Source organism: Miscanthus floridulus, chromosome 1 (genome assembly GCF_019320115.1).
Source record: "Miscanthus floridulus cultivar M001 chromosome 1, ASM1932011v1, whole genome shotgun sequence".
Classification (NCBI taxonomy): domain Eukaryota; kingdom Viridiplantae; phylum Streptophyta; class Magnoliopsida; order Poales; family Poaceae; genus Miscanthus; species Miscanthus floridulus.
The window spans coordinates 40,666,731-40,732,733 of NC_089580.1; the positions used below are offsets into that span (position 1 = coordinate 40,666,731).

At 48.4% G+C, this 66,003-nt stretch overlaps 6 protein-coding genes across 9 annotated transcripts; 1 reads left to right on the forward strand and 5 right to left on the reverse strand.

Annotated features, from left to right (window-relative positions):
• Positions 1–6,661: 6,661 nt before the first annotated feature.
• On the reverse strand, positions 6,662–9,515 carry LOC136480268 (ras-related protein Rab11C). Its single transcript, XM_066477861.1, has 3 exons — positions 9,380–9,515; positions 9,061–9,257; positions 6,662–7,486 (listed from the first exon to the last, which is right to left on the reverse strand). Exons 2-3 carry the CDS (start codon positions 9,223–9,225, stop codon positions 7,004–7,006), a joined length of 648 nt encoding a protein of 215 aa, XP_066333958.1. The 5' UTR covers positions 9,226–9,257; positions 9,380–9,515; the 3' UTR covers positions 6,662–7,003.
• Positions 9,516–13,069: 3,554 nt separating this feature from the next.
• Positions 13,070–16,665, reverse strand: LOC136480278 (uncharacterized). The gene is made up of 2 exons (XM_066477869.1): positions 16,167–16,665; positions 13,070–13,343 (listed from the first exon to the last, which is right to left on the reverse strand). The coding sequence occupies exon 1, from the start codon at positions 16,539–16,541 to the stop codon at positions 16,173–16,175; it is 369 nt and encodes a 122-aa protein (XP_066333966.1). The 5' UTR covers positions 16,542–16,665; the 3' UTR covers positions 13,070–13,343; positions 16,167–16,172.
• A 698-nt stretch (positions 16,666–17,363) lies between these two features.
• Positions 17,364–21,363, reverse strand: LOC136480285 (nucleobase-ascorbate transporter 6-like). The gene is made up of 14 exons (XM_066477875.1): positions 21,096–21,363; positions 20,842–20,939; positions 20,541–20,717; positions 20,348–20,448; positions 20,184–20,259; positions 20,024–20,083; positions 19,738–19,922; positions 19,500–19,596; positions 19,313–19,399; positions 19,148–19,206; positions 18,952–19,043; positions 18,549–18,626; positions 18,292–18,452; positions 17,364–18,026 (listed from the first exon to the last, which is right to left on the reverse strand). Exons 1-14 carry the CDS (start codon positions 21,193–21,195, stop codon positions 17,808–17,810), a joined length of 1,590 nt encoding a protein of 529 aa, XP_066333972.1. The 5' UTR covers positions 21,196–21,363; the 3' UTR covers positions 17,364–17,807.
• Positions 21,364–41,813: 20,450 nt separating this feature from the next.
• LOC136455224 (uncharacterized) lies at positions 41,814–42,680 on the forward strand. The gene is made up of 2 exons (XM_066455350.1): positions 41,814–42,178; positions 42,260–42,680. Exons 1-2 carry the CDS (start codon positions 41,814–41,816, stop codon positions 42,678–42,680), a joined length of 786 nt encoding a protein of 261 aa, XP_066311447.1.
• A 5,474-nt stretch (positions 42,681–48,154) lies between these two features.
• Positions 48,155–48,457, reverse strand: LOC136455235 (uncharacterized). Its single transcript, XM_066455355.1, has one exon. The coding sequence runs from the start codon at positions 48,455–48,457 to the stop codon at positions 48,155–48,157; it is 303 nt and encodes a 100-aa protein (XP_066311452.1).
• Positions 48,458–56,279: 7,822 nt separating this feature from the next.
• Positions 56,280–60,187, reverse strand: LOC136480295 (calmodulin-binding protein 60 A-like). 4 transcript variants are annotated; one of them, XM_066477892.1, is made up of 8 exons: positions 59,754–59,799; positions 59,577–59,652; positions 58,970–59,069; positions 58,841–58,893; positions 58,261–58,751; positions 57,631–57,791; positions 57,316–57,516; positions 56,280–57,202 (listed from the first exon to the last, which is right to left on the reverse strand). In XM_066477892.1, the coding sequence occupies exons 4-8, from the start codon at positions 58,849–58,851 to the stop codon at positions 56,615–56,617; spliced, it is 1,452 nt and encodes a 483-aa protein (XP_066333989.1). In that variant the 5' UTR covers positions 58,852–58,893; positions 58,970–59,069; positions 59,577–59,652; positions 59,754–59,799; the 3' UTR covers positions 56,280–56,614. The 4 variants fall into 4 exon arrangements, with proteins under 4 accessions (XP_066333989.1, XP_066333979.1, XP_066333993.1 ...); XM_066477882.1 differs by lacking the exon at positions 58,970–59,069 and having other exon boundaries at positions 59,754–60,187; XM_066477896.1 differs by lacking the exon at positions 59,754–59,799 and having other exon boundaries at positions 58,970–59,012; positions 59,577–59,633.
• Between the last annotated feature and the right edge of the window lie 5,816 nt (positions 60,188–66,003).

Genomic DNA, 66,003 nt, shown 5'->3' on the forward strand with positions numbered 1-66,003 from the left:
AGTAGTAGACTGACATCACTACTAGCAAGTAAGATATCATCTACATACAGGACAAGGAAGATAAACTTTCCATTCTTAAACTTTGCATAGACACAATTGTCCTCTACATTCTCTTTTAAAACCTAAAATTCTTTATTGACTGATCAAACTTCAAGTACCACTGTCTTGAAGCTTGCTTTAATCTATAAATGGATTTCTTTAGGCGGCATCCCATTCGTTCTTTTCCTTCCATGATAAAACCTTTTGGTTGTGCCATGTAAACATTTTCCTCCAAGTCTCCATTGAGAAATGCCGTCTTTACATCCATCTGATTTAATTCTCAATCGTAATGTGTCACTAATGCCATTATTATTCTGAAGGAAACTTTACATGAGACTGGAGAAAAGGTCTCATTGTAATCAATCCCTTCTCTTTGCATAAAGTCTTTTGCCATAAGTCACGCTTTATATGTTTCTATATTCCCTTGAGAGTCAAGTTTTGTTCTGTAGACCCATTTACAGCCTACTATATTGGCTCCTTTAGGAATTATTTCCAAGTCACAAACTCTATTGGCATTCATCAGTTTCATTTCATCTTCCATGGCCTCAAGCCACTTTGATGAATGATCACTTCTCATGACTTCTTTAAATAAGGTGGGATCATCCTCTATTTGAAATTCCTTAGTGTTATACACTTCATAATCAGCAGAAATAGCTGATTTTCTAACTCTTTGAGACCTTCTAGGGGCCTCCACATTTGGCACAACTTTTGTTTGATGCTGTTGTTGCTCCTCCTCATGTGTGGCAATAGGTTCTATAGGATCCTGAGGAACAGGTTCCTCATCGTCATTCATTGTTGTCACAGGTGGGATAACAATAGGTGCTGGCATCACAGTATCTAGCACTGTCGGCGCAGCTATAGTAGGTAGTGAGAAAAATGGCTCATGAATCATTGTAGTGGACGCATACACCCGCTTCACTTCAAGGACAATTTCTCGAGCTACCATGCTCCCCCTCATCTTTTCATCCTCTAGGAAAACAGCGTGTCCGTTTCCACAAACTTTGTATGTCACTCTGGATAGTAGAAACGAAAACCTTTTGACTTTTCTTTGTAGCCAATGAAATGGCAACTTACTATTTTGGGATCTAGTTTCCTAATATTTGGGTTAAATACTTTAGCCTCAGCAGGGCTCCCCCACACACTCAAGTGTTTAGTGAGGGCACTCTTTCTGTCCACAACTCATACGGTGTTTTGGGCACCGACTTACTTGGTACTCTTTTGAGAATATGAATGGGGTTTTTAACGCCGCCATCCACATGCTCAACTGTAAGGTGGAGTAACTTATCATACTGTCCACCATATCCATTAGGGTACGATTGATTCTTTCAGCTACTCTATTTTGCTGAGGTTCACCCAGTGTAGAATACTAGGCTACTATGTCATTCTTTTAGGGTATGCCGATCGTAGTACTTCCCCACGGTCAGACCTGACTATCTTAATCTTTAATATCTTAAATTTATCCAATACATCTTTTTCTTTCTTTGATTGGATAAATATAGCCATAATGGGAGTAATCATCTGTGAATGTTATGAATGAATCATAACCATCCACACTTTTTACAGGAAAGCCGACCACAGATATCAGTGTGGATAATCTGTAAAATTCTTGTGCTTCGTTTGTCATCTTTTCTTAATTCTTTTACATACTTTCCTTTTATGCATTCTCTGCATTGTTCTAAAACTGAGAGCTCTAATGGAGGAAGAATTTCATTCTTAACTTGTCTTTCCATTCTCTCTCTCGAAATATGGCCTGAACGATAGTGCCATAATTTTGACAACGCATCGTGAGTTCTCTTATGCCACCATTTCTAGAGTAACACTCTGTCACCAGCTACTTTATCAGTTGAGTAGCATATGTCTTTGAAGTGCCAGTGAACTGACTCTTTATCCTATCGAGGTACTCGGTGACCGTGTCACACTCTGAGATTGAGCCCACAATTGCAAGCTCAATCATATTCTTTATCATAGCCAAACTTTTTCTTGTTGGTTGTGATTCATTTTCTATGCCCAAGAGTCATAGGATATCTTTTGGGATTCAAAATCCCTCTCTTTAGTTGCCTAAGTGGCATCATTCTCTTTTGTCTCCCTCACCGGTGCCACAAACTCAGTGGAACACGGTGAGGTAACTACCCAGTCCACCTTAGACAAGATGAAAACCAGGTTAAAACTTTTCTTAACATAAAATTAACACCATTTGCATGTCTTGATTCCAACGTTGGTCAAAATCAAAACATACAATTATTCTTATACACTAATTCTACATCACCGTTAGGCAGAAATAGAATTAATGCATAAATCTTTAACTTTCACAACTGTTCTTACACACTAATTCTACATCACCGTTGGGCAGAAGTAGAATTAATGCATAAATCATTAACTTTTATAACTGTTCTCATGCACTAATTCTACATCACCGTTGGGCAGAAGTAGAATTAATGCATAAATCATTAAAATTATCAACTTTTCTTATACACTAATTCTACATCACCGTTGGGCAGAAGTAGAATTAATGCATAAATCATTAACATTACGATATTGTTATTAACAACGTTGGTCAGAAAATAACAACATCATAATTTTATCAAAACTCTTTTTCTCCAATTAAATACCACATTGGTTCAAAATAACTGGAGAATCAACAATTTCTTTAGCAGCGGAAAAACTTTCTTTTGCTCCAATTAAATATTACGTTGGTATAAATTAACTGGAGAATAAACAATTTCTTTGGCTGTGGAAAATTCTCTTTTCCTTGAATTTTACCCACAGGGAAAATTGCTTTTCTATTTTCTTTAATCCATTAATCAATTTCCAGGAAATAAACATTTACTGGAAAAACTTTCCTTTTCTCCAGTTAAATATCACGTCGGTTCAAAATCACTGGAGAATATACTTTTTCTTTCGCAGCGGAAAACGTATACTCAATTTCATGAATTTTACCCATAGGGAAAAATTACTTTTCTATTTTTCTTTTGAGCCAATTTGCATTTTTAATTTTCCAGGAAAAAGAAAAATGCAAAAAAAACGGACTCAATCTTCTCTGTTTCGGCCCAAAGCCGCAGAAAACGGCTCGGCCCAACTGTTCGCGCGCGTGCAGGCCGTACCCAGGCCACAACCTGGGCCTGGGCCGGCAAAGTCCCGCGCGCCTGCGCGCCCGCCTGGGCCGCGACTTGGCCCATTCGATCGTGGTCGTCCGCGCTGATCCAATGGTCGAGCGCGCATTTCGCTCGGATAAAACGCGACGCCGCGCGCCCCCGAGGAAACCCTAGGTCATTTTCTTTGCCGCGCTCTCTCTCTCTTCGTTCTCTCTCTGTCGCCTCTCTCTTCTCAGCGCAGCGCAAAACCGAGAGGACACCGAGCGAGAGACGGTGAGCGAGCGGGCGGTGGAGCCGCCATGGTGCCGTCGCCGGCGCACGTGCTCCCCAACGGGTGAGCACGCCGCCGTCGAGCGGTCTGGCCACAGCGCCCCCTTGGCTCGGCTCTTCTTCTCCCGCGCCGGCGAAGGGTTTTCCCGACGCCCGGCGAGGTTTTTCCTTTTCCCCTTTCCCTTTCTCCTTTCCCATCCCCTTCTTTTCGATTTGGATCTTGTTTTCTCTTTTCCGAACCGAAGGAGGGGATTAGGGTTTGGATTTCTTTGATTCCTTTCCTTTCTTTTGATTCGACCGATTCGGTTTTCCTCTTTGGAGTTCATCCGAATCGGGATCTAGGGTTAGTTATCTAGGGATAGGGTTCGTGTGCCGACCCTTGTTCTTTTCTCTTCTTTTGAATTTCCTTTCTTTTCTTTTCTCCTGTTTACCCGAAAAGGGGATCTAGGGTTAGGGTTCGGTTGAACCCGATTCTTGTTCTTCTTCTTCTTTGGATTTTTCTTTTCTTTGATTTCTTTTCTTTTTGGATTTGACTCCGATTGGGATGAGGATGTGTTAGTTCATCCGAAACTGTTCTTTTCCCGAGACGGATTCTTTCCCTTTCTTCATGCGAGTTAGGGTTAGGTCTTAGGATTCGGCCAAAACTGAACCCATCCTTCTTCATTCCTTAGATCCGAACTGGATCTGTTTGGTTCTTTACTTTTGCCGTGCGCCGTCGAACGGTGCGGCTCCTTTCCCCCACGCGCGGTGGCGGTGATGACCGGTAGACCGTGAGCCGGTCTCTCTTTCTTTTGCTTTTACCCGGTTAGGGTTATGGATACATAGAGGTAACCTGGCTCCGATACCATTGTTAGCATCGTAGGATTGGTACCTCTGTGTGTAACCCGTAGATCCGTAGTTAGGCTCCTCGACCTTGCGGAGCTTCACCGCAGCGGCAGCGTGGACGCCGATGCCGCCCTGGATGCAGCCTCGCGGACGCCAGTGCTCGGCGTGGTGGTGAGGCAGTGGGGGCGTCGGAGAACCTGCATAGGCGACGGCAGTGGTGGTGGCGGGCTCATCCCATCGCTGGCAGCACGCTTTAGGATCGGATTAGGGTTTTCTCTTTAGGTGGGTGACAGTTCCGTTCAACCTCGTAAAACGAGCCCCGATCCCCACCTTCTCTATTTGTATGTGCTGTGCGACAGGGGTCCACCAACCAGTTAGGGTTAGGCTCCCCCGATCAGGGAGCAGATACAAGGGCCCAATAGTCCATTGGATCTATTGGTGGAAATCAACTAACAGCAGCTGCAAATGGAGATAGCAAGTTGGTAATGGTAGAGGAAGCAGTGCAGTCACACGGCTCACAAGATGCCTTATCTGCTATCTGAGTCTGATGGCTTGTTTCATTTCACAGGACTCATTCAGATGATGCTCGTCAGATTTTGCACTCCCAGCCTATTATCATGGAAGGTTCTTCTGTTTTTTTTCCCCAGACGGTTCAAAAATTTGCAAGTTGATCTCTGCAGGAAGGACCGGGCATCTGCACAATCTGAAAAGACGTCGACTCGGCAGAGAGCAAACGTTAGGCTGAAGAGGCTGAGTGTCGTCGCAGTAGCCAACACGAGTAACGCATGGTTGTCACACTGACAGAGAAGATGCAGCTCCAAAGTGCAAGCTGGAAAGAAGTTTATGCTGAAGCTGAGAGCAGAGCAGAGAACTCAATTCTGTCAGAATGTATTAGCAGTGTAGTTCAAGGAACAGAGAATGATACGAGGGCCAAAAGACATGGAGAACAGATGAGCCGTTCGGCCTGGAAGAACAGAAATGTGGAAACACGGATGGATAATTAGAAATGCATGTAGACGTGATTTTAGTTTCTGGATATTTTTTCCCCGAAAGATCCGGATCTCCTGGCTTTCATTGATAAGTAGAGGATAAAAAAAGCTCATCTACAAAGGCCATGCAAAAGTAGCACACAACAGTTTCCTAGGTTAGTTTCTGGATAATAAAGAACAGGTTCGGTTAAGTACACTGAAAGAAAACACAACATAGCTCTGCAACTGTAGTGAGCCTACCAAACGATGGTGGATCTAACTAAATTTTGCCAAAAGGGACAGGTGATGCAGTCACACTTCACATGGACCTAACACCGGCCACCTAACCTTAGAAGGGTTCTTCTGAGTTTGGTGAGCTGTTTTTTTGGGGGGTTGAGAATGAGCTGACTTCTCAAAGACTGGGCGTCCGAATTATTTCTCCCAATCTTGCAGAAAGCAAAAAACGCTGCAAAGTAGATCGGCTGAGATCGATGTAAGGATGCAAAGACAGAAACAAGGGACTCTGCATGGACTGTCCTTCTCGTCACCAGGAAGGATGAATTCTGGCAGAGTGATATAAGGATACACATCCAAGGTTGAGTAGATCAAAAGTTTAAAATGAGGACTAGCAGAGTTATGCATGGTACAGCACATGACCAGCAGGAGGGGAAAAAAAACATGGAGAACAGCTGTTCATCCTGGAAGAACAATAATGTGGAAACATGGATGGATATGCTTCAAATAAAATTTTGGTTTTCTAATAATAATGTGGAAACCTGTCCAGCCTAATCTTCTTTGATGGTTCTTCTGAGAATGCTAGTAAGATGAGCTGATTTGTGAAAAACTGGGCATCTGAAATCTCTCCCAATATTTTTTTAATAAGGATCTCTACCAATCTTTGGAGAAAGCGAAAAAATGCTAGATCATTGCTAGCCTTAGCTTATTAAGGTTCTCAAGAAAAAAATCTCCTTGCAAAGCATAAATTGTCACGAAATGGATCAGATTAGATCATCAGAGTGGTACATAAGGATATAAAGCCAGAGACGAACACATCAACAGTTTGAAATGAGGTTGAAGTAATTAGCACATTTTATGCATGGTCACTCATTACTCACAGCGCAGCTTTGCAGTGCAACTGGAAAGATGATTAGGCTAAAGTAAAGCTGATAGCGAAGAACTGATTCTGTCAGAATGGAGCAACAAGGAACCACATACTCAAATCATCCAATCATGACGCGTTATGTGAAAAAACTTGAGTATGGTTCACGTGAGAAGAGAGGGGGCCAAACGTTGCAATTAGCCCAACATTAGCCGTTTTTCTATCTAGCCATAACAAATCAGCATCAGCATTAGCCGTTTTTCCAGCCAGCCGAACAGGAGGCAAACAAGATGAACCATCACAAGGGCCAAAACCGTGAAGGACAACATATCAGTTCGTAAGAACGGAATGGCAAGTACGGATGGATGTTCTAGCACAGAAATCAAAGTATATCTGATAGTACAACGAACTCAAGTAGAAATACAAGAAACATCTGATTTTGGTTTTTCAGCAGAAGACTATTATGATAGAACATTGAAATAAAACACGAAGCTGGACTCCACGCAAGTCTGCCAAACATTGGTCTCTACCAAAATTTCGAAACTACACATCATATCTACCTGAGGTGAATTTCTTTGCAGAAGTATGAATTGTGATTACAACCAACCAGAGTTACAGGCCAAAAGGAGTCACCTACATAACACCTAAAGTGTTGTACGATCCATGAGATTTTCCTTTTCGCAGCAGCAGCAGCATGTCTTTGTTTGCACCTAGGAAGAGCAGCACCCTCTCTTCGTGTTGGCAGATGAATCTGCAATGTTGATGGTGGTTCCTTGACTTGGAGGCCCGCTGCCTGCTGCCTCTTGGGCTGCAAGTGCCTTCTTGCTTATGATTTGATGAATATCAGAGAGTACGGTCTGAAACGCCTTCTCAACATTAAGAGCTTCAAGCGCAGATGTCTCGAGGAAGGATAGGCCTTCCTTCTCTGCTAACGCCTGGCCATCTTCCTCTGCAACCGACCTCAGGTGGTTAAGGTCAGACTTGTTACCAACCATCATAATCACAATGTTGGAGTCTGCATGGTCACGGAGTTCACGAAGCCACCTCTGTATGTTTTCAAATGTCTGCTTCTTCGTGATGTCATAGACTAACAGTGCACCCACAGCTCCTCTGTAGTAAGCACTTGTGATTGCACGGTACCTCTCCTGCCCAGCAGTATCCCATATCTGAGCTTTGATGGTTTTCCCTTCAATCTGTAATGCAGTTCCAAACTTGATCAGAAAACATCCCAGAAACAACTTAATTAAATCGGCAGAAAGAAAATACCTATACATATAGAAACAGAAAAAATAAAAAATAACAGTAAATCAGTACAAAGGGGAAAAAGAATAATACGAAAATACAACCAAACAACTCTCAAACTTTGGGGAGGGGGGGGGGGGGGGGGGGGGGGGGGGGGGGCAGACCCAATGCCGGAGGCTCCCACATGAGTGGGGTCTGGGGAAGGAAAAAACCGAGGCAAGCCTTCCCCCCGCAAAATCTACGGAGACGCTGCTTCGAACCCGTGACCCGGTGACTCAGTGAGACAACTCTCACCACTGCACCAGGCCTGCCCTTCAAACAACTCTCAAACTTTCATATATGTATTTAATTAATGAAAGGACATGTCTTCAGAAAACAGGTCATGGCCTGTTTTTTAAAGTAATAGGACAATTATGCTAATGGTAACAACACAATCATGAACTCATGACATCCATTATGCCACACAATTCCTAGCTCTGAAAATTGAAATATTCCTGGCCTAGATCCACACACTTACATGCTCTCAGCAAGTTGCTCATTTCGTACCAGGTTGAACAAACCATTTGTGACCCCTGGTAAAGGTGATAGTTTTATCTTTCATGTTTGATTTGTAATCACAGATGACAAACACAATGCTTGTATATGCTTTGTAAATACACCAGACAATGTATCAGTGAACTCGAAAACAATATATGGCAGAACTACAACTAAAACAGCAGTATAAAAACATTTTTTACAATTAGGATTAAAACCATGTTGGTAAAGTTGAATACAGGAATTTAAACCAATTTTGTAGCGTTATTATAGCTTAAAACAGTAGAAGACAATCAGCACAAGTGTATGCTCGAGCTTGTTATTGGATAATAATAAGACAAAACAACCAATTAAGTACATATATTTAAGTGACAGACAAAACAGACATGCCCAGCAGCAAAGTATGCGCCAACGGATGGAGTTTAAACCGACAAGCTGAGAAACCTCCAAACTGAAGGATACATATCAGCAACATGCATGCAACTCAATATAACCATCTGACTGTTTTTTGTTCTTTTTGGTGTTTGTTAATGGTACTGTTGCACTGTTAACTCGCAATCATTGATTAACACTATATTGACTAAAGTGTTGTACTAGTTTACTAGCCGAGGACGCAAAAATCTGTACCACCAACAATAATTCGTGTTTTCTTCTCTGCATATATAAATATAAATATATGATCCATAGTTCCATACCAATTTCAATTTCCACCTATCAACAAAAATCACTCGTAGCAACACAGGAACATCCACAGATCTATATATGCTGATGCTGTGCAGAGCAGACAACGTCCGTCAGATCATTCCAGCAGACCCATCAAAGCACAATGATTTAGCTATCCCGAATTTTTGCCCATGGGTCCATGCCGAAACAAACAATCGCCCCTGATCAATACGCTTCCGGAAGTAGCAGGAACCCACCAAATGCAATAAATCTCTCGACTCCCGCATCTAGAGAGAGATTCGAGGGAAGGGAGAGGGAGTGGGTTTACCTGGAGGGTGCGGGTGGCGAACTCGACGCCGATGGTGGACTTGGACTCGAGGCAGAACTCGTTGCGGGTGAATCGGGAGAGGATGTTGGACTTGCCGACGCCGGAGTCGCCGATGAGCACGATCTTGAAGAGGTAGTCGTACTCGTTGTCCACCCGGTGCGCCATCGCCGGCCGACCACTGCCCGCCGCCGCGGATCCTGCAGCACACACGCCACCGAGATCCACACAATAAGAATCCGTGGCGACGACGCGCCGCCGCGCGGATCGATCGGGTCGCGGAATGGGGGAGGAGAACCGCGGCGAATCGCGCGTTGCGTACCTCGGATTAGATCGGAGGCTCGTGGCGGGATCGGAGGCCGATGGAGGTGGAGGTGGCGACGATGACGAGAGACAGAGAGAGGAGGATGCGATGGGAGAGAATGGAATGGAAACGGGCGGAGGCGTCAGACGTGGGCGTAAACAACGCGGCAAGGGGTGGCCGGGTGGGCAAGTGGAAGGGAATAGTTAATTCATAATTTCTCAATCATTAAGGGGCTAAAAGTAAAAATAATTAAGGGCAGTTTTTTTTTGTCATCAGACAAAAAAGAGTTCAAACACTTCGTCGGTCGATTGAAGGGCTGTCCAGTGGAACGCTATCATCAGCATTCAAACTCTGATGATTGCACCTTTTTTCTAAAAGTTTTCTAGAAATTTTAGGGTACACGCACATGTCCACGTTCGGTGGTACTGCGCATTTCCCGTACACTGGAGGCGACGTGCCTCCCGATCTCTCTCGTGCACCGGAGACGACGTGTCTCCCAATCTTTTCTTTGCGTGTGTACGGACACGCACGCGTGTTAGTGCGTGTGGTGTGGTGTAAGAGTGGAGTGTGTGGGTTGTGTGCGTTCAAGTTGTACCCGATAAAAAAATCAATTCTCGGTGTGAGACTGATCAAACTTTTTTTAAAATTTGATTAAATCTAATTAAAAATAATAATATTTATGTCTTCATTAAAATCTTGTTTGGATCTATTGGGTTAGCTAGCTAATACTAACTAATTACTAGATGTTAGCTGGTTTGGCCCAACTGATATAATGAGATAGTTGTTAGGTAGGTATTTAGCTAACAATTAGCTAGACTATTAGCTAGACCTATTCTAATCAAAGAAGCTAACTATTAGCTCGAGGGATACAAGACCTTAGATTTACTATTAAAATATTATATTCCATAATTAATTAAATAGTACTTATATAATATCATGAATTTTTTATTTTTATATAGATTTAGTTAAATTTAAAATTACTTGACTTCTTTCAAGCAAAAGTTGCATCTTTTTAGGACCGAGAGAGGAATAAACGATAAGAGGATTTTGATTTCAGTTTAATTTGGAATTTTGAGTGTATCGAATCTCTCGGGTTTAGTGTCTTTGACGCGTCCAGTGAAGTAAAATAAAATGATTAGGAAAGACATTCACGTGTAAAACATCGTCACGTTTTGTCGGTATTTCGAGTAAACATCAATTAGTAAATTTTATTATTACGTATCTGGTTCGGATGGTGTGCTAAAAAGACATAAAGTTTATACTGGTTCGGCAGAATGTCCCTACGTCCAGTTCGTGGCTACTGCCAGTAGGGGTTACAAATAGACGAGAGAGGGACAAGTCTCAAGTCTCCGATGGAAAGATCGAATGGGTGCAGAGAGCTCGGTCGCTGCTCAGCTACGTGTTCGAGGTTTGATGTTAGTGGTTCTGCTGTGATGCGGTGTGATGTGCGATGTGGTGAACTGATGTCCCTTAGTGGGGTGCCCTGCTTTCCCTTTTATAGGCCAAGAGAGAGTATGTGTTACAGATGGGAGAGCGAGGGACATGAGAGGCAAGGGAAGTCCTTCAGGGTCGCCAGGTCTTCCTTTCCTCCGTGCGGGCCTCGCTGACATGGCAGGTGGTGACAGGGACAGCCCCACGCCGGGCGCCTGTCCGCTGACCATGATAGGGCCACGTCGAGCTCCTGTCCGCTGACAATGCCATGCTCTGGCATTGTCAGCGGGCCGTCACATCCCACTCCACCCTGATGGTCGGCACGGTGAACCAGCATGCTGATCAGCGGCCACATAGGGAGTAGGCAGCACAGTGACCACGAGTCCGTCACTATGGGCGATGTGAGTTCCCTAGAATGATATGTCGCGGGGACAGGTCGTGCTGAGATGTGACCGCTCTCTACACGATTCTAGAAGTTTGACCTTGGGTCACACCTTCTGGATCGTAGCGGTTGTTGTAAGCTTCCGTAAGGATCCATGCCCGAGGGATCAGGCGAGGCGGAGCCAGCTCTTAGACGTCGGACGAGGCGGAGCCAACCCTCAGACGTCAGGTGAGGCGAAGCCAGCCCTCGGGAGTCAGCCGAGGCAGAGCCAACCCTCGGGGGGCGGACGAGGCGGAGCCCGCGGCCGCAGCGCCCGTCGAGGCGGAGCCAACCCTTGGGGTCAGACGAGGCAGAGCCCATGGCCTCGGTGGCCGGACAAGGCGGAGTCCAGCGCGAGGCGTAGTCACGCTCTTGACCGCGCAGACGAAACAATGTTATGGTCATTAGCTCCTCTTCGGGTACCCTAGTATTGGTCTCCGACACGTTTTATCAGCCTGTTCGGTTGCTGGTTCATATCGTTGCTGGTTCGTGAAGAAGTACTGCTGGCTGGTTTGTGTGAGAGAAAAATACTGTTTTCAACTGAAAATTTACGATCGTTTACGACAAGCCACAGCCAAACGAACAGGCTCTATGTCGGCTGAGAATGGTTTCGCAATCTGTAAAAAGAGAAAATGATAGACAAATAAATAAATGAATTCTCACATGTTTGCATGTTACGAGCGGTTTGTACCATTGTACCTGTACTTGTTTTTTTATGTTAGTGGTTGGTAGAATGGTAGTTGACGAGGTCATGCATGCGACTCAAAATCATGTGCCAGTCACAATCCTTTGAAAATAAGTACTTTGAACTCTGAAATGGTCCAGCTTTCTAGTTGAACTACCTCTTCAACAGTTTGGGATAGATTTGAGCCGTTGTTTGAGGATCTGACCGCGCCCCTTCTTGCGCCTCTTCTAGACGCACCAACGTACAATCTGTGCTGGAAGTTGTACCTACTATCTTCGTATAGAAAAAAATAATTCTAGATGTTAAAGACTCTAAAGTTTGGCTAAATATAAAAATTAAAATATTATATTGAAAATATCAAATAAATATAATATGATTCATGGTAAATCTAATTGTGCTTCTTTAGTACAATAATATTAGTATTTTTTATATAAATTTAGTCAAACTTAACATATTAACATGTTTCTGTTCTAAAATTGCACTATTTTTGGAGATTGCCCTGAAGCCCGACATGAATAACCTTGAGAAATCATCTTAAAAACTGCAAATTGTATCACTGCATTGGCAGCACCTCCATAGCCTGCAATACATTCAGCATAAAGAGTTCATACCATCCTCGTATATTCAGAATGTAAACTAGCCGAGTCCACTGAAGAAATATAAATTTGCCTATGCAGGAGGTTCATAATCTATCAGAAAGACGAGAAGTGCTCCAACATTCCTCTTTCTAAATATCGCATGGATCTTGATTCATTCCTGTTCCTAAGGCCCCCTTTGGAACGCAAGATTTTTTTCCCATTCCTGCGTTTTTCCTGCGAAAAATGAACTGAATCGATGAAATTCCTGTGGAATTCCTGCGTTTCAAAGGGGCCCTAAATATTGCATGGATCTTGATTTGTTCCTCTTTCTAAATATTGCATGGATCTTGATTCTTGAAGCAGCCCAACCAAATAATTTTTTTCTTAATTATTTCCAAGATCCTGATTTCCTTTGTTCCTTGGGCGCAGATCAGGGCACCAACTCCGTCAAGACTACAATCAATATCTTTTCACTCCAAGAACCCAAGCAATGTTATAAAACCTTTTGCTAATGGCCATTGGCCAACAATCATAACTGAGCAATTTTAGACGCTAGCACCCTCTGGTTCAATTACACAAGAAGCCTGCACAACTTAAAGAACATTTTCTGAAAATTTATTAGTAATGAAACCAAATCACTGAACTTGATTTTAGACAAAAGCATTAGAAAACCATTCCCTCAGACCATATAACAATATAAAATACAGGACCAATGCAAGTCAGAGCATACAATGATCTTGAGATCATATCGGTTGCTAGATCTTGTTGAGCAAGAAGATCCAATGCGATCGTCTGGAGGCCAGCAGACCCAAACACAGGCAAGTTAATTATTATGCTGCTGAACTCTGATGAAAGGCTTCTGATGCCCTACAAGACAACCACGAGAAAAATATTAGGGACTGACCCGTTCGCTTCACTGAAAAAAAAAACAAGCCGAAACACTGTTCCAGCTGATTTGTTGTGAGAGAAAAACACTGTTTCGGCTGAAAAAACAAGCTGAAAAGTACGGATTATAAGAGAAGCGAACAGGGCCTCAGGGTTCCCATTATACCATCAGTCAAACTGATCCCCTCAAATATTAGGTGCCGAATAACATAATCAGATCACAAAATAACTCATGCTACCCTATACATAATTAGTTACAAGAATGATGCCCTCTATGCAATCCCCATCATTTTACCATCGCGCGAAAAAGCTGTTGTCTTTTCATGTGTCACTTTACTTGACACCTAAGCTGACAGTGATGGCGTTCAGTTCAGGTGTTCAATTTTGAAAAGCAATGGGCAATGGCATAGAAATGGTAAATTATTCTATGTCTGTGTTAATGGAACATGTTAAAACACTGTAGGAATTTTCCTCATATCGATTAGAAGTTCAAAGCATGATTCAAATCCGAGGACCTGGGAAATTGTTGAGGTCAGGCAGCGCTCTTAGGCATTCAAATCTGAGGACCTGGGGCTGGATTGAGTACTCCCAAGGCAGGGTGCCAAGTTTTGGCTAGTATAGAAACAATTAGAAATAATAATTGATGTATCTACATTATATAATTTTTTATCTGAATAGAATATCTGCTTCTTGGATATAGCAAATCACACGCACAACCAAGAGAATTTCAGGACTAGATTAATTGGTCTACCCTGGGTACATTAAGGTCATATGGCATAGCATCAGGGTTGATCACCCTCATCCATTTTCTACCATAAGAAACCCAGCGTGATATGTGACCATGTGCAGCATAGCTCATCCAACAAAGAACTTTTGAAGCAAAATAGGATATAAATACTTTATGTTTGTTTCCATGCACTGTTCCTGCTTCAGAAGGGCCAGTTCAACCCACAATGCAACCTATCACCATGGATTTTAAGTCGGCGCCTAGGCGTTCAGTCATGATTTCAGTCTGGGCGTCGGCCTCACCACAACCACTCATCATATGGCATCTGTCATTCTGTCTTACAGCAAAAGTCCTCGCCTAGGCACAATGTGGCGACGCTTTTGGCTTTTTGCACCCAGCAACCTGAGGCAGACACCACACATGAATTGAAAGGGAACGATGCAGTGGGGCATGGGAGTTTCGCGCGCTGGGGAGATCAACTGAAGTTGCGCTGGCGGGAAATCGCATGACTACAACCCCCGTAGTCCTACTCCCCTATGTCCTGCATGCCAATAGACATAGCAGGAGGAAGGGAGCACACCTAGCCGGAATCCAGCTGCTACGGCTCCTTTTGGTCCATCAATTCATGCCTCCCTTGGCCCTCCTTTGACTCATTCCTCCCTCTTCTCTACCGATTTGTGCCTTTAATTCGTGCCTCCATCCTGGCATCCTCTTCACCAACTGACACCTTCGGTTCATGCCTCATTTCTCTTCTTGACCAGTTTGCACCTCAGATTCACGCATCCTTCCTCTGCTCTGCCAATTCCCATCCCTATCAGCCTGTTGTCACAAGCTCACGGGCCATGGCACATAGGTATCTCTCTCTCTTTCCCACCCGCCTCCCTCCTCTTATGGTTGTTGCTTGGACGTGCATTGCTCCTCCAGCTTGTGCCTGCTCTGCTGTGATGCACCTGCTTGTGCCTGGATGCGAAGTTGTGAACTGCTCTGCCTGCTTGTACTAGACTGCTAGTGCTAGGTGCCCAGCACTTGTGTTTTGTGCTCTGCAAGTCTGCTGCTGTATATCCATAGATCCATAGTGCTTCACTGCTATGTGCAAATGTGTGGCTGTGCTTTACTGCCTTTAGTTAGTTTATTCATCTTTGCATTGATTAGAGTTTACAGATTGTGATATATGTCTCTGTGTCAGCTACAGCAACAAGGTATGTTTATGCTGCATTGCTGCTCCACTGTAGGTTGGAATGCATGTGTGGTGTTGCGTCACCGCAGGCCTAGGTGTCTGGAAGGGGGCGGGTCACCCCACCTTGCCTTATGCCTTCATAACCATGCTTGTCACTAATGATTAATGTGTTTTGTACTGTTATCTTATTTCTTCAGCTAAGAACTTGACAACAATTTGTATTTATGTGGTAGTCGAAACAGCCAGTTACTGTTCAGGGTTAACAAGAATTGATAGGTCAGGCTAATTGTATAGTTTTTTAACTTAATTTTAATCACAATGATGCCCTTTCGTCTAGATGCTATTTTGTCAGTGTTAACCACAAACACCTAGACAGATCTTGGTCATTTTTAATTGTTCCTGCTAAGTGAAAAATAAAAACATAATCAGTGTTATTAACCATTAATAACGAGATAGGTTTGCACTGCTCATTTAATCCCACTTTTACTTCTGTTTAAACTAGTAAACTAACTGAATACTCTGATTTTCAAACACTTTTAAGAGCTATCCACCGTAATGTGGTTAGAGCTGCGCCCTCCATTTCGTTACATGGAGAACTAAGTAACGAGTTATAATGATCTACCAGGTAAAGAAGTAGCAGAAAACATTGGACCTATGTCTGGTATAAAGCACTCAACACAGAAATGCAATAACCGCAAACTCTTCACTCGCTTCTTCATTATAAGCAAAACTAAGCCATTTCATTGTGTAAGAATGTTGGATCAGAAATAAGCATCTGAATTTTATATTGACAGCCCCTCAGGGCGCACTGAATTGAGGCATTGCATCAAACGCTTGAAGGGCAAACAGGCAAAATGGAAAACCAGACCACACCAGGACGATCGGGACTCGAGGAGATTACCAGAGGCTACTGCGCATTGGCAGCGGCACCCTCCGCGGCTGCTGCTGCCGGCTTCGGAGTCGGCGGCGGCGGGCGGTGGGAGACGACGAGCGGGGGTCTGAGCGCGCGCCTCTCCGCCTCGGCCTGCTTCCGCACGTTGTACATCTCCTCGGTCTCGACGGCGACGAGGCGCTTCACCTGGGTGAGCATCCCGAGGAGCGACGGCGTGGTGCGGTGCTCGACGGTGCGGTGGCAGCGGCGGAGGCGCATGGCCTCGAGCGTGCGGCGGTGGAGGCGCCGCGTCCCCGGGAGGCCCCGTACCAGCGTGATGTACAGCCTGGGACTCCACGCCACCGGCACACGCGACTTGAACGCATTGAACGCGCTCCCGCTCATCTCCGCGCCCCTCTTCCGGTGATCTCCTTTCGCTCGTGGCGTGAAGAAGGCGGTGCGGCGGCCGGAAGCCTAAACCTAGGCGAGGACTGCCGGGGGCGTGCCATCTTGAGACTTAGAGGGTTGGGCCGGTGACTCCAAGGTCCACCAACTTGTGGACCTTGAAAGCGATTATCAGATGGGCCAAGAAGGCCGAGACAGAGGGCTATCGGCCTGCTTGGTGGAGACCACTCTCCTTTTGCCGTTCAGCTGTGGCCTGTTTGATCATTGATGTCACTTGACTTGCACAATGCTGCTTATTGCTATTCATCGTCATCCTAATATTGAAGAACCACTTCCATTCACGAAGACAAGTGTTGATACTACAGAGGTTGTAGGAACCGGAAGTGGAATTACACTAATGTGTTTAGTATCCATTGACAGTAGAATTAAAAGTGAAGAAGAGTGTTATCCATCAGCCGTAAAATCCATTGTGTAAATTATGTTATGAAAGATTTGCAATGATGCTTAATGTATGTGCCGAAAAATTTATAAAATTTTTTATTTTTGTTTAATAGATTTATGCCCATCCCTTCACCACCACTAGATTTGTTGCATGGATAGCTATTATGTGTTTAATAGATTTGTTGCAAGTCAGCCGCATGTAGAAAATATCATAACAGAAGTTGGATCCAGTAGTCGTCGAGGTAACTTTTGAGTTAAATTTTGTACTACGCACACAGTATTTATTTATTTTTACCTACATCATTTTGAATGGAGGTGCAAAATCAATTTGTACATGCCTAGTACAAATTGATACAATAAGATGTGCAATTTGCGACTGCTAACCCGTAGGATGATGTGACAGAGCCGGCCTAAAGAACTGTGAGCTGGCAGTCCATCGTCCTTTACCAGACACACTCGATCTCTTCTGATTCTGGAAATTAATAGCAAATGCTCAGTATCAGTATCTCACTGCAAATCTGCAACGATTGCACATGGACTAGCATTAGTTTACTCTGAAATCGAACTAGAGTTTAATCTACAGAAAGGAGTATTGGAGCAGTTCTCTTTTCATTTTATCGATCTATCCGAGAACCCAACCCAATTTCCAAAAATACCAGGCAATTTCTCCACTCCTTCCGAATAGTTTACGTTGAGCTCTACAAGATTCAGAACTCAAGGGGTACAACAGAAGTAGAGAAACAGACGCTCAGACGCTTGGGCGTGGCATTGCCAAAATCACAACCACCTAACAACATTTTCCGTTATCAGTTACCAGCAGCAGGATCAGAAGGACGGGAAGAACTTGTTGAGGTTGAATGGGAGGGAGTAGAACTCCTCGCTGCGCGGGTCAGTCTTGAAGGACCTGAACCTGTCCCAGAAATGGTGCCCCCGGTCCTTCCTCACAGTGCCGTCTCGCCTGTGCAAGGTGTTGTCCAGAAAATAAGCCACCGCCCCACTGACAAACGCCTTTGAGGAGAATACCACATTGATCATATCATTGAACTGGACATAAGCACAAGGAAAAACATCTCTTAGTTTGTAGCTCTTCAGCATGCCAAATGAGCAGTAAAACTAACTAGAAGGTGATTTCAGAAGCACATAACATCAGAAAACAATGTCACAGAACCATGATGTCTATAAATTGTAAACCATGATGCAATAATATCAAATGCACATTTGGCATAACCAGAAGCATGGAATTATCTGTGTCAGCATGTTGCATTTGTCGTATAATAAAGACAGAAATGTGTTTTAAACTGGATCTTACCCATCTTGCATGCGTGTGTACTGGGCCAAAGCCAGCGACGGAAGTGTATTCATTGAAATACTGTGGCACCGACAAACCCATGAACAAAGAGAATCCTAGAATGAATTTTGTTCGGAAGCTATTCAGGTTGCAGAACTGTAGGAACCCAACACCTGCCATACCTGTTTGTACAGGAGAACACACAGCGTTTTCATAATTCAACGATTCTATATAAAAAATAAAGATGCAAAGTTTAAAATTTGCTTCGTGCTACATACCAACATATGCGAAGAGAAGACAATATATAGCTGCGATAATGGGGCCAGGAATTGATGCAAAAACAGCTCCAAATTTCCCTATAACGGCATCACAAAAAACATTACCATTATAGACAGTTGATTATCATTAGAAGTGCAGGAGCATAGTATGAATTGTTCAATTGTGTCCAGATAACAAGCCTAAACAATCCAGCCTTAAAGTTAACCTCAACTACTTAACACAAAGTATTACAGCCAAAAGTTGTTGAATACATGGTCACGTAAAAGCATGCAGCCTGTTCGGGAGGCCGTATCGTATCGTGGATTATTTACTGCTGGCTGATTTGGTGTGAGAGAAAAACACTGTTCCTGGCTGGAAATTTACGATCGTTTACGAGCAAGCGAACAGGCTGATGAGCCTTACCAAGGATCGAGAAGAATATCATCAATCCAGCAGAAATCTGTACAACACGTCTACTACCAACGCGTGTCAAACCAAGCAGCCCAGCATTTTCGCTGTTCCATAACAATATTCAAAATCAGACAAATGTTGAATAGTATTCAGATCACATGATCACACTATAAAAAATACTTGCAGCAGTCGTCTAGTATCTACTTACACAGATACAGAGGTTCCATTAGCTGTTCCAAATAAGCCACTCAGCAAAATGCCAACTCCCTGGAATGGCACATAGACAAATTAGTTGGATATGGCAGTTAGATGCTCAGATGTCATTCAAAATTTTCGGATAAACTAACTGCAAACAAAGGAATTTGGACGGTACCTGCCACCCAATGCCACGACTCATGACGGAAGGAGGGCATGGTGTTGCACTGGCATACCGTGAAACGGCAATAAATGCACCAGTGGACTGCATCATGCAGCAAGGAGTATTAGCTTGAAGATGATATGCAGTCCCATCTAGGATAACAAAGCTGCAAACATATCATGGGTTTATCCAAATAACATACCTCCACAAGAGCAACAAAAGAAGCTGCCATCATAGCAAAAGCTTCACCAGCATCAAAGGTTGGTGCTCCCCACTGAAATGGATAAGGTACACTTATCCTGCAAATTGTAGATCAATAATCTATCAATCTAGTAGCCAGGTAGGCTCTTTGCAGGATGTTACATTCTGAATAAGTATGCAAAACATACAAAGCTCTTAGGTAGGGAAGGAAGAACATGCAAGAGGATGCATTATATTACCATGGAGCACCCCCAACAAGCCCAGTTCGATCAGTGCGGCAGTGGAATTGGGTTTTCGGAGCAGCATTCTTATAGGCACCGCCAACCGTCAGGAAGAAGGCGTAAAGCCAGATGAGGGCAATGGACATTATGACAGCAAACCTCTCAAAGGCAGTACTCAGCAAGGGGACCAGATGTGGTATGTACTGCAAAAGAGAAACAGAAATTACACATTGTTCTCAAGGATCCAGCAACCGTTACAATTGAAACCACACAGCAGCAGTCCTGAATTCCTGTTGCATCCTACCTGAGAAAGTGCCACCAGCAGTAAAATCTGCGGAAGACCAATCTCTACACATTTGGCAACCTGCAGGGTAAAATAAATTCATGTTACTACCTCACTGTTGCTAAATACATCATGCAGGTATAATATAGGGAAATGCAGTACTAAATGTGGAAAGACATACACTTGGAAACCCCAGTTCATAGAGCCCGAATCCGACGAGGGCGACCAAGGGAGCAGCAGACAGCGGGCTCAGCATCCTGCAACAGGAGTTAGCACAGACAAATGGGATCAGAGGAGGTACACTGGGACCAGAACACACGAAGGGGGCGAGAGCAGGAGACGAACCTGACGACAATGCGCCAAAGGCCACTGAAGCCCATGATGATTTGGAGGGTGGAGGCCACAATGAGCGCGCCTTGCGTGCCCCGCATGATGCGCACGAATTTCTGCAGCAAAGAGATTAATCGGTGCTATCGGTAAGCCAGCCAGCCTCCGTTGGACTTGGAACCGGGCAGGACAGGAAGGCGAGGAGGCGCACCTCGTGGGGATCGGCAATGCCGCTGTAGCGGCCGGCAAGGATGATGGAGATGGTGGGCGCGACGAAGGTGTAGGATGCCCCCATGACGGCGGGGAGGCGCGTGCCGAGGAAGCTCTGGATCAGCGTGTTGATCCCGGCGACGAACAGCAGCGTCTGCACCACCCGCGCCTTCTCCTCCTGCGCGAGAAAAAGATAGAAAGCGTCGAGCTTTCGTGTCAGGCTCCGGCGGGCGGCGGCGGACACACATACATAGAAGAGAGAAGAGAGGAGAGAGGAGAGAGTCGGGGTCTCGTGGACGTACATTGCCGCCGCCCATCTGGGGGACGAGCGCGGTGGGGATGATGACGGTGGTGCCGAGCATGACGAGGTAGTGCTGGAAGCCGAGGAGGACGGCCTCCGCTGCATTGCAAACAAGGGAGACGGCGTCAGTCGTGAGCCCTCGAGAGAGATCCAGGAAGCAACGCGCGCAGGCGGCGGCGGCGAGGACAGACGGGGCGGAGGAGGAGATGGGAGGTAACGGGGGGAAGGAAGGAGGGAGTGGAAGGAAGGGCGTACGCCATGGGGGCGGGCTTGTGAGGCAGTAGGAGACGGAGGGCAGCTGGTCCCTGACGGCGTGCGGCTGCAGCTCCTCCTGCTTCGGCGCCGGCGCCGCCATCTCAGGAGGGGACGGTGTACGTTTGTTTGCTGTTCTTGTTGCTTCTTCTCCCTCCTCTCTGCCTCTCTCCGCTTTTCGTGGGACGCGGACGGGAGGGAGCTAGCGGGGAGCCGGGGACTGAGCCGCAGAGGAGCGAGTGTGAAGGAGTGCGAGCTGCCGGGAGCGCCCTCGTGGCGACGCGCGATTTGAAGCAGCCGTGGTGGTGCGGTGCGGCCTGCGTTGTGGCTCGTGGGTGGGGAGGGGCACGAGGCAGCGCACCAACGAACGGCAGGGCACTGATGACCCCGCGGTGACACGCACGCCGCGGCTGCCACTGCCACGCACATCCAACGGCAACGGCTCCTCCCCCGCGGCCGAGCAGTAAAATATTGAGACTTTTTTCGTGTGCCATTATAAAAGATCGTAATTCTTTATGTGCCTCTGAAAAAATTCAGCGGTCTTCAGCGCTACCACTCCAACTTTTTCGTGTCCTCCATGCCACTTCCGTCAGTTTGGGCTCTAACGCCGTCAAACTGCAGGTGTGAAAAGACGAAAATGCCCTTAAGTTCAAATATGTTATTAATTTTTTTGAGCATCTTAACGACTTCAAATGAAAAAACTCAAAACTAGAAAGTTGTAGATCTCGTCGAGATCTATAATTTTCATATAATTTTTTTTCATTTAATTCCGCAAAAAAAATAATATGATTTTCTAAGATATATTAATCATATCAAATCATATTTTTTTGCGGAATTAAATGAAAATAATTTTTATACGAAAATTATAGATCTCGACGAGATCTACAACTTTCTAGTTTTGAGTTTTTTCATTTGAAATCGTTAAGATGCTCAAAAAAATTTAATAACATATTTGAACCTAAGGGCATTTTCGTCTTTTCACACCTGCAGTTTGACGGCGTTAGAGTCCAAACCGACGGAAGTGGCATGGAGGACACGAAAAAGTTAGAGTAGTGGCGCTGAAAACCGCTGAATTTTTTCAGAGGCACACAGAGAATTACGATCTTTTATAATGACAGGGAAAAGTCTCTAAAATATTCCCACGGCCGAGCAGAGTTGCCCGGGGGCCGCGGCCGCGCCGCGTCAAACCGGGTCTCCGCCCCGTCGTCGTCCTGCCCGCTCCACGTGATCCTCACCACACTAGTCTCCCTGTACCTGTACGGCGGCCGCCGGGGGTACTGGGTAGAGCACCGTGCATGCACAGGGACAGGGAGGGAGAGGAGAGAGCAGCGCGGTGGTTGCCTTGCCTCCGGCCTCCGGGCTCCGCGTAGGTGCCGAGTTATTACGGCCATAATTCCCACGCGGCCACGCCTGTCGTGTCGTCCTCCCCGCGCCGTGCGGTACGTTGAAAAAACACCCCTGCATGGCATGGGCGCATGGCCGTTGGCCGCACCGCTACCGTAGCAGCGACCCGCTCGCGCACGCCGGTTTGACCAGTTTTGTTGTGTTTGTTGCGGGCGGCGCAGTGCCGGTGGTGAGTGCATGTTGCTGCTTTCAGAAGCACAATCATACGCCTGCTGCAGGTGTCCGTCCTCGTGGCGTTTCTCCCAGCTGCAGCCAGTGGCGGAGCTTGCATGAATGTGTAGGGGGGCAATTCAAAGCTATGCTGCTACAGTAATTACCAATAGTAGTATAGATAATTGGAATTCTGTGAAAAATCTTTGTTTTTTCAAGTTCTATCTATATAGACTGCAATGAACAATTGAAATTCTGTCAAAGAAGAATGAACAATGTGTGGATTTACATATTTGTAAGCTGTAATCCATTCATTAGCAACATCAGGCATGGTACGAGAGAGGCATGAATTAATTACGTGCATGTAGTGACATGCAAACCTTCAGGTGATACAGCCAGAACAAGAGAGGCTAGGACCCAGTTTGACTCCACATAGCTCCGTCCGTGCTTCTAACCGCGGGCTAACGGGCTATTTGACACGGCTCCAGTAGCAGAAGTGACGAGAAGCTGTAGCAAACACCATAAAAAGCTAAACTATTTTTTTTGTACGGAAGAGGAGTGACCAATACCTGAGTAAGGGTACGTACGTACCTCAGCCAGAGGTATAACGACACATATTTCAAATCCCCGAAAGGTCACAAGAAACAAGGCGCACTAAATGGGCGGACACTAAGCCTTGGGGCGAGGACTCCATGCGCCACGAGTCTCCTAGAGTAACTCGATGGCAAGGACTCAGTTGTGTCCAGGTCACGCAAGCCATCGAGTCGCGAGACATGACTAGGAAGTTTATTAGTCTATGTTTATTAGAATCCTACGTCTGACTACCCTTTAAGGGCTTGTCCATGCTTTGATCCCATCCCACAGCATACATCCTTATTTTTTTTACCGGGCAAGGGGGGGCCGGAGCCCACTATGGCCAATACATAGCTCCGCCGGTGGCTGCAGCTGCAGTTGCAAGGAACGAAGGAAATGGAGATGGGTGCCTTTTGTCATGTTTCAATGCTGGCTTGCATGTGGCCATCTGCCAAGAAATGAGGAAGATGCTTGGCATACGGTACTCCCGTCCAGGAAAGAGTGTAATTACGAGATCCGTGTCAGTTAAAATAACTCAAGTATGATCGAGTTTATAGTAAATAATATTAGCATTTATGTCTTTAAACAAAATTTATTATAAAAATATATTCTATAACTAATCTAACGGTACCTGTTTTGGTCCCGTTCGCTTGTCTTAAAATTGCTTGTTCGGCTTCTTTTTTTTCAGCCGGAACAGTGTTTTTCTCTCACAACAATTCAGCCGGAATAGTGTTTTTCAGCCAGTTTCAGCCAAATTTCAGACCAACGAACGGAACAGTGTTATATCACGAATGATAGTAGTTTTTTATAAAAATTTAGTCAAAATTCAAACTGTTTGACTCCTCGAAAAACAAGAATTGTATTCTTTCGTGGACGGAGGGGTACAACCTATTGTTTGTATACGCACAGTATACGCTGAAGAGTCAGTTATCTACCCCCTTTCTCTTTTTAAGTTTTCGCTATGGACTATGATATTCATACTAGTTAAACTCTTGAATTTAACTAGATTTATAAAAAATATTAGCAATATTTGTATTTCCAAATAAGTTTATTATAAAAATAGATTCAACAATCTATCTACTCATACTAATTATGTTCTATAAATATTAATACTTTCTTGTATATATTTGATAAAGTTAAATACGATAGTTAAAAGGGGACGGATGGACCGAGGGAGTATCATTTACCAATTATTCAGGCTAAATGGCCTATTAAACAGGCTAAACATTCAATTGAATGGAACAAATATATAGACTATTAAATGAAAAAAAAAGTTTACCACAATGTAGTGTATACACTGTGTTTAAATAGGCTACACTACCGTTTCAATGAAGTGGTGAATAATGGCAATGCATGACCTCTTTAGAACGAAAGAGGGGGTTTGTTTGGGAATACTTCGCTTTCTTTCTTTTTTGGCAGAAAACGTTTCTGTCAAACACATGTAGCTCCACAAACTCTGCTATAGAAAAAAATATGGAGTTGATAGAGCACATCAAGAGGTGCTCTAGAAACTCCATGTTTTTTTGGAGTTTATTTACTCCACGGTGGAGTTTGTGGATTGTTTGGGAGAGCACTAGATAAAAAATAGGTCTGAACCACCAGATCCACCATGGAACAACTTCACTGTGTATTCGAGCTCCAACCAAACCATTTGGTAGAGCTCTAGCTCTGAAGTGGCTTCACATACAATTATAAAAATATAATTAGGGGCTAAAATGAAAAAGTTCATCTCCTTTCTCCCGGAACGGTGATACTCGTGATGGCTTCCATCCCAATACTCGCGACCACGATGACCGGGGCGCTCGACGGAGGGGGCAGCGACGACGCGGGTATCAGGATGGAGGTGGGCACCGCAGCGCAACAACATGACGCGACACGTGAGGTGGGCGCTAGGCTGCACGAGGCAGAGGATATACCAGTGACGAGAGGCGAGTGTTGATACCGCTGTAGCTTTCACCGGAGGTATTTCAAGTATCGTATCCATAGGAAAACGGGTGAGACTAACTATGGTCTAACTTAATTAGGGATAGCAACAAGGTTAGGATAAATAGGATCGTAGAGAGGATAACTAAGGTTCTCTATTTCTGACTTGGGTAAGCTATGTCTTCTATTGTTCAACTGGGGATATTACTAAGGGAAGCACAAGTAAAGTATGTTTACTATAGTAATTAAATCCTGCTAGGCTTACAAACGGGAGGTGGACTATAGAGGATTCAACGATGCTATAAGAGTCACCCTCGCGAGCTACCACCAATCCGGAATATAGGGTACATCCATAAGTAACCCGGTATAAGCACCACGCTTACACCTACAATTATTACTTTAACCTAGAGTGTCCTATAGATTAAAGCACTCAAAGAGTTATGAACCTGATGAGCAATATAAATATGATGCTTACTTGAATTAGAAGTTGATTATTACAGAATCCTTAGAAGCAAGCTCAAGTAGAACTTGACTTTGCCAGGGTACAAGCCGTATAGAGAGCACCGACAGGCCGGCACCTCCTCCAAACTCTTTCCTTACTCTCTATCTCACTATTCTATTTATAAGACTAGATCCTATGGAGGACTAATCTTCTCTTGTTTGCTGGCTCTGATCCTGAAGATATGAATTAGGGTTTCAGGGATCTGCTGAGGGAGGGGTGTACAGGGCTGTTTATATAGGCCGAAGCGTCCATCGTGAGCCCTTGGATCAAACCGACTTAAAGAACGGCTTAGATGCAACCTAGGAGGCGGTGGAGAACCGACATAACGAGGCGGAGGCTGACAGGTGGCCCCAGGGACCGGGCGGCCTGCAGGTGGGGCCGGCCGGCCCCACATGGCAGCCCCTCAGCTCTCGCTTTGGTGTGGTGTCCTTTGGAGTCCTATAGAACCTTCGGGTGCCCATTTCACGGTGGAAAAGCACGATTAATTCTGAAATGTAGGTCCGCCTTGACGGTTTTCTGGATAAACCCTGCAGAAAATACAGATCCACCAAAACTCGTGGAATTTATTAGTTTAAACTTCTATACCTTTGTTGGTGATCACGATTGTGCCCTTATACATATTTTATTAATGGTTTATAATTGTTGTTAACTATCGTCAACAGGGAGCGAGGAAGAGAAAGAAAGAAAGAAACGAACAGGTACGAGGTGGGTAACCTTGTGGCACGGTGGGTAAATTTTGTCAATGAATCTTGAGTTTTCAACGCACCCCTTGACATGCTTCATGAAGGATCCGGAGATCAGCGATGAGTGTGGAAATGTCAACACCATTCGGCATTTGCCAATGTTCTACTTGTGCACATACAAGGTCAACTGGTCAAGGTCATTTCTGAGATCTGGTGGGGCTGTGCTTAACAGCGGGGCCGGGAGGCGGAGGGTCCCACACGGAGACCTGAACACTTGATTTGGGGGAACCCATGCAGCAAACGAGTGATCCCCACATGGGTACTGGAGTCGATCGAGGTCGAGCTAAGCAGAAGCCATGGCCAGGGCTTGCAAAAAGCAAGGCGAAAGTTGTAAGGAAAGGATCTTGGGAACCTCCTCCTTGGTTTCTTTCAGTCTCTCCCTTGTTTATTCCTGGGGTGGTGAGATCCATGCATTCATTTCAGCGGCGAAGAACCAAACCGTCCGACAGAGATATTACTATCATATTCGTTACGCATGAACGTGGAGTAGGAGTAGTCTAGAGACGAGATTACGGATGTATAGGGAACAAATTACTGCAGATTAGTAGTAAATTCGTGTAGCAAATCTGGCACGGCCATATCCAGCCTGTTCGGTTGGCTTTACTGCAGATTAGTAGTAAATTCGTGTAGCAAATCTGGCACGGCCGGCTGGTTCGTATCGTTGCTGGTTCGTGAAAAAGTACTGCTGACTGGTTTGTGTGAGAGAAAAATATTGTTTCGGCTGAAAATTTATGATAATTTACGACAAGCCACGTCGTGTTTGGGTGCAGGGATTTGGCAGGGAGGTGGTCAGCACTCAACACTCGGCAGAGAATAAAGACGTTGGCGCCTGCAACCAAAAACCAAATCCAGCCCTCTGGCTCTCTGTTTTTTCCTCTTCTTTCGGTGATGCATGCATTATGAATGGAGGGAATCAGGATTATGCAAACGGAGTACTTTATTAGTGCTTTCCCTCACCCAACGTCTCTCTGAGCCTCTAATGTAATCAACCTTTGCCGATTCATCATGGGCTCATGGCTCATGGGGGAGTGTTTTTGTACGGCTCATGAATCATGATGTATTGATAATAATAATAATAAGGGCCTGTTTTGGATGGGCTAAACTAAAGTTTGAACCATGTTTTGGATGCCAAATAGAAAGCCTAAACATTAACTAATGATGGTTTAACAAAAACTAATAGAAGCTAACTGATGAGTAGAACTCATTAGATTTTTTTTTTAAATTAGTTCATGTTTAGACTATTATCCAACGACAGACTAAACTTTAATCTGGTGATCCAAACAGGCCCTAATAACAGCTGGGGCCTTTCAGGTTTAAGCTTCACTTTTCCTTTTTTTCCTTAACCCTTTTTGGAAGCGCATATCAAGTCAGGATACAACAATGAGAAAAAGTGAAAAACAATGCCGGATTCTTCGTTCAACTATCAAATGGTTACCCCCTCCGTCATTCTGGAGCTTAAGCGTTTCTACACCTATTTTGATGACTATTTAAGATTTTGCCCTTATTTTTTTAATTTTGTGATTTTTCTCCTGTTATTTTTAAACGAAGGAAGAGTTTACCCTTGGTCTATTAAGTGTCTCTAACGGTGTTAACTTTTGGACAAAAAAACAACTTTGCCCATGCGTTTTTACCCTTGTTTTATTATGTTATTTATGTTTTTACCCCTAGTTTCAGACAACCGGTTAACATTTTTATACATATTTTTTAGAAAATTTCAACAGCATTTTAGCTAATAATCCACATAAACACAATTTAATATCACACAATTAGTATATAAAAATTTAGAGCAACTATTATTTTTTAAAAAAATAAAATGAAGACACAAATATCGACAGGAAGTAACCCTTGAACGCCGAAGTAGCATTTCCCGTGAATGGCTCTTGCCCGCACTAGCATGGATCGATCACAGCTCAAACACTTGTGCGAGAGCATGAAGACACGGTGTAGCTCATCATAGGTTAATCGCCGGGAATTGATCAATAGGTATCAGCTCTCTTCGTTGCCATAAAATACGTCGTAGAGTACCAAAATTGTGGTCCATCACCCTAAATGTACAAAACTTATCCGTTTGGAGCCCGAATCGAGCGTGGATTTTGTTTGTCTAATGTAAAATGCCATCTGTTATCCAATGTAGAGCGGATTTAAAAATTTAGAGCAACTATTATTTAAAAAAAATGAAGACATAAATGTCGATAGGAAGTAACCCTTGGGCGCCGAAGTAGCGCTGCCCGTGAACGGCTCTTGTCCGCACTACCATGGATCGATCACTGCTCAAACACAAGTGCGAGAGCATAAAGACACGGTGTAGATCATCATAGGTTGATCGTCGGGAATTGATCTATAGGTTTTCGCTCTCTTCGTTGCCATGAAACACGTCGTAGAGTACCGAAATTGTAGTCCATCACCCAAAATTTATAAAACTTATCCATTTGGAGCCCGAATCGAGCGCTGTTTTTTTGTTTGTCACACAATGCCATCTGTTATCCAATGTAGAGCGAATTTAAAAAATTAGAGCAACTATTATTTTTTAAAAAATAAAATAAAGACACAAATGTCGAAAGGAAGTAACCCATAGGCGCCGAAGTAGCGCTACCGTGAACGGCTCTTGCCCGCACTAGAATGGATCGATCACTGCTCAAACACTAGTGCGAGCAGCATGAAGACACGGTGCAGGTCATCATAGGTTGATCGTTGGGAATTGATCGATAGGTTTTCGCTCTCTTCGTTGCCATGAAACACGTCGTAGAGTATCCAAATTATGGTCCATCACCCTAAATGTACAAAACTTATCCGTTTGGAGCCCGAATCGAGCGTGATTTATTTATGTGACGCAGAATGCCATTTGTTATCCAATGTAGGGTGAATTTAAAAATTTAAAGGAACTATTATTTTTTTAAAAATAAAATGAAGACACAAATGTCGACAGGAAATAACCCTTGGGCGTCGAAGTAGCACTTCCCACGAAAGGATCTTGCCCGCACTAGCATGGATCGATCACTGCTCAAACACTAGTGTGAGAGCATGAAGACATGGTGTAGGTCATCATAGGTTGATCGTCGGGAATTGATCTATAGGTTTTCGCTCTCTTCGTTGCCATTAAACACGTCGTAGAGTACTAAAATTGTGGTACATCACCCAAAATGTACAAAACTTATCCGTTTGGAGCCCGAATCGAGCGCTGTTTTTTTCTTTGTCACACAATGTCATCTGTTATACAATGTAGAATTTAAAAATTTAGAGCAACTATTATTTTTTAAAAAATAAAATAAAGACATAAATGTCGAAAGGAAGTAACCCATGGGCGCCGAAGTAGCACTGCATGTGAACGGCTCTTGCCCGCACTAGAATGGATCGATCACTGCTCAAACACTAGTGCGAGAGCATGAAGACACGGTGCAGGTCATCATAGGTTGATCGTTGAGAATTGATCGATAGGTTTTCGCTCTCTTCATTGCCATGAAACACGTCGTAGAGTATCGAAATTATGGTCCATCACCCTAAATGTACAAAACTTATCCGTTTGGAGCCCGAATCGAGCGCGGTTTTTTTGTGTGACGCAGAATGCCATCTGTTATCCAATGTACGGTGAATTTAAAATTTTAGAGCAATTATTATTTTTTAAAAAATAAAATGAAGACATAAATGTCAATAGAAAATAACCCTTGGGCGCCAAAGTAGCGCTTCCCACGAAAGGATGTTGCCCACATTAGCATGGATCGATCACTGCTCAAACACTAGTGTGAGAGCATGAAGACATGGTGTAGGTCATCATAGATTGATCGTCGAGAATTGATCTATAGGTTTTCGCTCTCTTCGTTGCCATGAAACACGTCGTAGAGTACCGAAATTGTGGTCCATCACCCAAAATGTACAAAACTTATCCGTTTGGAGCCCGAATCGAGCGCTGTTTTTTTCTTTGTCACACAATGCCATCTGTTATCCAATGTAGATCGAATTTAAAATTTTAGAGCAACTATTATTTTTTAAAAAATAAAATAAAGACACAAATGTCGAAAGGAAGTAACCCATGGGCGCTGAAGTAGCGCTACCCGTGAACGGCTCTTGCCCGCACTAGGATGGATCGATCACTGCTCAAACACTAGTGCGAAAGCATGAAGACATGGTGCAGGTCATCATAGGTTGATCGTTGGGAATTGATCGATAGGTTTTTGCTCTCTTCGTTGCCATGAAACACGTCATAGAGTAACGAAATTATGGTCCATCACCCTAAATGTACAAAACTTATCTGTTTGGAGCCCGAATCGAGCGTGGTTTTTTTGTATGATGTAGAATGCCATCTGTTATCCAATGCAGGGTGAATTTAAAAATTTAGAGCAACTATTATTTTTTAAAAAATAAAATGAAGATAAAAATGTCGACAGGAAATAACCCTTGGGCGCCGAAGTAGCGCTTCCCACGAAAGGATGTTGCTCACACTAGCATGGATCGATCACTGCTAAAACACTAGTGTGAGAGCATGAAGACATGGTGTAGGTCATCATAGGTTGATTGTTGGGAATTGATCGATAGGTTTTTGCTCTCTTCGATGCCATGAAACACGTCGTAGAGTACCGAAATTGTGGTCCATCACCCAAAATGTACAAAACTTATCCGTTTGGAGCCCGAATCGAGCGCTGTTTTTTTTTTGTTTATCACATAATGCCATCTGTTATCCAATGTAGAGCGAATTTAAAAATTTAGAGCAACTATTATTTTTTTAAAAATAAAATGAAGACACAAATATTGAAAGGAAGTAACCCATGGGCGCCGAAGTAGTGCTGCCCGTGAACGGCTCTTGCCCGCACAAGCATGGATCGATCACTGCTCAAACACTAGTGCGAGAGCATGAAGACACGGTGTAGGTCATCATAGGTTGATCGTTGGGAATTGATCGATAGGTTTTCGCTCTCTTCGTTGCCATGAAACACGTCGTAGAGTACCGAAATTATGGTCCATCACCTTAAATGTAAAAAAAACTTATCCGTTTGGAGCCCGAATTGAGCGTGGGTTTTTTGTGTGTGATGCAGAATGCCATCTGTTATCCAATGTAGGGTGAATTTAAAAATTTAGAGCAACTATTATTTTTTCAAAAATAAAATGAAGACACAAATGTCGACAGGAAATAACCCTTGGGCGCCGAAGTAGCGCTTCCCACAAAAGGATCTTGCCCACTAGCCTGGATCAATCACTACTCAAACACTAGTGTGAGAGCATGAAGATATGGTATAGGTCATCATAGGTTGATCGTTGGGAATTGATCGATAGGTTTTCGCTCTCTTCGTTGCCATGAAACACGTCGTAGAGTACCGAAATTGTGGTCCATCACCCAAAATGTACAAAACTTATCCGTTTGGAGTTCGAATCGACCGCTGTTTTATTGTTTGTCACACAATGCCATCTGTTATCCAATGTAGAGCGAATTTAAAAATTTAGAGCAACTATTATTTTTTTAAAAATAAAATGAAGACACAAATATCGAAAGGAAGTAACCCATGGACGCCGAAGTAGTGCTGCCCATGAACGGCTCTTTCTCACACTAGAATGGATCGATCACTGCTCAAACACTAGTGCGAGAGCATGTAGACATGGTGCAGGTCATCATAGGTTGATCATTGGGAATTGATCGAGAGGTTTTCGCTCTCTTCGTTGCCATGAAACACGTCGTAGAGTAACGAAATTGTGGTCTATCATCCTAAATGTACAAAACTTATCCATTTAGAGCCTTAATCGAGTGCGGTTTTTTTGTGTGACGCAGAATGTCATCTGCTATCCAATGTAGGGTGAATTTAAAAATTTAGAGCAACTATTATTTTTTAAAAAATAAAATGAAGACATAAATATCGACAGGAAATAACCCTTAGGCACTGAAGTAGTGCTTCCCATGAAAGGATCTTGCCCGTACTAGCATGGATCGATCACTGCTCAAACACTAGTGGGAGAGCATTAAGACACAGTGCAGGTCATCATAGGTTGATCGTTGGGAATTGATCGATAGGTTTTCGCTCTCTTCATTGCCATGAAACACGTCGTAGAGTAACGAAATTGTGGTCCATCACCCAAAATGTAGAAAACTTATCCGTTTGGAGCCCGAATCGAGCGCTGTTTTTTGTTTGATGCACAATGCCATCTGTTATCCAATGTAGAGCGAATTTATAAATTTAGTGCAACTATCATTTTTTAAAAAATAAAATAAAGACACAAATGTCGACTAGAAGTAACCCTTGGGCGCTAAAGTAGTGCTTCCCGCGAATGGCTCTTGCCCGCACTAGCATGGATTGATCACTGACCAGTGCCAGAGCTTAAAGACATGGTGTAGGTCATCATAGGTTAATCGTTGGGAATTGATCAATAGGTTTCAGCTCTCTTCGTTGCCATGAAACACGTCATAGAGTACCAAAATTGTGATTCATCACCCTAAATATACAAAACTTATCCGTTTGAAGACCGAATCGAACCCAATTTTTTTGTGACATAGAATGCCATCTGTTATCCAATGTAGCATGAATTTAAAAATTTAGAGCAACTATTATTTTTTTAAATGAAGACACAAATGTTGATAGGAAGTAACCCTTGGGCGCCGAAGTAGCGCTGGCCACGAACGGCTCTTGCCCGCATCAGCACGGATCGATCACTGCTCAAACACTAGTGCAAGATCATGAAGAAACGGTGTAGGTAATCATAGGTTAATCGTTTGGAATTGATCGATAGGTTTCACTCTCTTCGTTGCCATGAAACACGTCGTAGAGTACCGAAATTGTAGTCCATCACCCTGAATGTACAAAACTTATTCGTTTGGAGCCCGAATCATGAGCAATTTTTTTGTTTAATGTAGAATGCCATCTGTTTTTTGATGTAGATCGAATTTAAAAATTTAGTGTAACTATTATTTAAAAAAAATAAAATGAGGATACAAATGTCGACTGGAAGTAACCCTTGGGCGCCGAAGTAGCGCTTCCCGCGAATGGCTCTTGCTCGCACTAGCATGGATCGATCACTGCTCGAACACTAGTGCAAGAGCATAAAGGCATGGTCTAGGTCATCATAGGTTAATCGTTGGGAATTGATCGATAGGTTTTAGCTCTCTTCGTTGCCATCAAACACATCCTAGAGTACCAAAATGTGGTCCATCACCCTAAATGTACAAAACTTATCCGTTTGGAGCCCAAATTAAGAGCAGTTTTTTTTGTTTAATGCAGAATGCCATCTGTTATCCAATGTAGAGCGAATTTAAAAATTTAGAGCAACTATTATTTTTTTAAAAAATAAAATGAAGACACAAATGTCGATAGGAAGTAACCCTTAGGCGCTGAAGTAGCGCTGCTCGTGAACGGCTCTTGTCCGCACTAGCATGGATCGATCACTGGTCAAACACTAGTGCAAGAGTATGAAGACATGGCATAGGTAATCATAGGTTAAACGTTGGAAATTGATTGATAGGTTTCAGCTCTCTTCGTTGCCATTAAACACGTCGTATATTACTGAAATTGTGGTCCATCACCTTGAATGTATAAAACTTATCCGTTTGGAGCCCGAATCAAGAGTGGTTTTTTATGCAGAATGCCATCTATTATCCAATGTAAAGTGAATTTAAAAATATAGAATAGCTATTATTTTAAAAAATAAAATGATGACACAAATGTCGATAGGAAGTAACCCTTAGGCGCTGAAGTAGCGCTGCCCGTGAATGGCTCTTGCCCGCACTAGCATGGATCGATCACTACTCAAACACTAGCATAAGAGCATGAAGACACGGTGTAGGTCATCATAGGTTAATCATTGGGAATTGATCGATAGGTTTCAACTCTCTTCGTTGCCATGAAACACGTCGTAGAGTATCGAAATTGTGGTCCATCACCCTAAATGTACAAAACTTATCCGTTTGGAGCCCAAATCGAGCATGGTTTTTTTGTTTGACATAGAATGCCATCTATTATTCTATGTATAGTGAATTTAAAAATTTAGAGCAACTATTAGATTTTAAAAAATAAAATTAAGACACAAATGTCGACATGAAGTAACCCTTGGGCGCCAAAGTAGCGCTTCCCGCGAATCGCTCTTGCATGCACTAGCATGGATCGATCACTACTCAAACACTAGTGCAAGTGCATGAAGACACGCTGTAGGTTATCATAGGTTGATCGTTGGGAATTGATCAGTAGGTTTTAGCTGTCTTTGTTGCCATGAAACATGTTGTAGAGTACCGAAATTATGGTCCATCACCCTAATTGTACATAACTTATCCGTTTAGAGCCTAAATGGAGCACAGGTTTTTCATTTCACACAGAATGTCATCTATTATCCACTGTAGAGCAAATTTAAAAATTTAGAGTAAATATTATTTTTAAAAATAAAATGAAGACATAAATATCGATAGGAAGTAACCCTTGGGCGTCGAAGTAGCGCTGCCCATGAACGGCTCTTGCCGGCACCAGCACGGATCGATCACTGCTTAAACACTAGTGTGAGAGCATGAATACATGGTGTAGGTCATCATAGGTTGATAGTTGGGAATTGATCGATAGGTTTTAACTCTCTTCATTGCCATGAAACACGTCGTATAGTAACGAAATTGTGGTCCGTCACCCTAAACGTACAAAACGTATCCGTTTGGAGCCCAAATCGAGTGCGGTTTGTTTGTTTAACTCAGAATGCCATATGTTATCTAATGTAGAGCAAATTTAAAAATTTGGAGCAACTATTATTTAAAAATAAAATAAAATAAAGATATAAATGTCGATAGGAAGTAACCCTTAGACGCCAAAGTAGCGCTGCCCATGAACGGCTCTTGCCCGCACCAGCATGGATCGATCACTGCTCAAACACTAGTGTGAGAGCATGAAGACACGGTGTAGGTCATCATAGATTTATTATTGGGAGTTGATCGATAGGTTTCAGCTCTCTTCATTGCCATGAAATGCGTCGTAGAGTACCAAAATTGTGGTCCATCACGCTGAATATACAAAACTTATCCATTTGGAGCCCGAATCGAGCGTGGTTTTTTTGTTTGATGCAGAATGCCATATGTTATCTAACGTAGAGCGAATTTAAAATTTAGAGTGGCTATTATTTAAAAAAAAACTAAAATTAAGACACAATTGTCGATAGGATGTAACCCTTGTGTCGGTGTTTTGGACCGGCGAGCCCTCAACCAACTAGTAAAAATGTACTGCGTGCCCCTCATCCTGGATGGTGATGCAAAGAGACACAAGGTTTATACTGGTTTAGGCAATAGGTGTCCTACGTCCAGTCTGAGAGATCGATCTTGTATTCCTTGCACCAAGGTGCTCGTAGTAGGGGTTTACAAGCAGGGCGAGAGAGGGAGCTAGTCCCAGGTCTCTGCGTGGAGCGATGTGAATTGCTTGAGATGTTGATCTCAGGCAGCCAGGGAGAGTGAGTTACAGAGCGCTGTATGTGTTCATATATCTCGTGAGTTTGTCTATGCCTGAGTGCGTGTGAGCGTCGTGGGTCTGTGTGCCCATCTCATTCGTCTCCCTCCCTCCCCTAAAACGGCACCAGTCTCTCCCTTTTATAGTTGAAGGGGAGACAGGGGTAATACATGGGATTGCTACGTAGCATCGTGCGAACAGAGGCGACATGTCCGAGCCCTGTAGCTTGTCACTATGGCGGCATGGTTGATGGAGTGGTCTTGTCCTTGATGCACTGGGGCGACGCGCCGGTCACGCCCGATCCTATGCGACGTGGGGGCTCCAGTGTTAGCTTGACGCGGGGTATGGCGGACGACGTGCCGGTCGCTGTGTGTTGACAGTGTAAAGAGCTGAGGCTCAATTGGTGCCGAGGCTGAGCCATTGTGGGGGGCTCGACGAGCATAAATCCTGAGGCTGCCGAGGCCCTGAAGTGGATTGCCGAGGCCGGAGGGAGCAGTTGGTCCTGTACACTGATTCCGAGGCTACAGGGACCCAAACTTGACTTCCCACGCCGCGCTGTCCTCGGAGCAGTTGGGGTTAGGCAGCACAGTGCAGCATGGGCGTCAGTAGTGGGCACAGTGCCGGGCATAGCGACCGGTAACCCCTGTCCCGTCCCGTCCCGGACGGCATGGTGTTGATGTGACTCCCATTTTGTTGGTCACTCCGTTGTGTTGAGCCGTCGTCCGACTGACATCGCGGGAGTGGTTGGTCGCGTTAATTGGACGTGGCGTTCTATCAGGCAGATCGGCCGAGGTGGAGGCGATGGGGTTGTTGCCGAGCCAGCCTCGAGCGAGGCGGAGAATCGACAACTCGTCCGAGGCCTTACGTGCGAGGCCTCGAGCGAGACGGAGAATTGGTTACTCATCCAAGGCCTTTCATGCGAGGCCTCGATCGAGGTGGAGAATCATCAGACCGTCCGAGGCCTTTCGTGCGAGGCCTCGAGTGAGGCGGAGAGTCGGTGGCCTCGGACAAGGCCAGGGGTTAGCCAATGGTTGTCTATTGGCTTTGATTTTGATAGGGTCTAAGCGATTTTTTTAGTTTTCGCTTAGGGGACCCCTTTTTATGGTACCCGACAGTAGCCCCCGAGCCTCAGGGAAAGTGTGAGCGCTCTCCCTGAGGTTTTGACGAGACTCGGCTCACGGCAGCTCCAAGCGGGATGGTGTTTCGTACTCGAGGCCTCGGTGGGTGCGCGCGAGCGCACCCACCGGGTGTAGCCCCCGAGGCCCTGGAGGAGTGGATTTATTCCTCCAGAGGCTTTTCTTACGTCGCACGAGGGGTTTTATTGCGTTTGCCGAGCCCATGAGTGTGAGCTCGGGTCGCTGAGTCTTCAGCTTGGTTGCAGGAAGAGCCCCCAAGCCTCTATGCGGAGCAAGAGGGTGATCAGGAGTTTCCCTGTCTTTTTGGTGCAACCCTCACGCATCCTTTTCATTTGGAAGGAGGGGTGGAATATGCCAGGCTACCCTCAGTGGGTGCGACCGATGACACTTCTGGTGAGCTATTATCGGGTAAGTCCGAGTGGAGGCCCGTGCCCCATTCGATAGGGGTCGGCTAGCGGTCCATAGACGCACTCCAAAAGTACCAGAGGGCGTCTCTAGTGGATCCCAGGGCCATTCGATTGGCCCCGGGGGCTCAATGCCTCCCTACGGTGGGATCCCATTTGGAGACTTCCCTGCCGGTCTTGAACACGACTTAGGGCATCCCGAGTGTTCGCTTGCTCGGGCCTCGGCCATGTACGGGCTCGCCCATAGTTGTCCCTGACTCTGTTGCCCTAGGGCTGCTGTCGAAACCTTTGGGGGCCCAGCCTTCGAACCCCTGGACTATAACAGGCTCAGTGTCCTTTATCGCGTTCTTCCCTATGAGTTCGGGTTGCTTGTCTTCGTCCTAGGTGTAGGAAGAGCCCCCGAGCCTCCGCACGGAGCGAGAGGGCGGTCAGGAGTTCCCCTGGCTTTTTGTGCGACCCTCGCGCATCCTTTTCGTTCGGAAGGAGGGGTTGTTTGCCGAGCCCTCGAGTGCGAGCCTGGGTCGTTGGGTCTCGGCAAGGTTGCAGGAAGAGCCCACTAGCCTCTACACGGAGCGAGAGGGCGGTCAGGAGTTCCCCTAACTTTTTGTGCGACCCTCGCATATCCTTTTCATTCGGAAGGAGGGGTTGTTTGCCGAGCCCTTGGGTGTGAGCCTGGGTCGCTGGGTCTTGACAAGGTTGCAGGAAAGAGCCCCCGAGCCTCTGCACGGAGCGAGAGGGCGATCAGGAGTTCTCCTAGCTTTTATTGTGACCCTCGCGCATCCTTTTCGTTCGGAAGGAGGGGTGGAATATGCCAGGCTACCCTCGGTGGGCGTGAGCGATGACACTTCTAGTGAGCTGTTATTGGGTAAGTCCGAGTGGAGGCCCATGCCCCATTCGATAGGGGTCGGCTAGCGGTCCATAAACGCACTTCAAAAGTACCATAGGGCTTCTCTAGTGGGTCTCAGGGCCATTCGATTGGCCCCGGGGGCTCGATGCCTCCCTACGTTGGGATCCCATTCGGAGACTTCCCTGCCGGTCTTAGACACAACTTAGGGCATTCCGAGCGTTCGCTTGCTCGGGCCTTGGCCATGTACGGGCTCGCCCATAGTTGTCCTTGACTCTATTGCCCTGGAGCGGCTGTCGAAACCTTTGGGGGCCCAGCCTTTGAACCCCTAGACCGTAATGGGCTTGGTGTCCTTTATCGTGTTCTTCCCTACGAGTTCGGGTTGCTTGTCTTCGTCCTAGGTGCAGGAAGAGCCCCCGAGCCTCCACACGGAGCGAGAGGGCGGTCAGGAGTTCTCCTGTCTTTTTATGTGACCCTCGCACATCCTTTTCGTTCAGAAGGAGGGGTTGTTTGCTGAGCCCTCGAGTGTGAGCCTAGGTCGCTGGGTCTCGGCTAAAGATGGCAACGGGCATAAAATATCTGCGTGCCCGTGGATAGAAAACCCGATGGGCATGGATATGGGTTTAAGTTTGTGCCCACGGGCATGGGCATGGGTGTGATTCTAAACCTGATGGATATTTGCTCATGGGCATGGAAAAATGATATCCGCACCCGCAAACCCGCTAGACCCGCGCCAATGACCCTATAAGTCTATATACGGTTGTATGTCTTTATTCGTGTTAATTTGTGATGACTTGAGATACACTAATGTAGACTTTTGATGACGCTTGTATGGTCAATGTGTCATACTTTATCTAATGTTGAGATATATACGTTTATTTTTTGATATATTGTTTCTTACTTGCTATTAAGATATGGTTGGGTGCTTTGTTGCTTCATTTTTGCGGGTATACGGGTGTGCCCGCGGGCATGTGATATCTGCGGATAGCGGGCACGGGCATGGTTTTCTACCCGTGACGGTTAACGGGCACGGGCACGAGCACGGATTTTTGCTCGCGGGTATGGATATCTAGGGCTAGTATCCGCGTGGATTTTACCCGTTGCCATCTTTAGTCTCGGCAAGGTTGTAGGAAGAGCCCCCTAGCCTCTGCATGGAGCGAGAGGGCGGTCAGGAGTTCTCCTGGCTTTTTGTACAACCCTCGCGCATCCTTTTCGTTCAGAAGGAGGGGTTGTTTGCTGAGCCCTCGGGTGCGAGCCTAGGTCGCTAGGTCTCGGCAAGGTTGTAGGAAGAGCCCCCTAGCCTCTGTATGGAGCAAGAGGGCGGTCAGGAGTTCCTTTGGCTTTTTGTGCGACCCTCGCGCATCCTTTTCGTTCGGAAGGAGGGGTTGTTTGTCGAGCCCTTGGGTACGAGCCTGGGTCGCTGGGTCTCGGCAAGGTTGTAGGAAGAGCTCCCAAGCCTCTGCACAGAGCGAGAGGGCGATCAGGAGTTCCCCTAGCTTTTTGTACAACCCTCACGCATCCTTTTTGTTTGGAAGGAGGGGTGGAATATGCTAGGCTACCCTCGGTGGGCGCGAGCAATGACACTTCTAGTGAGCTGTTATCGGGTAAGTCCGAGTGGAGGCCCGTGCCCCATTCGATAGGGGTCGGCTAGCGGTCCATAGACACACTCAAAAAGTACTAGAGGGCTTCTCTAGTGGGTCCCAGGGCCGTTCGATTAGCTCCGGGGGCTCGATGCCTCCCTACGGTGGGATCCCATTCAGAGACTTCCCCACCGGTCTCAGACATGACTTAGGGCATCTCGAGCGTTCGCTTGCTCGGGCCTCGGCCATGTATGGGCTCGCCCATAGTTGTCCCTGACTCTGTTGCCCTGGGGCGACTGTCGAAACCTTTGGGGGCCCAGCCTTCGAACCCCTGGACCATAATGGGTTCGGTGCCCAGTTCCTTCGTCTAAAAGGAATCGGGTGGGGGATATTCCCCTCCCGTCGGCTGACAACGACAGGCGCGCCTTTTGAGGTGGGTTTCTCAGGGAGGCAGAATGACGCCTGTCGCTCCTGTGGTCGGTCACGACGCTGTGTCAGCGGATGGGACATAACTGTTCACGCGATTAATAAGGAAAAGGTGGGTACGTGGGCGGTAAAATCGGATCTGGATTAACTGTATCGAATTTGAGGGAAACTTCCCCGATTTCATCGTCTGTCCACTTCGCCCCCTTCCTACATAAATACGCAATGAGCCTCGCCCCTCCCCTCCGTACCTTGCCTACATTCGCCTTTGCCACCCTCGAGCCATTGCTAGGAATAGAGAGCGCCGGGGAGAAGAAGGGAGAAGGGCGAAGGAGAGAGAGAGAGAGCGGGAGAGGCAGAGCAAGGTTTACCGCCGTAGCCACATTCCCCACCGCGCAATGGCCGGTGGCCCCATCATCCTCCCAGCAGATCCTTGGGGTCCGTCCGACGTGTCCATGGAGATGCTGCAGTCACTCATCGACGACGGCCTTCTCCGATCGGTTACCGACCCCAACAGGCCGGAGCGGATGGCTCCGTTGGGCGAGCCGGAGCCGAGGCCACACGACGGGTACATCGTGAGCTTCGTGTCTTTTCACGAGCGCGGTCTTGGCCTCCTGGCAGACCGGTTCATGCGGGCGCTCCCGCATTATTACGGCGTGGAGCTTCACAACTTCAACCCTAACTCCATCGTGCAGGCGGCCATCTTCGTCACCGTCTGCGAAGGGTACTTGGGCATTGCCCCCCATTGGGAGCTATGGCTCCACCTCTTCTGGGTGGGACATACCACCAAGCCAGCGGGCACGATAGGCACGAGGAAGGCGATGAGGGCCAGCGGCTGCACTCTCCAAGTGCGCCAAGACCGGCAGCACCTTTACATCCCGGCCCAGCTCATGTCAACTAATCACCGCTAGTACACCAGCTGGTTCTACCTTCGCAACGACAACGGCGGGCTTCCCCCCTACACTGGGCGGGTCGTGGAGAGCCTGTCGGAGAAGTGGAGGTATGGCATCCTGAAGGACGATCAGCCCAAGCTGCAGCCGCTCCTGGAGGGACTGGAGAGGCTGCGCGGCTGCGGCCTCACAACGGCTATGGTTGTGGTAGCCTTCCACCGTCGGAGGGTGCTACCGCTGATGGCTCAGTGGCGGCGCATATTCGACATGAGACCGGATGAGCCGATAGAGGGCATCTGGATGTCCACCGTCCCCCTCTCTGACGAGGAGATTCTATGGCGGGTTAGGGATATGGTGGAGGGGCGGCTGAAAAGCGGTGGTCTGACCCCTATCGCGATGCACCCATCATGGGGGTACCTCTCTCTAGTAAGTCACGCACTGCTGCGGCCCCCGAGGCCTCCTTGTTCCTCACCATTTTCTAGTCCCTTATTTGTGTTCGCCATCCCCGTAGGGGATGAGGGACATACGAGCCTCCCCGCCGCTCGTTCCTGAGGACATAGAGCGGCAGGTGGTAAACCAGGCACACGCCGAGGCGTAGAAGAAGCGAAAGGATGCCGCGGAGGCAAAGCGCAAGAGGAAGATCCTCGAGCGCGAGGAGCTAGAGAAGCATCGCCGATAGCAGAGGCAGGATGGTCTCCAGGTGGAGGCGTCTCCGTCGCTGTCACTGTCGACGAATTCTTCGGGCGGAGATGATGAGAGCGAGATGGGGCGGGGTCCCCTAGACCACCTCCCTGACGTTAGGGAGACAGCGCTTGGGGCATCGGCGAGCAGCCTGGCGCTTCCTGGAGGAGGAGGAGGGGACGCCTCGAGGTCAGCGACCGCCCGCCCCGAGGCCGAGGCCGACACATCCAAGGCGAGGGCATTAGGGAAGCACGCCGTCAGCCCGACGGTCTCGACGGCAGAGGTGGAGCAGGCAATGCTGGGGGCGACGCAACCGCCCCCACAGAGGGTCGAGGGGGCGCCGGAGTTCGGTGAGGACCGGCCGGCACCGACGGATACAGAGGCCGTGCCACCACCACCGTTGCAGAGGAGGGTCGTAGTGCCGAAGCGGTTGCATCCCTGCTCGAGGTAAGTGTTTTGTCGGTGGAGTTGCAGTACCTCCTGCTCATCCCTTGGCCGCATGCTGACCTTGTGAATCTATACCTTTAGCCAGAAGCGTCACATGGAAGTGCCCGCCCTGGCGCCACGTAAGACGCTCAAGGTGAGCGCTAGCTCCACCACCCAATGGGTGACAGAGGCGCAAACCACCATACAGCGTGGCGTGGCCTCGGCCAGGGCTGACCCAAAGGAGCCGGACGCCCAAGGAGAGGCGGCCGAGGCGGCCATGGAGCAAGCGGAGGAGGAGGCACCTACGCCTCGTGAGGCCAAGGCCCGCAAGTCAGCTAGAGCCGAGGTGCCTTTAGTCGCCGAGGCCACTGAGGCTGAGGCCCCCCGGGCCTCCGAGGCCGAGGCAACGGAGGCCGGGGTGCCCAGGACCACCGAGGCCGCGGTGGTAGAGGCTAGAGCTCCCAGGACCACTGAGGCCGGGGCGGCGGAGGCTGGCGTGAGCGCAGCGAAGCTGGCGGCCTAGGAAGTGGAGACGGAGGTGGGGCAAGCTTCAATAGTGCCCCCGGTCCAAGGTCCACCACCGTCGTAGGAGAGCGCCCGGGAAGTGGAGGTCCATTCGATCTCCTTCGATGATACTTCCCGGGAGAAGGTGGCGGCGGATGCCGAGGTGGCCAGCACCGTGGAGCAGCCTGCTCCGACCTCTGGCGAGGGAAGCTCGGCCCTCGTGCGGGTACAACCCGAGCCCTATGAGTGGGATCACCCGCGTGTCTTGTGGCAGAGCCAGGACGACCCTGAGGGGAAGCCTCTGTTTGCCCTTGAGGATGTGGCCGAGGGGGGGGTGCTGGGACACCTTCGAGCAATACCGCAAGCTGGCGGAGCGGTCGCTGTGGACATCACTGTCCGTCGTGGCTGACGATCTGCCTAGCGTTGCCCAGGTACACATCTTCTTTTCTCATGTGGAGTCATCTTTTTTAGGAGCCCTGTTCTGCCTATCCAGGAGCTCGAGACCCGGTCCCTCGAGAAGTCATTGTTCCTCTGATGGGAGAGGGACGTCTAGGACCAGCTCCAGCGGCAGAAGGGCTTGCTCGCCGACGCCAACGAGCTTATGTCGGTGCGGAGTGCGGAGGTGGAGGACCTCCGCCTTCGCTATGTGATATGAAGGCCGAGGCAGCCACGGCTTAGGAGCAGGTCACCCCTTTGGCGGCGCGGGTCAAGGAGCTGGAGGAGGAGTTGACCCGCGTGGCCAGCGATCAGGACACCTTCAGGTCCCGGGCTGAAGAAGTGATGGCCTCTGCCAAGGCCCTCGCTGGATAGCTAGGGACGGAGCAGGGTGCACCCCTGCTGATGAAAGGCGCCCTGGCAGAGGCCCTCAAGGTGGCCAAGGCCTCCCGGATAGAGGCTGTGGTCTGGAAGGGAAAGGTCGTGGGTGAGTCTTGTTCCCCTTGTTTTATTTGTTTTTCTTATGTTCGACCCCTAACTCCCTGGTGTGATGCAGAGCAGGAGAAAGAGGCTTCCAGGGTGGTCGAGGCTTCTTGGGTCGAGGTCCAGGGCTAGAAGGAGAAGGCCGAGGCCTCTCGGGTCGAGGCCCAGTGCTAGAAAGAGAAAGCCGAGGGTGAGTCCTATAGTCCTTTGCCCCTGTTTGGCTTGTCTTCTTTCACGCCTAACCCCATCCTGCTTGTCTTGGCTCAGGGTTGGAGAAGGAGGCTTCTCGGGCAGCCGAGGCTTTTGTCGCGGTGCAGGTGGTGCTCAAGGCTGAGATCGAGGGGCATAACACGCTGCAGAGCGCCGCCCGTACCGCCTGCGAGGCCCTAGAGGTTGAGGGGGTAAGTCGGGCAGCTCCCTTGGGAGCCGCTTGATCGCGTTGAGCGGCCAATTGCGCGAGCGACTCCGAGGGGCGCTACACACGTGCGTCAAGCACGCCTTGGCCGTCGTCACCTCGCACTACATCGACATTGACCTCGAGGCCATCAGCGATGGCTACGTCCTGGCCAAGGATGACAAGGAGGCCGATGAGGAGGTCACGAAGCTGATGGAGGTGGCTGAGGGCCTCGGCACAGCGCTGGCCAAGCTGTTCGAAGAGGAGGTGGTCCCTCCCACGCCGTCCGCCAATGCTGGAGACCCTGAACCTTGACCTGGGCCCAAGAGGCCATGTAAATGGATTAGGGATTACGTTACCATATCACAACGCTGGTGGCCGTTGAGGCCTTTTTAAAGTACTCGTGCGTCTACGCTTCTTAATCGTTTTATTATATTTCCGAGCCTCTGCCCTCTGTCTTGTCTCTAAACATATCTCTTGCAAAAAACTTTCTTGGAGCCTAAGCTACCCCTCAGGCAAAAGGTGGTGAGGGAGTGCCATAGCCCGGAGGCGTAGGCCGTCTCGCAACTCAGCCGGCCTTTTGGCCTTGGGACAGTCTTTCGGTCCTTAGGTTTTTTACAATCGATTTGTCAGAGCACGCTAGAGAGTTTGGCATAGAAATTTAGTCGAAAAACGACTAAACAATGGTGTGTGGGACTTAGGGGGGAGTCCCCCCTTCTAGCCCCTGAGGGAGGCTTGGTTCTACAGAGGCAGAGCCATGTCCTGTTCGAGTCCCGCAGTGGGCACCTCTGCAGAGGCAGAGCTGAGTCTCCCTTATGGTGTTATCGTAATGCCGAGGCCCGCGATGGGCTCGGGGGGTTTCTCGAAAGATTAGAACAACTAAAGAACGCTTCTTAATTGTATTTCGAGAAACAATGTATACAATGCTTGGAAATTTAAGGGTAAAAATGACGTAGCTATTCTATGTTCCAAGCGTTGGTGAGGATTTCGCCCTTCTCGTTGGCTAGCTTATAGGTCCTGGGCTTTAGCAGTTGGGCGACAATGTACAGTCCTTCCCATGGCGGGGTCAGCTTGTGGTGGCCCTTGTTGCTCTGCCTCAGCCTTAGCACCAGGTTGCCCACCTTTAGGTCTCAGCTTCGAACGCACCGGGCTTGATAGCATCGTAGGGCTTGCTGGTACTTGGCCAAATGTAGCAGCGCAACGTCTCGGGCTTCCTCCAGTTGGTCGAGGGCGTCTTCGTGGGTGGTGCAGTTACTTTGCTCATTGTAGGCCTGTAGCCTCGGGGAACCGTACTCCAAGTCAGTGGGGAGGATAGCCTCGGGTCCATAGACCAGGAAGAATGGTGTGAACCCCGTGGCTCGGCTCGGAGTGTTCCTTAGGCTCCAGATGACTGATGGGGGTTCGGCAAGCCATTTTTTGCCAAATTTCTTTAACTGGTTGTAAATTCTCGGCTTGAGGTCCTGTAGGATCATGCCGTTGGCACGTTCTACTTGGCCGTTCATCCTAGGGTGTCCTACAGCAAACCAGGCCACATGGATGTGGTGGTCATCATAGAACGTCAGTAACTTGTGGCCGGTGAACTGCGTCCCATTATCGGTGATGATGGTGTTCGGAACCCCGAACCTATGGATGATATCAGTGAAGAACAGCACCGCTTGCTCAGATTTGATTCGATTGATCGGACGAGCCTCGATCCACTTGGAGAACTTATCGATTGCTACCAGCAGATGGGTGTAGCCCCCGAGGGCCTTCTGCATAGGCCCAACCACGTCGAGTCCCCATACGGCGAATGGCCACGTAATGGGGATGGTCTGGAGGGCTTGGGCTGGGAGATGCGTCTGCCGTGCATAGTACTGGAATCCCTCGCAGGAGCGTACGAGCTTGGTGGCATCAGCAACAGCCGTTGGCTAGTAGAACCCTTGGTAGAAGGTGTTTTCGATGAGCATCCAAGGCGCTGCATGGTGCCCGCAGGCTCCCACGTGCAAGTCCTAAAGTAGGGCTTGGCCTGCCTCGGTGGTGATGCATCGTTGAAGGACGCCAGATGGGCTTCGCCTGTATAACTTGTCGTTGCTGAGGACGTAAGTCTTGGCTCGTCGTGCAAGCCATCGGGTTTCGGTCCTATCTGTTGGGAGCTCTCCTCGAATAAGGCAATCAAGGAACAGGACCCGCCAGTCTGTGCCTTGGTTGCCCTTGGGAGGTTCTACGTTGACTTCCATGACCTCGGTCTCGGCCACAGGGGTCTCGGCGACCGAGGGGGCCTCAAGCCCTATGATGGGCTCGACCGGTGGGCCCTCTTCCGCTGCCGAGGCGTAATCGATGGAAGGCTTGTGGAGGTCTCTGGCGAAGACATTCGGGGGAACCGGGGCCCGTGCCGACGCCATCTTTGCTAGTTCATCCACTGCCTCATTGAATTTTCGCACGATGTGGTTGAGTTCGAGACCATCGAACTTGTCTTCAAGGCGACATACCAGCTTGTAGTACGCCTCCATTTTAGGATCATGGTAGTTCAACTCCTTCATCACTTGATCGACAATGAGCTATGAATCGCCCCACACATCGAGGTGCCGTACTTCAAGTTCGATGGCGATCTACAAGTTGTTGGCGAGGGCTTCGTACTCGGCTGCATTGTTGGAGGCAGTGAAGTGGAGCCGAATCATGTAGTGCATGTGCACTCCGAGGGGTGAGATGAAGAGTAGACCTGCGCCTACCCCGGTCTTCATTAGGGACCCATCGAAGTACATGGTCCAGCATTCCGCCTAGACTTGAGCAGGTGGCAGTTGGGTGTCGATCCACTCAGCCACAAAATCGGCCAAGACCTGAGATTTGATTGCTTTCCGAGGCGCAAAAGACAGGGCTTCCCCCATGAGTTCGACGGCCCACTTGGCTATCCTACGTGAGGCCTCCCGGTTATGGATTATCTCTCCTAGGGGGAAAGATGACACCATGGTCACCGGGTGGGACTCGAAGTAGTGACGTAGCTTGTGTCGAGCCAAGACTACAGCGTAGATCAGTTTCTGGATGTGGGGGTAGCGTGTCTTAGTCTCAGAGAGCACTTCGCTGATGAAGTAAGTAGGTCATTGGATGGGTAGGGCATGCCCCTCTTCCTGCCTCTCGACTACCATGGCCGCGCTGACCACTTGGGTCGTTGCGGCGACGTAGAGTAAGAGGGCTTCGCCTTCGGCCGGTGGTATCAGGACAGGAGGATTGGTGAGTAGTGCCTTGAGCTTGACGAGGGCTTCTTCAGCCTCGGAAGTCCAAGAAAAGCGTTCAGATTTCCTCAAGAGGCGGTACAGAGGCAAGCCTTTTTCGCCAAGGTGCGAGATGAAGTCGCTCAGGGCCGCAAGGCATCCCATGACCCTCTATACTCCCTTGAGATCTCGGATTGGTCCCATGTCGGTCACGGCCGAGACCTTCTCTGGGTGGGCCTCGATGCCGCGTTCTGAGACTATGAACCCCAAGAGCATGCCTCAGGGGACCCCGAAGACACACTTCTCGGGGTTGAGCTTGATGCCCTTCTCTCTGAGGCATTTGAAGGCTATTTCTAGGTCATCAACGAGATTGCTAGCCTTCTTGGACTTAACCATGATGTCATCCACGTAGGCCTCGACGGTCCGCCCGATGTGTTCGCCAAAGACTTGGGTCATGCACCGCTGGTATGTGGCCCCTGTGTTTCTGAGGCCGAACGACATATTCACATAGCAGTACATGCCGAATGGTGTGATGAAAGAAGTCATGAGCTGGTCGGACTCTTTTATCTTGATTTGATGATAATCGAAATACACATCAAGGAAGGATAGGGTTTCGCATCCCACAGTGGAGTCAACGATTTGGTTGATTCGAGGTAATGGGAAAGAGACTTTTGGACAAGCCTTATTCAGACCGGTGTAGTCTACACACATCCTCCACTTCCCATTTTTCTTCTTAACTAATATAGGATTAGCTAACCACTCTGGATAGGATACTTCCTTGATGAACCCGGCTGCCAAAAGCTTCTGTACCTCCTTGTCGATGGCCCTACGCTTTTCCTCGTCGAATCAGCGCAGGCGCTGCTTCACCGGTCTGGAGCCAGCCCAAATGTCCAAGGCGTGCTCGGCGACTTCCCTCGGTATGCCCGGCATATCCGAGGGACTCCACGCGAACATATTGGCATTCGCGTGGAGAAAGTCGATGAGCACGACTTCCTATTTGCTATTGAGGGTGACGCTGATCCTCAGCGCTCGGTCGTTGGAGCCGGTGGGGTCGACCGGGACGAGTTTGACGGCTTCCGTGGGCTCGAAAGTCCTGGCACGATGCTTGGAGTCAGGCGCCTTGTCACCAAGCCGGTCGAGGTTGACGATGAGGGTCTCGGCTTCCACAAGAGCCTCGGTGTACTCGATGCATTCGACGTCGCAGTCGTATGCATGCTCGTACGTGGACTCGACCATGATAACGCCGTTGGGACCTGGCATCTTGAGCTTGAGGTAGGTGTAGTTGGGGACCGCCATGAACTTGGCATAGCACGGCCGTCCTAGGATGGTGTGGTAGGTCCCCTTGAACCCAACCACCTCGAAGGTGAGGACCTCCTTACGGTAGTTGGAGGGAGTACCAAAGCAAACGGGCAAGTCGATGCGCCCGAGGGGTCGCGTGCGTTTCCCCGGCATGATGTCGTGGAAAGGCGCGGCATCACCCCGGAGCTGTGACTGGTCAAGCTCTAGGAGCTCCAGGGTGTTGGCGTAGAGGATGTTGAGGCCGTTGCCTCTGTCTATCAACACCTTAGTGAGCCGGGTGTTGCCGATGATGGGGTCGACGACAAGTGGGTACTGCCCGGGGTTTGGGACACAATCGGGGTGGTCATCCAGATCAAAGGTGATCGCCTCTCGAGACCAGTTGAGGTACCGAGGAGCGGCCACCTTCACCAAGAAGACCTCCCAGCGCTCCCTCTACCGCTGGCACGCCGTGAGGCACGCTGAAGGCCTGCCGAAGATCATAAAGGCATTGTGCACCTCAGGGAACCCGTCATCCTTGTCGTCGTCCCTGTCGCTAGTGCCCCTCTTCTTGGCATCGTCGTCGGGGAGCCCGAGCTTGGTGTAGTAACGCTGGAGCATGGTGCACTCCTTGAGGGCGTGTTTCACCGGGCCCTGGTGGTAAGGGTAGGGCTTCTTCAGCATGTCGTTGAAGAGCCCGGGGCCTCTAGGGCCTCAGGGATTCTTGTGTTCCACGGCCGTGACCAGGCCGGCCTCAAGGACCTCCTGCTTCCTCTGGTGATCCTTTTTCTTTTTCTTGGGGAGGTGGGGGTCGAGGCCTCAGGGGCCTCATCCCTCCGCTTCCCCTTGGCTTCGTTGTCGGGGAAGATGGCTCCGACAGCCTCTTCACTTGAGGCAAAGTTGGTGGCGATGTTAAGGAGCGTGGCAGCCGAGGTCGGTACGTTCCGGCCTAACTCCCGGACCAGGTCTCAGTAGGTGGTGCCGAAGAGGAAAGCCTGGATGATTTCTGAGTCGCCAACGCTTGGCAACTCGGTGCATTGCTTGGAAAAGCGTCGGATGAAATCTCGGAGAGACTCGCCTGGCTTTTGGCGACAACTTTTAAGGTCCCAGGAGTTCCCGGGGCGCACGTATGTGCCCTAGAAATTCCCGACGAAGACCCTGACCAAGTCACGCCAGTCGTGGATCTACGAGAGAGGGAGGTGTTCAAGCTAGGCTCGCATCGAGTCTGACAGGAACAACGGGAGGTTGCAGATGATGAGCAGGTCATCGTCTGCGCCGCCTAGCTAACATGCTAGGCGGTAATCGGCCAGCCAAAGTTCAGGGTTGGTCTCACCGCTATACTTCATGAGGTTGGCTGGTTGCTGAAACTGGGCCGGGAAATGAGCAGCGCGGATAGCTCTACTAAAGACTCGAGGGCCAGGCAGCTTAGGAGAAGGACTGTGGTCCTCCCCACTGTCATAATGGTCACCTCGGTGCGGATGGTAGCCCCGGGCAGGCCCCTCGTTGTCGTGGTGCCGTCGCCTGCTGACCACATCGTGGTCGCCTTGTGCCTCACGTCGGGCGTCGAGGCGGTCGTGCACCGAGGGGGCCCTGTTGGCTGTTGGCGCCCGAGCAGGCTCGGGATGAACCGAGGCCTCTCTATCCTGCCGAAGCGATGTCACGGGTAGTTCTGAAGCACCCCCGCGCTGTCGTGAGGCGAAGCTCTTAGCCTGCTGCACCGCGGCGGTCTCGAGGAGGTCCCGGAGCTCGTCGTGGACCCGCTGCCTCATCGTGGTAGAGGGCTCGGGCATAGTTCGAAGAAGCATCGCCGTGGCTGCGACGTTCTGGCTAGCGCAATTGAAGATAGGGGGTTGCTCGTCCCCCCGTCGTTGTTGATGCGGCGGTGGACGTCACGAGCCCTCCACTGGGCTGCTCCGCCCTCACCGTGACCCCGCTGTTCTTGCTCGAGAGTGTCTCAGAGCTGCTGTAGAAGGAGCCAGTCTTGTTCAACCTTGGCCTAAAGCTCATAGAGCTGCTCTAGGTCTGGACGTCGAAGTTGCTCGGGGGCAAGGTTCTCGTTCCACGCTGCTCAGGGCTCGATGCGTGGGGGTGCGGCACCGCCCGCCCTCTCGGGGTGCGGGGAGCGAGAACCCACCCCTTCGTCCTCATCGCCTATGCTCGGCATCCCGAGTCTGACGTGGAAGCACTCATGAGTGGGGTCGTAAGTGCCTTCGTCGTTAGAGTCAGAGTAGCCGAAGCAGTAGTCGCTCGTAGCCAGGAAGTGGCGCATGGCTTCAGGGTCGTGAAGTCTGGAGAAGTCCGCTCTGGCCCACACCTCGTCCTCCTCCGAGGAGTCAACGTGGGTGTGGGTCGAAGTCATGGTGTCGAAGTCAAGGGTGAAGCGTTGGTGGCGTCCTGAGGGTTCCGCGTGAGCGGAAGCGTAGGCGGAAGCATAGGCGGAAGCATAGGTGGCGGCGGCATTTCTCAACCCGAAGGGGTACGGGGATGGTGCCATCGCCAGGCTTTGCTTCGTCGAAGTCGACTCCTCAGGAGGTGGCGGGGCAGAGCTTGATGATGGGGCGTCACCGCATGCCACCGACGTCTTTCCCTTGTCTAGGCTCAGGCTAGATAGGTCCCCAACCTAGGACCTTGTGCCAACAGCTGGCCGTGGGATACCGGTGGAGCATGGCGCGCTGCCCTGAGCTTGCACGGTGTCGGGGTGGTCCCGCCCGTGCCGTGCCTGGCGAGCGTGATGAGAGCAGCGGCCTAGGCGCCGCCTGCGCCTAGGCTGCTGGGGCATGACATTGTCGACGATAAGTGGGACTCTGGGTGAGAGGAGTACCATATCGTACTCATGTCCTAGAGACATGAACTCTAGGCTCCCGAACCAGATTATCATGCCAAGACGCAGTGGTCGCACGGGGTCTGCCATCCAGAACTTGTCGGGATGACGAAGATGACATGCAGTAGAGCCCCTACCTGGCGTGCCAACTGTCGGTGTTTTGGACCGGCGAGCCCTCAACCAACTAGTAAAAATGTACTGCGTGCCCCTAATCTCGGATGGTGATGCAAAGAGACATAAGGTTTATACTGGTTCAGGCAATAGGTGCCCTACGTCTAGTTTGAGAGATCGATCTTGTATTCCTTACACTGAGGTGCTCATAGTAGGGGTTTACAAGCAGGGCGAGAGAGCAAGCTAGTCCTAGGTCTCTGCGTGGAGCGATGTGAATTGCTTGAGATATTGATCTCAGGCAGCCAGAGAGAGTGAGTTACAGAGCGCTGTATGTGTTCGTATATCTCGTGAGTTCATCTATGCCTGAGTGCGTGTGAGCGTCGTGGGTCTGTGTGCCCATCTCATACGTCTCTCACCCTCCCCTGAAACGGCCTCGGTCTCTCCCTTTTATAGTTGAAGGGGGGATAGGGGTAATACATGGGGTTGCTACGTAGCATCGTGCGAACAGAGGTGACATGTCCGAGCCCTGTAGCTTGTCCTGTGGCGGCATGGTTGACGGAGTGGTCTTGTCCTTGATGCACTAGGGCGACGCGCCGGTCACGCCCGATCCTGTGCGACGTGGGGGCTCCAGTGTTAGCTTGACGCGGGGTATGGCGAACGATGTGTTGGTCGCTGTGTGTTGACAGTGTAAAGAGCCGAGGCTCAGTTGGTGCTGAGGCCGAGCCATTGTGGGGGGGCTCGATAGGTGCGAATCCCGAGGCTGCTGAGGACGGAGGGAGCAGTTGGTCCTGTACACTGATTTCGAGGCTACAGGGACCCAAACTTGACTTCCCATGCCACGCTGTCCTCGGAGCACAGTGCAGCATGGGCATCAGTCATAGGCACAGTGTCGGGCATAGCGGCCGGTAACCCCTGTCCCGTCCCATCCCGGACGGCATGGTGTTGATGCGACTCCCATTTCGTTGGTCACTCCGTTGTGTTGAGCCGTCGTCCGGCTGACATCGCGGGAGTGGTTGGTCGTGTTAATTGGACGTGACGTTCTGTCAGGCAGATCGGCCGAGGTGGAGGCGACGGGGTTGTTGCCGAGCCAGCCTCGAGCGAGGCGGAGAATCGGCAACTCGTCCGAGGCCTTACATGCGAGGCCTCGAGCGAGACGGAGAATTGGTTACTCGTCCGAGGCCTTTCGTGCGAGGCCTTGATCGAGGCAGAGAAACGTTAGGCCGTCCGAGGCCTTTCGTGCGAGGCCTTGAGCGAGGCGGAGAGTCGGTGGCCTCGGACAAGGCCGGGGGTTAGCCAATGGTTATCTGTTGGCTTTGATTTTGACAGGGTCTAAGCGATTTTTTCGGTTTTCGCTTAGGGGACCCCTTTTTATGGTACCCGACACCTTGGGCGCCGAAGTAGCGCTGCCCGTGAACAGCTCTTGTCCACACCAGCATGGATCAATCACAGCTCTCTTCGTTGCCATGAAACACGTCGTAGAGTACCGAAATTGTGGTCCATCACCATAAATATACAAAACTTATCCGTTTGGAGCCCGAATCGAGCACGATTTTTTTATTTTATGCAGAATGACATCTGTTATCCAATTAGAGCGAATTTAAAAATTTGGAGCAACTATTATTTTCGTAAAAAATAAAAGAAGACATAAATGTCGATAGGAAGTAACTCTTGGGCGCTGAAGTAGCGCTGCCCATGAACGGCTCTTGCCCGTACTAGCATGGATCGATCACTACTCAAACACTAGTATGAGAGTATGAAGACACGGTGTAGGTCATCATAGGTTGATCATTAGAAATTGATCGATATGTTTCAGCTCTCTTTGTTGCCATGAAACACGTCGTAGAGTACTGAAATTGTGGTCCATCACACTAAATGTACAAAACTTATCCGTTTGGAGCCCAAATCGAGCGTGGGTTTTTTTTGTTTGATTTAGAATGTCATTTGTTATCTAATGTAGATCGAATTTAAAAATTTGGAGCAACTATTATTTTTTAAAAAATAAAATGAAGACATAAATGTCGATAGGAAGTAACCCTTGGGCGCCGAAGTAGCGCTGCCCGTGAACGGCTCTTGCCCGCACCAGCATGGATCAATCACTACTCAAACACTAGTGCGAGAGCATGAAGACATGGTGCAGGTCATCATAGGTTTAAGAGCAACAAAGAACCTCAAAAGGTACACATCACCATTGTGCTCTTCAGTCTCTAGCTCCACAACACTACCAGGTACTGATCTCAGAAGTTCATCTTGATAAGTAGACAACAGCTCAACTTTCATCACGTTTCCCATAAATCATGTCTAGTGCTCTCAACTTCCCTGTAGCAACTCTGTCAGATGGAACATCCACCGAGTATTTCTTCTTCAGTTTATCCCTCAATGCACCCAGTCCCATTTCAGGGTCTTCCATCAACAAATCCACCACTCTGTCAGCCACCTATTTATTAGAGGCCATTGTCTGACCACACTTGTTGAATGAACCATAGATATGCTTTAGTCCACTTGTCATAACCTGCATAAAAAATGTACAAAAACAAGTCGTCAGAATAGGTAAACATGCAATAATATGAACCAAAAATTAGGTGGTTCCAACATAGTGAGTTAATACCTTGCACCCAGCGTATTTTTTGCTTGTAGATGCAAAAAAAAGTCCACTTACAACCTTGATCAGCTCTCTTGAATATGGCCCTAAATCTTGTCGTGTCTTTTTTCACAATATTGAAAGCATGATCATGCAAGATAGCATGATGTGTGACTGCTAACTTGCATTGATCAATATCTGGGAACACCACATTTATATCAATACATGGATCATCAGCATCATATGCGAACATGGGAAGATCATACTCATCTTCCTCATCAACAATTTCACCATCAGGATCAAACTCAGTGTCAGAGTCACCAAACTAATCGTCATTAGAGTCAGATGATGCAGCTAAATCAGTGTCGTAGCTGCTATCACTAAGTACCTCTACATCACCCTCACAAGCACTTTTTTGGTGGCAGCTGTCTTTTTTTTTGGTGGATATTGTCTTTTTGGATGGGGTTGTGGTTGTAGCATTTGTGGCTCTCATTTGTGGCTCTCTCACTAGCATTTGTGGCTGTAACATTTGTGCCTTTCTCAATTAGGAGCACACCATCCCTCACAGTAGGGTGAAATCTTCTCTTTCTTGGAGAAAATTGCAGTGGCCCCTCAAAATCATTTATCTGAGCATTGATGCATACTAATCCATTGTCTACATTGATTAGAAATCACTCTAACAAATTTTCATCAGATTTTATTTCCACATAATCATTCTCCAAATCACGCCACAAGGTAATGTACTGCTTAGAACCCCACAAGCAGTGCTCAGCAATGAAATCAACTAGCTGCAGCAGCCCAAAGCTATTTGTGTCCACAACCTTGGTTGGCAAAGTTCTACCTTGCCACCATGTTTTTGGATCACCGTCCGGCAAGCTGAAAAACGAGCGCACTCTAACAACAAGTTCCAATTTACTGTGATTTATCCTACAAACCACACCTTTCAATAAACGAGTTAACACATCTACTAATCGCTGCTATTTTCTACTGCATTGAAGCACACATCACAGAAAATCGAAGAAAATACCTAGGCTCTTGAGAGGTTGCTGGCTCTTCCATGGTGGCTGTCGGGAGCCGTCGGTCGAATGGAGCTGTTGCTGCTGCGGGCACGAGTCTTGGGGGAGGGGGGCACGGCAGCGGGTGAGGCCCCAACCACGCCACCGAGGGCGCGAGCCGGGGGAGTGGCCGAGCGGACCCCGCTGCAGCCCGCGACGCCCACAGCCGGTGGCCGTGACGCCGGGGGAGCGTGGGGGGAACGGAGGAGGAGACGAGCCAGGGGGTGGGAGGGGGGCGGTGGATGGTGGAGGAGCCGTGCCGCCGCCTGGAATCAAGAAACCCTAGCGCCGCCGCCTGAAAGTCGCGAGCGCTCACGACTCGCTCGGGCACGGGAAGGACTCGAGCGGTCGAGTGAGAAAGAAGGATATGGAGTGAGGGGTATAATTGTCTTTTCGTGTAGGTGCCTTTTCTTTTTTTTTCTTTTTTTTTTTGCCATTTAATCTATCCATTTTAGACGGTGTTACATACCAGGGGCAAACCGGAGCTTCAGTTGAAAAAAAAACGAGGGTATCACAAAGTTTAAAAAAAGAGAGGCAAAATCATCATTGGACTATGAAGTAGAGGCAGAAACACCAAAATCCCAAACATTAATGATGAAGCAAAATGATATCGATAGCACTCCAAAGCACTAACGTTCAGAATACTACTAGTAGTACCGATACCTTGCTACTTGCTAGCATGTTGTTATGTATAGGATAAATTTTGAATCATAGAAGATCTTTCTCTATACGACGGAGAGAGAGTAGACTTTAATCCCCACATGTGGTTCAAGTCCAATTTTACCTTTGATGTGCTGTGGCACGTCCAAATGAGCGTCCATAGAAATTAAGTGATGGACAGAATTCACGAGCATAGAAAATTAAGTGGTCGAGGAATTAAGCCGTGATGTACTTGTTTATTTTGCGCATTCACCACGCCCATTGAACTAATTCTATACGATACATTGAATGCAAGGAAGAAACCAAGGTACGAGGAGTCAACGTATGTCTATTGCCTCGCATCGCGGTACCCATCGCTAACTAGGCACGCCACACTGGAGCAAAGGGAGATTAAACCCATAAGAAAAGATCAGCAGGAGCAAAGGGAGATTAAGCCCAGAAGAAAATATCAGCGACTGATTAGTCATTATGATAGTTGATGAAGGGCAAATTTGAGCCTCTAATGTAAGTTGGAGGAAGGCAAAGCTCTATTGTAAATGAAGTCCAATTCGTCATGCACATGCTGTCTATCTTTTTGTGAAGTGTCATCCAGGTCCATATAAACACATTACCGTCTACATAAACTTGTTAAAATGTGACATGTCGGTTCAAAATGTCCAAAATACTGCAAAATCAAGCAGCATACTGCATACTACTATATAGATAATACACGGGCCGCATAAAAAAGCAAGCTCGGCCAGCCAGCCAAAACATCACAAATGCTTGCGCATCCCTCACCCTGTACAAAACTTCATCTGATTATTTACAGCCGCATAGGGAACCCTAGCTGATAAAATGCTCTCATGTACAGCTGAAGAAATCAGCAGAGCTTACCAGCGGTGACAAGAAACAAACTAATGTACATGATCTCTCTCCACTTATTTTGTAATTTAACTACACAGACGTGTGTACACTTATTTCCCATGTTTCTTTCTCTTTGCAACAATTCTCTTGGTATAGAAAATCCATCCTAGAACATAAGACAATGTTCTCCATCCTCTATATGCCGCCTTAGGCTTTGAGATGGTCGCAATGAAGCCTTTCAGTGCAGCTCCAAGATCTTGTGTGTCAAAGGATATGCTGGGATCTACACTGCTGTAATAGCTTTCACTGAATGAGGGATGGGCGCTGCAGTCATCGTATACCAAAGAGTTGGAGAACTTATCCAGTGACTGAGATTCTTGGGGTACTTCATGGCCCCCAACCGGGGGCAACACCGACTGAAATTGATTAGCACTGGTTTCTTCGGTCTCCAATACACAAGGGTCTAAAGCATTTGATGGCTCCATTGAGAAAATGTCAGGTGATGGTATGGTCGAATGGCTCAAACTAAATTCATCAGTAGAAACTTGCGTGGGAAACTGATTATATTGATTTTCACGCAAAGATGGAGATCTCATATTGAATGGCTGTGAAGAGTTCTCCACAAGCGTTTCATTGTCACATGTAAAGACATCCTTCCAGTGTTCATATGCTTGCTTCACTGCTGCACGTGCTTCAGCCTGAAAATAGCAAACGTGTAAAAACAGATGGTCCAGATCAGAAAGGGTGGAGGTATAGGGAAAATGGATGAACTTGTTCAAAGGAAACTTAGAAAGCGATGCAACATGGTTACCTTCTCCTTTTCAGTAAGGTCATCAACAGAAACATATTTATCAGATATTAAACCTCTTACTTCTCCAACTACATTGAATACAACACCAGCTTTGTTTAGACTGTCAGGATAGTAGTGATGCACTTTGTCAGTTAGAACACATGTTTTTGCATGTTCCACAGTGGCCTCCCACATCTTTGCTGACATGCCACCACCTAATATCTGCATGATTTGGACATAAAGCAGGGTTAGTAATACACATCTTTGCGGAAATGCAACTACCATAGGCAACAATACGCAGAACATCAGAAGAACAACATGAGACAAGAAAATTACCTTTCGAAGCCTAGAAGCATCAAGATTTAATAAGGTGAGAAAATCTTTGACAGTGCAAATGCTCTCTCTATTCAAACGCTTGTGAAAAGCACCTTCCTTGCCAATTTTCTCCAGGCGCCAGACTTCATCTTCAAGAAATGGTGGGTGGTGCTTCTTGTACACTGGTCAATAGGAGAAAATCAATTAAATTTTGGGCAATGGAGAAATAGCATGTCTCATCATTCAATGGAAAGGTAGATCAGTAGGATATCAAAACCCCTCACTTAAGGAAACATACTACAAAACGAAGTCTAGAGGGGGGGAAAACGAGACCAGCCTAGGAGGAACTAGGCGGTTTTTCATTAAGAAGAAAATAGGCACCCCCAAATTTGAGTTCAAGAGGGTTCAAACCTTGGTGGTTGGGATACTGGATGCATGACCACACCTTCCACCCCAACTAGTCTTCCATAACTAAGTCTAGACTCTAGAGGACAACAAGGAGTTCATTTATATTTTTCATCTAATTGTTGAATTAAGTGCCACTACGCCAAATTGTTCGTGAGCCTAGAATGAACCTAGCAGAGCAAGAAGCCAAGAAAGTAAAAGGATAGCTTGGGCATTGAAATTTAAAAAATCCAATCATAAACTCACATTCTCCACGATGATCCTTAATCACAAATGATTCAGTTTTTGCTTCCCGTACTCTTACACCATTGAAACAACCATCCTCAGTTCTTGCACCCAGCTTGAACTTTCGGCTCCGTGTCCAGCTGGAGTTATCTGTGAAAGAAAGTTCCCCTACTGTTCCAATGCCATCAACAAGGGCAATGAATACATCCCCAGAAATCAAGGGCCTTTTGCCTTCTCTTTCTTTAACAATGTTATTGTTAAATTCCTGAGCTGTCCAGTCATCATCTTCTCCACTTTCAAAATCCCCCTCCAGAACTACAATCTCGACCTTTATCTGGAACTCCTTGCCTGGTGCTACAATTTGTCTTGTCAAAGCGTCGACTAGAGCAATAGTTATACTTAAGGAGCCCTCTCCTTCAATCTTGGATCCAGTAAATATTGGAAGAGAAAGTCTAGTCATGAACTGCAGCTGCAAATTCTTTGATACACATGGAACATTGTCTGTGACACTTCTAATGAAAAATAAGAAATAAACTCATTAGAGATACAGCAACAATAACAAATCATGGTGGTTGTCAAAAGCAGTGTTAAAACTCCATACCTTGCCATCATAGAGGCATGATTTGCAAAAGCTGACTCAATTTCTTCTTTTACCTAGAAATGAATAAACTATCAAAACCGTTGGTAGCAGTAGATGGCTAAAACAAACAAATGGTGGTTCAAGGCAAACCTATGCTGTAGTCCACTGTAAAACTATCACTGAACTGGAATGGCTGAACACAGAATGAAATCAGGGACACGAAGCTTTATTTTGTAGGGTTGGAATCATTCTGGACACAATCATGAGAGCAAGCCTATACAGCTATTAATATGATACAGATAAAAGCCTAGCTTTTCAAGGAGTAGTTTGGGAGGTAAAGAAGAACTCGCTGGTGTGATCTTGAAACCTAAAGCATGTTAATTCTTATCCAATCTGCAGGTTTGTAGGGCTCTAATAAATTAAGTTGGAAATGGTTGGGGGGCAACGTAGGCATGTTTGCAACTTCTGAATTAGTCAACTGATTGAATGACCCAAAATCAAGATGAGAGTGTCATCAACAACAGATACAGATGGGATTGCAACAGTACTATGTATCGTCAATGCAACCAACAGAGGAAAGATAAACAACCTAGAGGGCTGTTGTAAAAAAAAAAAAAAAAAAAAAAAAAAAAAAAAAAAAAAACTAGAGGGCACACATCATACCAACTATTCAATCCTAAGAATTTTCATTCAACGCACAGAAGCGAGAAATTGGCCACGTAGTAAATAGTAATAAAAAGACAAAAGGCGGTCTCACCACTCTCCTGATGAGGGGCTCGAGCGCAATTAAAAACTTCTCGATGTTGGTGTTCCGCATAACCTCCGTGATCACACTGCAGGGGGAACAATCCAAGTCACCACGGCATCGAATCAGAGAGCGCCGCGCACGAATCGGCGCGACCCAATCGAGATAGCGAGGGGAGAGCGAACTCACTCGCGAAGGGCGATCCTCTGCCGCTTCGGCTCGCCGGGGCGCTGGGGCAGGGAGGATGATGATGAGCTCCCACCGGGCTCGCCTCCTCCGCCGCTGGCGCGCCGCGGGCCGTCGCTCTCATCCGGCTGCCTCTTCTGCGACATCTCCGGCCGCCACGCCTCGCTTCGATCGATCGCCGCTTGGTTCGGCTCGCCCACACCACACCGCGTCGCAACCGCGGCTTGACCTACCTCCGCGCCGTACAAGAGGCGCACCACGCGTTCGCTTCCATGGACATGTTTTTTTTCTTTCTTTCCCCTCTAGAAAATGACTGACCTGAGGCTGCGCTGGTGGGCCATCGGGGGCGGTCCGGCGCACGACAGGTCCACTCGGAGGCAGGCCGGGTCGGCCCAGGCCGGCTTTCTTTAACAGCCTAGTCGTAGTGGTTTGCTTGATTGATCGATTCGAATATGTTTGCTTTGCTCCGTTCAAGATTCAGCCACAATTCCTGACCTGTGACCAAGATAAAATAAGCTTGCAATCCGTCAATCAAAACAAAAAAATTATATAAATTTTGCAATCATGGAGTAACACGGTATCGATGCGTTGAACCTGGACAACCTGTAGCCTGTAGGCGTCGATGAAACCTACACAATTATGAATTGGCGATTGCAGGCAACTCTTTTTCACCGCCGTAATAACGGACAAGAGCTCGATCAGATCGAGATATGGCAAGTGGAGGAACAATAAATGGTATCAGTATGCACTCATAACAGGACAGGGGTGTCACTGCTCGATGGGTAGACATAACACGTTCCCTCCCAGGATAAGCACATGCCAGTGCGAAAGGATGTGTATGGTCAAAGAGAGGATAATTAGCGAAAGACCGGGCGTGAAACCGATACATACAACTGATGGAAGCAGTCCAATGATGGCTGAAACGATCGTGGATTATTACTGTCAGCTGATTTGGTATGAGAAAAATTTTTTATTCTAATTTATAATCCACGATCATTTACAAACAAACGAACAGACTGTATACAACTACTGTTAACCCGCACAAGCCCTGCGAGGGATACGTGGATTTCTGTAGGCTCTATGAACCCAACCACAGGTTTTCTTGTCGAAACAACAGCCACAACAGCGCACATGGAATTGTAAAGGCAATCCTTTTCATCAAGCGATTCCAGTAGCGACATCTGCTCTTACTTCAAAAACTATGCCGGTTCCGTCCAGACTTTAGCAGCACCTGATTAAGCACAGATGCAAGAAATATCATCACCATGAAGAGATAAATGCTTTTCAGATAGGATTAGGTCAAATCTCAATGCCCTGGTCAAAATGCTTATCATAGCTCAGATTTGACCCAGGGAACTATGCGACGAAAAAGATAAGCAGCAGGATAATGCTGAAGCAGCAGATAGGAAAAGTAACCATTCTAAGTGATTGAGCGATGTGTATCATATGTGTCGGTGCAGAAAGTGACCAACTAGTGAATATTTATGGTTTTACTGTACGTTGTGATCGGAGGTGGCCTAGCACTCAATGACACAGGGTTTATACTGATTCAGGCAATGTGCCCTACGTCTAGTTTGGGTCGGTCAGTGACTTTATTCCTGAGCCCAGGTGCTCAAAGTTTACAGTAGGGTTACAAACGAGAAGGAGAAAGATGGGATGTACAGGAGGTCTGGTCGGCTCCGGTCGGAAGGGCCAAGAGCGACAGGAGCTACGCTATGAGCTAAGTGTTCCAGCGTGTGCTTGGGGTACAAACCCGGCGGTTCTGTGGTTGTGAGCTGATGAACTTGATCGATGCTGGTTATCTTCCAGAAGGGCTCTCCCCTTGTTGGAGGGGGCGCGTCTCCTTTTATAGATAAAGGGGATGGCTTTACAAGTGAGAGGGTGAGAGTACGTATGCTACAAAGCCTTGTTGCCCACGCCGGTGGGTACAAGATAATAGTAGGCGCCTACAACACTGTTGATGTCACTGTTGAATGTCAGATGCATACTGGAGGTCGTGCTGCCTTTTTCAGGGATGGTGGTCGTCGGTACCTGCAAATACTGTTTGATGCCTAGAGGCATGTGAGGAGTCATCGCTATGTTCACCCGGTACGGTAAATCCTGACGCACACACCGCTATCGATGCCCAGAGACACGTGGGGGACCTCGTCGTATGAGAGTTTTAGCGGCGTCTACAATACTATAGAGGGAGATGTCCGCGCCTACAATACTGTTCGTATCAGGGTGGCTGCAGAGTACTGTTCCGCGTAGGGTATAGTTCCTGGTACAGTGGTTTTGACTTGTGAGCCTTGCCTTGCCTTTCTTCGCACGTCTTCTGGTTTCTACCGAGCGGGTGTCCCCGGTCGGATGGCTCTAGTCGGCTCTGAGTGCGCCGGTCGAAGAAAAGCGGTGAGCAGGGTTCCTGCGATCCCCGGTCGGAGACACAGGGTCGGAGTCAGAAGTAGTGTTTTGGGCTAAGCCTTCCGATCGGAGAGGTCGTCCGGTGGCGGCTGGAACCGAAGCGAACGCTCCGGTCGGAGAGGTGGGCCAAAGTAGCCGACGAGCGGGCGCTGTTTCTCTTCGGCCAGACCTTCCGGTCGGTGACATGGCCACCCTTCCGGCCCGTCGTTTTAGACTCTTGGGCCGGCCCATGAGTCACGTGCTGTCGGCTTGGACCGAGCCTTGGCGTGGAAGCCGATCCCCGAGGGACCTCGGGTTTATGAACCCGACAATATAAAATTCGAAAAATTGAGCCAAACGATTTACAGCTAAAAGCCTAACGTCGTCCTGAGCAGTATCACTATCAAAGCTATTTTTTGTTCTGAAACAGGTACCACAACTATAAATAACATTCATCAGAATAACGGGAATTGACCAACTTGAAATCCAATGTAACCACTTGGTGATATCACAGATTATTAGACCTATCCAGCACCAGGAAAAAATGATACATGCAAAAAGCCAACCCACAAGCATCGCATCACATTGCTTGATTATCTATGTTCCAACAAAAACTCAGTATTGAATCTCAATCTACAAGTGCAATTGTCACGGCTTCGCAGGGAATAGGAGAGAGCGGTGGCTGGCCGTGGAATGAACCCTCGGCGAGGAACTGGCGGCGCCGTGACCGACGCCTGCTCTCTGGATGACAAGAGGATGACGATGAACAGTACTCTCGGCTGGGCACCCAAGGGAGACGGTGAGTCTCAATCCCAGGTTAATCCCTTCATTCATCGAATGGTTTGCCATATAGGCTGATACAAGCATGCCACTAATTTAGGGATAACAACTAAACATGCATAACCAACTAACATGCAGCTAACAAACTCCCCACAAATTATTCCTGTGATCTAACAAACTAACTGACTCCATTAACCACTTGTGACTCAGCCATCAACCGGGCCGGCTCCACCACCTGGTGCCGGCGACTTAGCCACTGCTGAGACGCCTCTTGCGTTCATAGGTCCGGCCGACCATAACATCTCTCCCCTCCTTCTGAAACAGCTCGTCCTCGAGCTAGAATGAAGGGTGGGCCGCCCGAAACTCATCCACCAGCTCCCATGTAGAATCAGACACAGGCAAGTCCACCCACTGGACTAGCACGTGCCACGCACCGCGGCGAAGGCTGGCGCGCAGCACGCGTGCTGGCTGCAGAAGAGGACGACCATGGCGAAGCGGTGGCAGTGCCGGGATTGTTGATGGGGGCGGACCACGGAGGGGCTTGAGCACACCAACGTGAAATACATCATGAATGCGAGCACCGTCCGGCAGCTGTAGACGATACGCCACCGGTCCAATGCGCTCGAGCACCTTGAAAGGGCCTGCATACTTGGGGCCAAGCTTGCCACGGCGACCCGGAACTAGGGACTGGGTAGGGCGGTGGAGAAGACGAAGCCACACCCAGTCCCCAACCAAGAACTCCAGCGCGCGGTGTTTGTTGTCGTAGTGGCGGCGCACGTACTCCTGTGCCTGAAGAAGCCGAGCACGCACCTCAGCTAAGAACTTGTCCCGGTTGGCGAGCAAGGCATCCACGATGTCAGTCTGCGCCTGGCCAGGCGCATAGGGCAGGAGCTCCGGTGGCGGGCGGCCGTAGACCACCGTGAACGGCGACGTCCGGAGCACGGTGTGGTAGGCGGTGTTGTAGCAAAATTCCGCCCACGGTAGCCAGTCGAGCTAGTCGCGCGGCCGATCGCCCGTGAGGCAGCAAAGGTACATTGCGATGGTCTTGTTCACCGCCTCGGACTGACCATCCATCTGCGGGTGGAAAGCCGTGCTCATGCGGAGTTGTACCCCAGCCTGTCGAAACAGATCGCGCCAGACGTTGCCGGTGAAGACGGGATCACGGTCGCTGATGATGGAGTCGGGGAAACCGTGCAACCGCACTATGTCGTGGAAGAACGCGCGCGCAACGGAGGATGCCGTGTACGGGTGGCCCAGCGGAATGAAGTGGGCGTACTTCGAGAACCTGTCGACGACGGTGAGGATGACGCTCTTGCCATGGACCCTCGGAAGCGCCTCAACGAAGTCCATGGCAATGTCCGCCCATACCCAGGACGGAACCGGCAGGGGCTGTAGCAGTCCCGTAGGGTGCAGCGCCTCCGTCTTGTTACGCTGGCATGTCGTGCAGGTGAGGACGAAGTCCCGGACCACACGGCGGTCATGGTCGACGAAGAACTCGGTGCGGAGGCGCTGGAGCGTCTTCTGTATGCCCTCATGTGCCGCTGTATGAGCCAGCTAGAGGACATCGTCGAGGACGGTCGACGAGGTGGACACGAACACGTGACCTTTGAAGAGGATGAGGCTGTCCTGCACCCGCCACTCGGCGCCGTGCGTGCCAGCCGCAACGGCGTCCCGGCGGGAACGTAGCTCGTCCGACGAGCTGATCTCCCGGCGTAGGTCCTCGAACAGCTGGAACGTGGGTATCGAGATGGAGGCCAACGCTGGAGCCGCGGCCGGAAGTGCGGACAACAGAGGGTCATCACCGTCCCGGCGTGAAAGAGCATCAGCCACGGTGTTGAGGCTGCCAGACCTGTACTCCACCCTGAAATCATACCCAAAGAGTTTGCTAATCCAATGGTGTTGGGGTATTGTAGACAAGCGCTGATCGAGCATGAACTTCAGCGCGTAGTGGTCCGTGCGAACGACGAAGGCACGACCCCAAAGGTACGGCCTCCAGTGTCGGACAGCCTGCACTAGGCCGATGAGCTCCCGCTCGTACGCCGCGACCTTGAGATGGCGCGCAGCGAACGGTCTGCTGAAGAACGCTACTGGCCCATCGCCTTGATGTAGAACTGCACCGAAGCCCGAGCCCGACGCGTCGCAGTCGACGGTGAACCCCTTGGTGAAATCTGGCAGGTGCAGCACAGGAGCCGTAGAGAGCGCCTTTTTCAGGCCGTCAAACGCCGCTGTTGCGGCCTCCGTCCACCGAAAACCGTCCTTCCGCAGGAGTTGGGTCAGTGGCTCTGCGATGGTGCCGTACTCCTTGATGAAGCGCCGGTAATATCCGGCTAAACCGAGAAAGCCTCGCAGACCCTTGGCCGAGCACGGTCGCGGCCAGGATTGGACAGCGCCTACCTTGGTCTCGTCCATGGCGACGCCCTCCTGCGAAATCACATGGCCCAAGTAATGGACCGAAGACGAGGCGAAGGCGCACTTGGAGCGTTTGATGTGCAGCCGGTGCGTGCGAAGAGTGTCGAGGACGGCGCGCAGGTACTGTAGGTGCTCGGTCCACGTGGCGCTGTAGATGAGGATGTCGTCGAAGAACACCAAAACACAGCGGCGAAGGAACGCCCTGAGGGTGAAGTTCATGAGAGCTTGGAACGTGGACGGCGCGTTGGACAGGCCGAAGGGCATGACCAGGAACTCGAAGTGGCCATGGTGAGTGCGGAACGCCGTCTTGGCGACGTCCTCGGGGTGAACCCGCACTTGGTGATACCCTGAGCGAAGATCGAGCTTTGTGAAAAATTTGGCGCCATGGAGCTCATCCAGCAGCTCCTCAACAACCGGAATCGGAAACTTGTCTTTGACTGTTGCGGCGTTCAGAGCGTGGTAGTCGACACAAAACCGCCACGAGCCATCCTATTTCTTGACAAGCAACACCGGTGCCGAGAACGGTGATGTGCTAGGCCGTATGATACCTTGCTGGAGCATCTCTTCACATTGCTTCTCTAGCTCATCTTTCTGGAGTTGGGGGTACCGGTAAGGGCGCACCGCGATGGGTTCCGTAGCCGGCTTCAGATGGATCCGGTGGTCGCACGAGCGAGCTAGTGGCAGC

Bases quoted from the DNA above. Each gene is read 5' to 3' on its own strand.
- LOC136480268 (XM_066477861.1), bottom strand. From the start codon at position 9,225: ATGGCGCACCGGGTGGACAACGAGTACGACTACCTCTTCAAGATCGTG. The intron at 7,487-9,060 runs GTAAACCCACTC...ACTGCATTACAG, and splicing joins TCGCCACCCGCACCCTCCAG to ATTGAAGGGAAAACCATCAA.
- LOC136480278 (XM_066477869.1), bottom strand. From the start codon at position 16,541: ATGAGCGGGAGCGCGTTCAATGCGTTCAAGTCGCGTGTGCCGGTGGCG.
- LOC136480285 (XM_066477875.1), bottom strand. From the start codon at position 21,195: ATGGCGGCGCCGGCGCCGAAGCAGGAGGAGCTGCAGCCGCACGCCGTC. The intron at 20,718-20,841 runs GTACGTCCACGA...TTTCTCGCGCAG, and splicing joins CCCAGATGGGCGGCGGCAAT to GAGGAGAAGGCGCGGGTGGT. The intron at 19,207-19,312 runs GTACCGTCCAAA...GTGCCATTCCAG, and splicing joins GTCGTGGCATTGGGTGGCAG to GGAGTTGGCATTTTGCTGAG.
- LOC136455224 (XM_066455350.1), top strand. From the start codon at position 41,814: ATGGGGCGGGGTCCCCTAGACCACCTCCCTGACGTTAGGGAGACAGCG. The intron at 42,179-42,259 runs GTAAGTGTTTTG...CTATACCTTTAG, and splicing joins CGGTTGCATCCCTGCTCGAG to CCAGAAGCGTCACATGGAAG.
- LOC136455235 (XM_066455355.1), bottom strand. From the start codon at position 48,457: ATGGCGGTCCCCAACTACACCTACCTCAAGCTCAAGATGCCAGGTCCC.
- LOC136480295 (XM_066477882.1), bottom strand. From the start codon at position 59,896: ATGTCGCAGAAGAGGCAGCCGGATGAGAGCGACGGCCCGCGGCGCGCC. The intron at 57,517-57,630 runs GTAATTTTCTTG...CAAATCATGCAG, and splicing joins ATGCTTCTAGGCTTCGAAAG to ATATTAGGTGGTGGCATGTC. The intron at 57,203-57,315 runs GTAACCATGTTG...TGCTATTTTCAG, and splicing joins ACCTTACTGAAAAGGAGAAG to GCTGAAGCACGTGCAGCAGT.